Genomic DNA, 70,113 nt, shown 5'->3' with positions numbered 1-70,113 from the left:
CGGCCTGCAAGGTAGCTGTATTGCGTGTTATTGGGAAGCTATTTGGGGGTGTTCTAGATTGTTGGGAGTTGGTTTAGGGGTCTGGGAGCACTGCTGGGAAGGTCTAATTTTGTGTCAAAATAGCAGTTTGGTCGTAGGTTGAGGGGAGAGGGGAATTAGCCCCTGTTTCTGAGGTGCATTCTTGTCATTGGCTTACATTGGTGGCGTGCAAGGTAGCTGTATTGCGTGTTTTTGGGAAGCTATTTAGGGGTGTTCTAGATTTCTGGGAGTGGGTTTAGGGGTCTGGGGGTACTGCTGGGAAGGTCTAATTGTGTGTCAAAATAGCAATTTGGGAGTAAGTTGAGGGAAAGGGGAATTAGGCCCTGTTTCTGAGGTGCATTTTTGCCATTGGCTTACATTGGCGGCCTGCAAGGTAGCTGTATTGCGTGTTTTTGAGAAGCTATTTGGGGGAGTTCTAGATTGTTGGGAGTGGGTTTAGGGGTCTGGGAGCACTGCTGGGAAGGTCTAATGTTGTGCCTAAATAGCAGTTTGGGCGTAGGTTGAGGGGAAAGGGGAATTAGACCCTGTTTCTGAGGTGCATTTTGACCATTGGCTTACATTGTCGGCCTGCAAGGCAGCTGTATTGCGTGTTTTGGCAAGCTGTTTGGGAGTGTTCTAGATTTTTTGAGTGGGTTTAGGGGTCTGGGAGTACTGCTGGGAAGGTCTAATCGTGTCTCAAAATAGCAGTTTGATTCAAGGTTGAGGGGAAAGTGGAATTAGGCCCTGTTTCTGAGGTGCATTTTTGCCATTGGCTTACATTGGCGGCCTGCAAGGTAGCTGCATTGCATGTTTTTGGGAAGCTATTTGTGGGTGTTCTAGATTTCTGGGAGAGGGTTTAGGGGTCTGGGAGCACTGCTGGGAAGGTCTAATTTTGTGTCAAAATAGCAGTTTGGGCGTAGGTTGAGGGGAAAGGGGAATTAGGCCTTGTTTCTGAGGTGCATTTTTGCCATTGGCTTACATTGACGGCTTGCAAGGTAGCAGTATTGCGTGTTTTTGGTGGGCAATTTGGGGGTGTTCTAGATTGTTGGGAGTGGGTTTAGGGGCCTGGGAGCACTGCTGGGAAGGTCTAATTATGTCTCAAAATAGCAGTTCGGGCGTAGGTTGAGGGGAAAGGAGAATTAGGCCCTGATTCTGAGGTGCATTTTTGCCATTGGCTTATATTGGCGGCCTGCAAGGTAGCTGTATTGCGTGTTTTTGGAAGCTATTTGGGGTTGTTCTAGATTTTTGGGAGTGGGTTTAGGGGTCTGGGAGAACTGCTGGGAAGGTCTAATGTTGTGCCTAAATAGCAGTTTGGTCATAGGTTGAGGGGAAAGGGGAATTAGTCCCTGTTTCTGAGGTGTATTTTTGCCATTGGCTTACAATGGCGGCCTGCAAGACAGCTGTATTGCGTGTTTTGGGAAGCTGTTTGGGGGTGTTCTAGATTTTTGGGAGTGGGTTTAGGGGTCTGGGAGCACTGCTGGGAAGGTCTAATTTTGTCTCAAAATAGCAGTTTGGTTGTAGGTTGAGGGGAAAAGGGAATTAGTCCCTGTTTCTGAGGTGCATTTCCGCCATTGGATACATTGGCGGCCTGCAAGGTAGCAGTATTGCGTGTTTTTGGGAAGCTATTTAGGGGTGTTCTAGATGTCTGGGAGAGGGTTTAGGGGTGTGAGAGCACTGCTGGGAAGGTCTAATTTTGTGTCAAAATAGCAGTTTGGGCGTAGGTTAAGGGGAAAGGGGAATTAGGCCCTGTTTCTGAGGTGCATTTTTGCAATTGGCTTACATAGGCGGCCTGCAAGGCAGCTGTATTGCGTGTTTTGGGAAGCTGTTTGGCAGTGTTCTAGATTTTTTGAGTGGGTTTAGGGGTCTGGGAGTACAGCTGGGAAGGTCTAATCTTGTCTCAAAATAGCAGTTTGATTGAAGGTTGAGGGGAAAAGGGAATTAGTCCCTGTTTCTGAGGTGCATTTTGACCATTGGCTTACATTGGCGGCCTGCAAAGTAGCTGTATTGCTTGTTTTTGAGAAGCTATTTGGGGGTGTTCTAGATTGTTGGGAGTGGGTTTAGGGGTCTGGGAGAACTGCTGGGAAGGTCTAATTTTGTGTCAAAATAGCAGTTTGGGCGTAGGTTGAGGGGAAAGTGGAATTAGGCCCTGTTTCTGAGGTGCATTTTTGCCATTGGCTTACATAGGCGGCCTGCAAGGCAGCTGTATTGCGTGTTTTTGGGAAGCTGTTTAGGGGTGTTCTAGATTTCTGGGAGTGGGTGTAGGGGTCTGGGAGCACTGCTGGGAAGGTCTAATTTTGTGTCAAAATAGCAGTTTGGGCGTAAGTTGAGGAGAAAGGGGAATAAGGCCCTGTTTCTGAGGTGCATTTTTGCCATTGGCTTACATTGGCGGCCTGCAAGTTACCTGTATTGCGTGTTTTGATAAGCTATCTAGGGGTGTTCTAGATTTTGGGAGTGGGTTTAGGGGGCTGAAAGCACTGCTGGGAAGGTCTAATTTTGTCTCAAAATAGCAGTTTGGGCGTAGGCTGAGGGGAAAGGGGAATTAGGCCCTGTTTCTGAGGTGCATTTTTGCTTTTGGCTTACATTGGCGGCCTGCAAGGTAGCTGTATTGCGTGTTTTTAAGAAGATATTTGGGGGTGTTCTAGATTGTTGGGAGTGGGTTTAGGGGCCTGGGAGCACTGCTGGGAAGGTCTAATTGTGTGTCAAAATAGCAGTTTGGTCGTAGGTTGAGGGAAAAGGGGAATAAGGGCCTGTTTCTGAGGTGCTTTTTTGCCTTTAGCTTACATTGGCGGACTGCAAGGTAGCTGTATTGCGTGTTTTTGGGAAGCTATTTGGGGGTGTTCTAGATTGTTGGGAGTTGGTTTAGGGGTCTGGGAGCACTGCTGGGAAGGTCTAATTTTGTGTCAAAATAGCAGTTTGGTCGTAGGTTGAGGGGAGAGGGGAATTAGACTCTGTTTCTGAGGTGCATTTTTGTCATTGGCTTACATTGGTGGCGTGCAAGGTAGCTGTATTGCGTGTTTTTGGGAAGCTATTTAGGGGTGTTCTAGATTTCTGGGAGTGGGATTAGGGGTCTGGGGGCACTGCTGGGAAGGTCTAATTGTGTGTCAAAATAGCAATTTGGTCGTAAGTTGAGGGGAAAGGGGAATTAGGCCCTGTTTCTGAGGTGCATTTTTGCCATTGGCTTACATTGGCGGCCTGCAAGGTAGCTGTATTGCGTGTTTTTGAGAAGCTATTTGGGGGCGTTCTAGATTGTTGGGAGTGGGTTTAGGGGTCTGGGAGCACTGCTGGGAAGGTCTAATGTTGTGCCTAAATAGCAGTTTGGGCGTAGGTTGAGGGGAAAGGGGAATTAGGCCCTGTTTCTGAGGTGCATTTTTGCCATTGGCTTACATAGGCGGCCTGCAAGGCAGCTGTATTGCGTGTTTTGGGAAGCTGTTTGGGAGTGTTCTAGATTTTTTGAGTGGGTTTAGGGGTCTGGGAGTACTGCTGGGAAGGTCTAATCTTGTCTCAAAATAGCAGTTTGATTGAAGGTTGAGGGGGAAAAGGGAATTAGTCCCTGTTTCTGAGGTGCATTTTGACCATTAGCTTACATTGGCGGCCTGCAAAGTAGCTGTATTGCTTGTTTTTGAGAAGCTATTTGGGGGTGTTCTAGATTGTTGGGAGTGGGTTTAGGGGTCTGGGAGAACTGCTGGGAAGGTCTAATTCTGTGTCAAAATAGCAGTTTGGGCGTAGGTTGAGGGGAAAGTGGAATTAGGCCCTGTTTCTGAGGTGCATTTTTGCCATTGGCTTACATAGGCGGCCTGCAAGGCAGCTGTATTGCGTGTTTTTGGGAAGCTGTTTAGGGGTGTTCTAGATTTCTGGGAGTGGGTGTAGGGGTCTGGGAGCACTGCTGGGAAGTTCTAATTTTGTGTCAAAATAGCAGTTTGGGCATTAGTTGAGGAGAAAGGGGAATAAGGCCCTGTTTCTGAGGTGCATTTTTGCCATTGGCTTACATTGGCGGCCTGCAAGTTACCTGTATTGCGTGTTTTGATAAGCTATCTAGGGGTGTTCTAGATTTTGGGAGTGGGTTTAGGGGGCTGAAAGCACTGCTGGGAAGGTCTAATTTTGTCTCAAAATAGCAGTTTGGGCGTAGGCTGAGGGGAAAGGGGAATTAGGGCCTGTTTCTGAGGTGCTTTTTTGCCTTTAGCTTACATTGGCGGCCTGCAAGGTAGCTGTATTGCGTGTTTTTGGGAAGCTATTTGGGGGTGTTCTAGATTGTTGGGAGTTGGTTTAGGGGTCTGGGAGCACTGCTGGGAAGGTCTAATTTTGTGTCAAAATAGCAGTTTGGTCGTAGGTTGAGGGGAGAGGGGAATTAGCCCCTGTTTCTGAGGTGCATTCTTGTCATTGGCTTACATTGGTGGCGTGCAAGGTAGCTGTATTGCGTGTTTTTGGGAAGCTATTTAGGGGTGTTCTAGATTTCTGGGAGTGGGTTTAGGGGTCTGGGGGTACTGCTGGGAAGGTCTAATTGTGTGTCAAAATAGCAATTTGGGCGTAAGTTGAGGGAAAGGGGAATTAGGCCCTGTTTCTGAGGTGCATTTTTGCCATTGGCTTACATTGGCGGCCTGCAAGGTAGCTGTATTGCGTGTTTTTGAGAAGCTATTTGGGGGAGTTCTAGATTGTTGGGAGTGGGTTTAGGGGTCTGGGAGCACTGCTGGGAAGGTCTAATGTTGTGCCTAAATAGCAGTTTGGGCGTAGGTTGAGGGGAAAGGGGAATTAGACCCTGTTTCTGAGGTGCATTTTGACCATTGGCTTACATTGTCGGCCTGCAAGGCAGCTGTATTGCGTGTTTTGGCAAGCTGTTTGGGAGTGTTCTAGATTTTTTGAGTGGGTTTAGGGGTCTGGGAGTACTGCTGGGAAGGTCTAATCTTGTCTCAAAATAGCAGTTTGATTCAAGGTTGAGGGGAAAGTGGAATTAGGCCCTGTTTCTGAGGTGCATTTTTGCCATTGGCTTACATTGGCGGCCTGCAAGGTAGCTGCATTGCATGTTTTTGGGAAGCTATTTGTGGGTGTTCTAGATTTCTGGGAGAGGGTTTAGGGGTCTGGGAGCACTGCTGGGAAGGTCTAATTTTGTGTCAAAATAGCAGTTTGGGCGTAGGTTGAGGGGAAAGGGGAATTAGGCCTTGTTTCTGAGGTGCATTTTTGCCATTGGCTTACATTGACGGCTTGCAAGGTAGCAGTATTGCGTGTTTTTGGTGGGCAATTTGGGGGTGTTCTAGATTGTTAGGAGTGGGTTTAGGGGCCTGGGAGCACTGCTGGGAAGGTCTAATTATGTCTCAAAATAGCAGTTCGGGCGTAGGTTGAGGGGAAAGGAGAATTAGGCCCTGATTCTGAGGTGCATTTTTGCCATTGGCTTATATTGGCGGCCTGCAAGGTAGCTGTATTGCGTGTTTTTGGAAGCTATTTGGGGTTGTTCTAGATTTTTGGGAGTGGGTTTAGGGGTCTGGGAGAACTGCTGGGAAGGTCTAATGTTGTGCCTAAATAGCAGTTTGGTCATAGGTTGAGGGGAAAGGGGAATTAGTCCCTGTTTCTGAGGTGTATTTTTGCCATTGGCTTACAATGGCGGCCTGCAAGACAGCTGTATTGTGTGTTTTGGGAAGCTGTTTGGGGGTGTTCTAGATTTTTGGGAGTGGGTTTAGGGGTCTGGGAGCACTGCTGGGAAGGTCTAATTTTGTCTCAAAATAGCAGTTTGGTTGTAGGTTGAGGGGAAAAGGGAATTAGTCCCTGTTTCTGAGGTGCATTTCCGCCATTGGATACATTGGCGGCCTGCAAGGTAGCAGTATTGCGTGTTTTTGGGAAGCTATTTAGGGGTGTTCTAGATTTCTGGGAGAGGGTTTAGGGGTGTGAGAGCACTGCTGGGAAGATCTCATTTTGTGTCAAACTAGCAGTTTGGGCGTAGGTTGCCGGGAAAGGGGAATTAGGCCTTGTTTCTGAGGTGCATTTTTTCCATTGGCTTACATTGGCGGCCTGCAAGGTAGCTGTATTGCGTGTTTTTGGTGGGCAATTTGGGGGTGTTCTAGATTGTTGGGAGTGGGTTTAGGGGCCTGGGAGCACTGCTGGGAAGGTCTAATTTTGTGTCAAAATAGCAGTTTGGGCCTAGGTTGAGGGGAAAGGGGAATTAGGCCTTGTTTCTGAGGTGCATTGTTGCCATTGGCTTACATTGGCGGCCTGCAAGGTAGCAGTATTGCGTGTTTTTGGTGAGCAATTTGGGGGTGTTCTAGATTGTTGGGAGTGGGTTTAGGGGTCTGGGAGCACTGCTGGGAAGGTCTAATTTCGTGTCAAAATAGCAGTTTGGTCGTAGGTTGAGAGGAAAGGGGAATTAGGCCCTGTTTCTTTGCCATTGGATACATTGGCGGCCTACAAGGTAGCTGTATTGTGTGTTTTTGGGAAGCTATTTGGGGGTGTTCTAGATTTTTGGGAGTGGGTTTAGGGGTCTGGGAGCACTGCTGGGAACGTCTAATTTTGTGTCAAAATAGCAGTTTGGGCGTAGGTTAAGGGGAAAGGGGAATTAGGCCCTGTGTCTGAGGTGCATTTTTGCCATTGGCTTACATAGGCGGCCTGCAAGGCAGCTGTATTGTGTGTTTTGGGAAGCTGTTTGGGGGTGTTCTAGATTTTTGGAGTGGGTTTAGGGGTCTGGGAGTACTGCTGGGAAGGTCTAATCTTGTCTCAAAATAGCAGTTTGATTGAAGGTTGAGGGGAAAAGGGAATAAGTCCCTGTTTCTGAGGTGCATTTTGACCATTGGCTTACATTGGCGGCCTGCAAAGTAGCTGTATTGCGTGTTTTTGGGAAGCTATTTAGGGGTGTTCTAGATTGTTGGGAGTGGGTTTAGGGGTCTGAGAGCACTGCTGGGAAGGTCTAATTTTGTGACAAAATAGCAGTTTGGGCGTAGGTTGAGGGGAAAGGGGAATTAAGCCCTGTTTCTGAGGTGCATTTTTGCCTTTGGCTTACATAGGCGGCCTGCAAGGCAGCTGTATTGCGTGTTTTGGGAAGCTATTTGGGGGTGTTCTAGATTTTTGGAGTGGGTTTAGGGGTCTGGGAGTACTGCTGGGAATGTCTAATCTTGTCTCAAAATAGCAGTTTGATTGAAGGTTGAGGGGAAAAGGGAATTAGTCCCTGTTTCTGAGGTGCATTTTGACCATTGGCTTACATTGGCGGCCTGCAAAGTAGCTGTATTGCGTGTTTTTGGGAAGCTATTTAGGGGTGTTATAGATTTCTGGGAGTGGGTTTAGGGGTCTGGGGGCACTGCTGGGAAGGTCTAATTTTGTGTCAAAATAGCAATTTGGGCGTAAGTTGAGGGGAAAGGGGAATTAGGCCCTGTTTCTGAGGTGCATTTTTGCCATTGGCTTACATTGGCGGCCTGCAAGGTACCTGTATTGCGTGTTTTTGAGAAGCTATTTGGGGGTGTTCTAGATTGTTGGGAGTGGGTTTAGGGGTCTGAGAGCACTGCTGGGAAGGTCTAATTTTGTGACAAAATAGCAGTTTGGGCGTAGGTTGAGGGGAAAGGGGAATTAAGCCCTGTTTCTGAGGTGCATTTTTGCCATTGGCTTACATAGGCGGCCTGCAAGGCAGCTGTATTGCGTGTTTTGGGAAGCTGTTTGGGGGTGTTCTAGATTTTTGGAGTGGGTTTAGGGGTCTGGGAGTACTGCTGGGAAGGTCTAATCTTGTCTCAAAATAGCAGTTTGATTGAAGGTTGAGGGGAAAAGGGAATTAGTCCCTGTTTCTGAGGTGCATTCTGACCATTGGCTTACATTGGCAGCCTGCAAAGTAGCTGTATTGCGTGTTTTTGTGAAGCTATTTAGGGGTGTTCTAGATTTCTGAGAGTGGGTTTAGGGGTCTGGGGGCACTACTGGGAAGGTCTAATTTTGTGTCAAAATAGCAATTTGGGCGTAAGTTGAGGGGAAAGGGGAAGTAGGCCTTGTTTCTGAGGTGCATTTTTTCCATTGGCTTACATTGGCGGCCTGCAAGGTATCAGTATTGCGTGTTTTTGGTGAGCAATTTGGGGGTGTTCTAGATTGTTGGGAGTGGGTTTAGGGGTCTGGGAGCACTGCTGGGAAGGTCTAATTTCGTGTCAAAATAGCAGTTTGGTCGTAGGTTGAGAGGAAAGGGGAATTAGGCCCTGTTTCTTTGCCATTGGATACATTGGCGGCCTACAAGGTAGCTGTATTGCGTGTTTTTGGGAAGCTATTTGGGGGTGTTCTAAATTTTTGGGAGTGGGTTTAGGGGTCTGGGAGCACTGCTGGGAAGGTCTAATTTTGTGTCAAAATAGCAGTTTGGGCGTAGGTTAAGGGGAAAGGGGAATTAGGCCCTGTTTCTGAGGTGCATTTTTGCCATTGGCTTACATGGGCGGCCTGCAAGGCAGCTGTATTGCGTGTTTTGGGAAGCTGTTTGGGGGTGTTCTAGATTTTTGGAGTGGGTTTAGGGGTCTGGGAGTACTGCTGGGAAGGTCTAATCTTGTCTCAAAATAGCAGTTTGATTGAAGGTTGAGGGGAAAAGGGAATTAGTCCCTGTTTCTGAGGTGCATTTTGACCATTGGCTTACATTGGCGGCCTGCAAAGTAGCTGTATTGCGTGTTTTTGGGAAGCTATTTAGGGGTGTTCTAGATTTCTGAGAGTGGGTTTAGGGGTCTGGGGGCACTGCTGGGAAGGTCTAATTTTGTGTCAAAATAGCAGTTTGGGCGTAAGTTGAGGAGAAAGGGGAATTAGGCCCTGTTTCTGAGGTGCATTTTTGTCATTGGCTTACATTGGCGGCCTGCAAGGTACCTGTATTGCGTGTTTTTGAGAAGCTATTTTGGGGTGTTCTAGATTGTTGGGAGTGGGTTTAGGGGTCTGAGAGCACTGCTGGGAAGGTCTAATTTTGTGACAAAATAGCAGTTTGGGCGTAGGTTGAGGGGAAAGGGGAATTAAGCCCTGTTTCTGAGGTGCATTTTTGCCATTGGCTTACATTGGCGGCCTGCAGGGTAGCAGTATTTCGTATTTTTGGTGGGCAATTTGGGGGTGTTCTAGATTGTTGGGAGTGGGTTTAGGGGCCTGGGAGCACTGCTGGGAAGGTCTAATTTTGTCTCAAAATAGCAGTTTGGGTGTAGGTTGAGAGGAAAGGGGAATTAGGCCCTGTTTCTGAGGTGCATTTTTGCCAGTGGCTTACATTGGCGGCCTGCAAGGTAGCTGTATTGCGTGTTTTTGAGTAGCTATTTTTGGGTGTTCTAGATTGTTGGGAGTGGGTTTAGGGGCCTAGGAGCACTGCTGGGAAGTTCTAATTTTGTGTCAAAATAGCAGTTTGGTCGTAGGTTGAGGGGAAAGGGGAATTAGGGCCTGTTTATGAGGTGCTTTTTGCCATTGGCTTACATTGGCGGCCTGCAAGGTAGCTGTATTGCGTGTTTTTGGGAAGCTATTTGGGGGTGTTCTAGATTTTTGGGAGTGGGTTTAGGGGTCTGGGAGCACTGCTGGGAAGGTGTAATTTTGTGTCAAAATAGCACTTTGGTCGTAGGTTGAGGGGAAAGGGGAATTAGGGCCTGTTTCTGAGGTGCTTTTTTGCCATTTGCTTACATTGGTGGCGTGCAAGGTAGCTGTATTGCATGTTTTTGGGAAGCTATTTGTGGGTGTTCTACATTTCTGGGAGTGGGTTTAGAGGTTTGGGAGCACTGCTGGGAAGGTCTAATTTTGTGTCAAAATAGTAATTTTGGCGTACATTGAGGGGAAAGGGGAATTAGGCCCTGTTTCTGAGGTGCATTTTTGCCATTGGCTTACATTGGCGCCCTACAAGGTAGCAGTATTGCGTGTTTTTGGGAAGCTATTTAGGGGTGTTCTTGATTTTTGGGAGTGGGTTTAGGGGTCTGGTAGCACTGCTGAGAAGGTCTAATTTTGTGTCAAAATAGCTGTTCGGGCGTAGGTTGAGGGGAAAGGGGAATTAGGCCTTGTTTCTGAGGTGCATTTTTGCCATTGGCTTACATTGGCGGCTTGCAAGGTAGCAGTATTGCGTATTTTTGGTGGGCAATTTGGGGGTGTTCTAGATTGTTGGGAGTGGGTTTAGGGGCCTGGGACCACTGCTGGGAAGGTCTAATTTTGTCTCAAAATAGCAGTTTGGGTGTAGGTTGAGAGGAAAGGGGAATTAGGCCCTGTTTCTGAGGTGCATTTTTGCCATTGGCTTACATTGGCGGCCTGCAAGGTAGCTGTATTGCGTGTTTTTGAGTAGCTATTTTTGGGTGTTCTAGATTGTTGGGAGTGGGTTTAGGGGCCTAGGAGCACTGCTGGGAAGGTCTAATTTTGTGTCAAAATAGCAGTTTGGTCGTAGGTTGAGGGGAAAGGGGAATTAGGGCCTGTTTATGAGGTGCTTTTTGCCATTGGCTTACATTGGCGGCCTGCAAGTTAGCTGTATTGCGTGTTTTTGAGAAGCTATTTGGGGGTGTTCTAGATTTTTGGGAGTTGGTTTAGGGGTCTGGGAGAGCTGCTGGGAAGGTCTAATGTTGTGCCTAAATAGCAGTTTGGTCGTAGGTTGAGGGGAAAGGGGAATTAGCCACTGTTTCTGAGGTGCATTTTTGCCATTGGCTTACATTGGTGGCCTGCAAGGTAGCTGTATTGCGTGTTTTTGGGAAGCTATTTGGGTGTGTTCTAGATTTTTGGGAGTGGGTTTAGGGGTCTGGGAGCACTGCTGGGAAGGTCTAATTTTGTGTCAAAATAGCACTTTGGTCGTAGGTTGAGGGGAAAGGGGAATTAGGGCCTGTTTCTGAGGTGCTTTTTTGCCATTGGCTTACATTGGTGGCGTGCAAGGTAGCTGTATTGCATGTTATTGGGAAGCTATTTAGGGGTGTTCTAGATTTCTGGGAGTGGGTTTAGGGGTCTGGGAGCACTGCTGGGAAGGTCTAATTTTGTGTCAAAATAGCAATTTGGGCGTAAATTGAGGGGAAAGGGGAATAAGGCCCTGTTTCTGAGGTGCATTTTTGCCATTGGCTTACATTGGCGCCCTACAAGGTAGCAGTATTGCGTGTTTTTGGGAAGCTATTTAGGGGTGTTCTTGATTTTTGGGAGTGGGTTTAGGGGTCTGGTAGCACTGCTGGGAAGGTCTAATTTTGTGTCAAAATAGCTGTTTGGGCGTAGGTTGAGGGGAAAGGGGAATTAGGCCTTGTTTCTGAGGTGCATTTTTGCCATTGGCTTACATTGGCGGCCTGCAAGGTAGCAGTATTGCGTATTTTTGGTGGGCAATTTGGGGGTGTTTTTTTTTTTTTTTTATTATTTTTTTTTAATCCTCATATTGCGATATCGGTGTGATTTCGGAGTATCAGGTGTCTGCCTCTAGTTTCTATCCGGTACTGCCCCTCGGTCTCTCTTGTTTGGGGAGTTTCATCATCCTCTTGATGATCTTTAGAGGAGTTTCCTTTGCCCGTTACATACCATTACCTCTGATTTTGGAGCTGGGGGAGATAGTCGCTTTGACTACTCAACAAGTATCATACTTGTCTACCAAAGCGTGTATCGCTTTAATCATAGGACTGGTGATTTGATCTTACTTAGGGTTTAAGAAATTTTCAAAACGTTCCCAGAACTTAAATCTCTTACATGTGTTTCCCTTCCTATCGAGTTTATTAATTCTTATGGCCGAGTTCAACCAATCTGCATGCATTGGACTGGTAGACCCTATCCATTTAATGCAAATTTCCCTCCTTGCAAGTACTATCAAAACAAAAAGAAGATTTTCTTGCCTTTTTGTGAGCCCCCCTCCGTTTACTGTGTCTTCAATCCCAAACAGGGTAAGGGTGGTACTTACAGTTAGTTGCTTGGTCAGGATAGTGCTCAAGGTCTTACCAACTTCGTCCCAGTATTCTTTCAATTGGGGGCAGTTTTTAAACATGTGGATATCATCTGCCTTTTCTTCTCCACATTTTGGGAATTTTTTTATTCCTGCGTTCTTAAACTTGGAAAGCTTTCTTGGTGTCCAGTAAGCCCGATGAATTGTAAAGAAATGGTTCCTTTTCAGAGCCGCAGATTTCAGAGTGGACCAGCATTTTTCCACTGATTTTTCCCAGATTAAGTCTAGGTCCGCTATTGGTAGATCTTTCCCCCAAATTTGTACTTCTATATTGGGGTTTGTATCATTAGCATTTATCAGAGCCCAGTACCATTTAGCTACTTCTTTTGGTACTTTTGTTGTTTTAACCATTTCTTTTTCCATTTTTTCATTTCCATTGTTGTTATTTGGTAGTGTCTTAGACCAGCTTAGGATTTGGTAAAATTTAAATTTGGATAGTGAATTGTTTGTCAACTCTTGAAACTCTGACCATGATTTCAGAAGGGTCTTGTGGGGGAAGATGGCGGCTGGGTAAGGAGCTCAGTCGGAGAGCTCCCGGTTCACCCGTGATTCTAAAAGGATATGTAGCGATTGAAAAGCACCCACAAAACGGAGAAGCTTATGGGTGAACAGAACCACGAAAGTATATGCTGATAAGCGTTATGAGAGTACCATAAGAGTGGGAGACAAAGATTGGGGACCCGCTTACCTGCAATACGGCCTTTTTGAAATGGTATGTGGCTCTGGTCCGTTTTTACCCCCACTTGAATGCGGAAAACCAAGGGAAGTTCTGAGCCGATGCTGGACGCATGGTGGGTTGCAGAGAGCGGAAACGACTCCCGCGGGCGGCGAGCACCGTCTGGGGCTCACAGAGGCACTCGGAAATACTGGTGAAAGCGGAAGATCTTGGCGGCGATCAGAACGTGGTGTCAAGGCGGGGGAGCAATCTAATCTCTGGAGCACCGCAGCAGAGGCAAAGACGCGCTGTTGTCGCGCCTCCGGAAGACTGAATTTTCAGTTCCGGGGCACGAGCGGGAGAGTCAGAGTCAATCTCCGGCAATACACTGAGGCACACAGTGGTAGTAGCGGAGTCGGATCAGTTTCGGTTTTAAGTTCGAGCCGAGGGATTTCAAACTGGAGCACTCAGAACAGGGAGTCAAACACCAAGGCTCGAGGGTGTTGGGGCTTTGAAGAACTCAGAGCTGGTTCATTTTGCAAACAAAATGGAAACCACATGGGCATTAATAAAATTGCTCTAACAAGGAGGATTCAGATAACAGATAAAGCTACCAATATAACGCCAGAGAGAACGTCAGAGAGCATTATAAACATCCAAAATAATCTAAACATTGCACATAACTGCCAAATTCAGAATTCGAAATCTAAAATGCTAACTATCCACCTGCTTATGAGTAAATGTGTAAAAATAGCAAAGGAGGGCAAAGAGGAGGCGCAGCAAAACTTAGGGGGGAGTCTTAAAGTTTCAGATCCAGATCTTGTGAGGACCAAGGAAACATTAGAGTCTCAGCAAGTGAAAAGACAAGACAGACAAGTAGTATCTTCTTACAGCTTGCGCAACAGAAACTTCCTAAGGCAAGAGCAATACCCCAAAGGTATTTCACCAAGGGAGAGCAAGAAAAGGCAGAAAACTCAAGTAAAAGAATACACCAAGAGTACTTTAGAGAACGGCAAACAGGTCACCTCACTGAGGTCTAAAATAAAAGTGACTCCCTCACTAAGAAGCTACTTTAAAGTACAAGAGCAGGGGCTACTAACAGAGACTCAGGCTCTCGTGCAGGAACAGTCCCCTTCGGAAATTCTGAGGGGGGATAGAGAGGATACCATCAAACACACGAATACTTCTTCTTTGCAAAAAACAAATTCTCAGATGCCCATCCTAACTGGCGAAATAGCTTCGGGCGGCGCGAAGAAAGGGAAAAAAATAATAATAAGAAGAAGATCAAATTAAAAACAAAGTGTTTGGAAGAAATGTGGAAATCTAACAAGGGAAGTGAAACAGCAGAAGGAGCCGAGGTCCAGAAAGCACACATGGCGGAGGGGGGTGTGGAGCCTTCTGTTGAAGCAGCATACAAGCCCACAGAGAACGAGAATGAGGGAGAGAATGATGCAAGATCACTAGGGAGTCCCAAAGAAACTTCGAAAAATCATACAGACGAGCTCCTAGAGAAGATATGGGCAGAAATGAAAGAGAAATTCTCTATATCAGAAGCGAAACAAGATAAAATCCAGGAAGTGTGCGAAAAACTGGACAATAAGTTGAACGCCCTGGGAGATAGAGTTACGGCAGTAGAGAGTGAAGTTGTTGCCCTGGACAAAAGGGTAGAAAAGAACAGGCAAGAAATAAACTCCCTAAGGTTAGAAAACAAAAGTATGAACGAAAAGATGGAGTCCTTAGAAAACCAGGCGAGAAAAAACAATATCAGGATCTTGAATGTGCCCGAGAACCAGGAGGGTCAAGACATTAAGATGTTTGTAGTAGCATTATTGGCAGAAAACTTCCCATGGGCGGATAAAACAACTCTGGAAGAAGACATACAAAGAGTACATAGGGATCCCTTTGGAAAGAACAAGGAAAGGAAAACCCCAAGGAAGATTTTAGTCAATTTTAAAACGTATGTGCTGAAGGACAAGATCTTGGGAGAGGCACTGAAAAAGGGAACCTACAACAAAGACAGTTGGACTTTTAGAATAAGGTCCGACATGTCAAAGGCTTCCCAGACCAGGCAGTGGGAACTGGGAAATCTAATGTCAGAACTCCAAGGACTAGGCGCCACGGTGCAGATGAAATTTCCACCTTCCCTTCGTATAATGTGGCGGAATAAAATGCGAAACATAAAAGAGCCAGAAGAGGTGAAAGCCCTCCTAGAACTAATGAGAGATCAAATGCGGTCGGAGGAACCACAGAAATAAATGAACTCACTTAAAAGACCTAGTCTACATAAAAAACCCCCAATGGAAAAAGACACATAAGAAAAATATAATTAAGTTTAAAGTTTAAAACTAGAAGGTGCTTTGCAATCAAAAAAAACCTTTTTTTCGTATAAAGGAAAGAATCACGGGGACGGGAAGCCAAAAGGGTTACGAAGATAACCGAAGGAAAAGAAGATGGAGGCTTCCCCGGGGAGGGTAACGTAAAATCACAATCAAGAAAACAAAAAAATCACACGATAAAGGGTGGGGAGCAAAATAGGGATAAAAACAAAAAAATCCTCATTTGCGAGAGTACAGGCAAGGATAAAATGGAGTTACATTTCAGAAACAAAAAGGTAACGCTGGTGCTGAAGTGCGTTAACAACATGAATAGAAACAATGGGAAGTGCAAGTAGAGTCGTTAAAATATTATCGTGGAATGTAAATGGCCTGAGGACAAAGAGTAGGAGGAACAAAATTCTGGAATACATCAGAACAGCAGAAAGTGAAATCATAATACTACAAGAGACCCACCTTTTGAAAGAAGAATGGGATCAAATAATTAAGAACGTATGGTGGATAGATTCCTATGTATGCACCACACAACACTGCAATATCAAGGGAATTGCGATAATTTTCAAAAAATCACTAAAAGCAGTTGTAACCTCCACAGAAGTAGACAGTAAAGGCAGATGGGCTACAGCCAGCATAAAAATTGGCAATACTCCCCTTACGATTGCAGGCTACTATGGACCAAACCTCGATGACGCTGACCCCCTGAAAAAACTGTATTCGCAGCTACTTTTAGCCACTTCTCCCATAATACTGGGCGGTGACTTTAACCTAGTGATGGATATAAGTCTAGACAGATCACCACCTCGGAGACAGGCCAACTTGAAAAAAATGAGAGAGTGGATTGGGATCTATAAAAAAGATCTCGACCTAGTCGTCATTTGGAGAAAAAAAGGAGAAAAAATGCATCCTTTCACCCTGCATAATAAAAAGCTAGGGCATAAGTCAAGGATTGACTACTTTTGGATCAGCAGCGAACTCACAGAGAACGTCAAAAAAGTATCGCACCTACCAGCTCTTTTGTCCGACCATTCGGCTGTGCAAATACAACTACAGGTCACAGCAAAAGAAATGGAAAGAAGATTCACAGTAGAGAGGACCTTGCTACAAGATGAACATATAATAAGTGAACTGGAAACTGAAACAAAACATTTCTTTGAATTAAATGCCATAGGTACCACAAAACAAATAACATGGGATGCTTTCAAAGCTATTCTAAGAGGTAAACTGCTGAGTCTAGGGGCTCGCAAAAATAAGCAATTAAAGCAAGAGATCTCAGATCTGGAAAACAACATTCACTCTTTAGACATCGCCATTTCCAACGAACGAGAAGAAGGCAGGAAACAAGAACTTCTCCTACAAAAACAGCATCAGGAGGATAAAATTAAAGAGGTCTTGGAAGAAAAATTAAGAAAGAAATGGGACTCTAGCAAACTAGCAAAGCATGAATATGGTGAGGGCTGCGGAAAGTGGTTGGCATGGAAACTTAAAACTGACTTAGTCAGAAACAAAGTGAGAAGTATAACCCAAGATGATCAAACAGGGCAAAACTCCGATGAAAACATCATTAGGCAAGAATTCTGTAAATTCTTTAAAGAGCTTTATACGGAACCCGCAAGATCCGTTGATTAATTCCTACTTGGAAGATGTTCCACTCCTAAAACTTACGGAGGAAGAAAAGGAAGATCTGAACAAAGAAGTCCAAGAAGGCGAAGTGGCCGATGCCATCAAAAGTCTAAAAAAAGGAAAAGCAGCGGGACCGGACGCTTTACCGTACGAACTATATCTGGCATTAAGAGATATTCTACTTCCACATATTACAGAATTAATCAATATAATTCTTAAACAGCACAAAGCCATACCAGATTCCTGGAATGATGCTATAATTACAATTATTCTAAAACCAGGAAAAGACCCAGCCAGATGCGAATCTTACCGCCCGATTTCACTGCTGAACGCAGATTATAAAATCTTTACTAAAATCATGGCATCGCGATTGGGGAAAGTACTGCCGAAACTGCTGCATCAAGATCAAAAAGGGTTCGTCAAAGGGAGGAATTTGCACGAAATCACACAACAACTTTTAACTGCAATAGATATCGCAATTAACGAAAAAAACTCCTCTCACTATACTCACTGTTGATGCCGCAAAGGCTTTTGACAGGGTCAATTGGGCCTTCCTAGAGAAAGTTATGGTCAAAAATAACATTGGACTAACTTTTATAAATATGGTAAAGCAAATATACAAAGCTCCAAGATCCAAGGTTTTAATAAATGGTAATCTCACGGAAAATATAAGGATAAGCAGAGGAACGAGGCAGGGTTGCCCACTCTCACCTTTACTCTTCAATTTGTATATTGAACCACTAGCGAACAAACTAAGAAATAGTAAAGAAATCACTCCATTTAAGCATCACACATGGGAGAAGAAAATCGCCTTATATGCGGATGACTTAATGATTTTTACAGACGATTACCTAAGAGCGAAAAAGACAATAGAAGAAACAATAGGAGCATTTGGGAAAGTTTCAGGATACCTGGTAAACCAAACAAAAACAGAGATTATGACTTGGAACACCCGATTTAAAAGTCACAACATAAAAAATGAAATCAGATACCTAGGAATCCTAGTGAATCAAGACATAGAAAAGATCTCGCAACGCAACTTGACCAAGGTAGCCGGAGAAGTAAGGAAACTGCTCAAGACATGGACATCCTTACCATTAAGTCTGATTGGGAGATCAAACATAGTCAAGATGACCATGAGGTACTGGGTTTTTAAGAACCGGTAAAGAACCGGCAACCCAGCGGTGCCAGGGGATCAACACACCAGAGACCTCGGGTTCTCCTGAGTCAGACCTACAGAAACTTCAGAGTCTTCCAGGTGGAGTCAAAGATTCGTTTATTGGCTGCAACCAAGGTGACAGGGTCCTAGAAGTACAAAGCAAGTATATTCAGGAGACTGCACACTTTTACAAAGTCAGGCTTCTCTTCTTATACATAGTATTCAGCCTTGGGCAAGACATTCCTTGGATTCGTGGTATTTCATTTACGGTTACTGATTACAAAAGAAAAGCAGAGTCATAATGACATGTACATATTTCACGTCGTGCTGCCCATAACAAATCATCAGGCAAGGCCCAACATTTCATCAGATATCGCTGGACCCCTAATAAAAATGGTCACCTCCCCATCATAAAGCAAGTGAAGAAAAGGAGTGGAGAAAGATGTGAGCGAGATATGGCAGGTGTGCGCGCTGAAATGGTTTTATGGCTGGTTGAGCCCAGATGCTATCTTGCTCGGCCACTGGGAGGGGACTGACCTAACGAGTTCGGCCTGGGGCAATGGTTCTAACTTGTACTGGGGTCAGGAAGAAGTCGATTAAGGAGTATGTGTCCTTGTGGAATCAAATCAACTGGATTAAGGCCTATGTAAAGGGCAACATGCAGCTAAGGGTTTTAGAAGGTAAATGACGATTTCGAGGTGACATCGTCACTCGAATACGCCGAAAATACATGTACTTGATGTACTCGTCATTCTCGGTCTTTTGATACCAAATTCGTTCTATTTCGACGAAGTTTTTATTCTCGAGTCTAGTACTATTATATGAATCCAGATTTTTCAGTACCACAGACCCTCCTTTTGCCCTAACATAGGGAATTAATCTATCCTCATGTTAATCTGAGTCCAGATCTATATTTTTAAAGTCATTGAGATGTTGCTGCAACATCATTCTAGTGCTGAGCTCATGTCCTGACACAGGTTTCCTTACACATAATGTAGCGCAGAGGCCACATATTGCAGGAGCACACTGTATGCATAGACAGAACAGGAAAAGAATGGCTAAGACCATCCCAATGACCATCAAAATTTTCCATCCCCAGGCAGATATCAGTCCCCAGAACCATCCCATTAATGACCAATCTCCTTTATCCACATGAATAGATTCGGAAATTTTATGTAGTTTGGAGATGGCCCCGTATACTGTTGGAGCATTATCTGGAATAAAAATGCAACAACTGGACTGGATCAATTTGCATACTCCACCTCGGTCCGCAAGTATTACATCCAAAGCAACCCGGTTCTGAAGGGTCATAAGTCGATCCGACTGGAGCTCAGCAGTCAGGTTACTAAGGGCACCAGCAGTTTCAATCACGGTGTATTCAACTACCCTTGTCAATTGCCTAATGTTTCTGCTGTGAACCATGGGTCCCCAGAACGGCAGAAACCCAAGTGCAAAATCACCAAATTCTTGACCTGTAGTGTCTTCTTTACTCAAGACACCTCTAACTACCCTTGTCCGATGGTAATCCGCCGCTGCTGTGTAGGTGGGAGGTAACAGGAATGAAACAAAACATGAGCCCGAGAAGTCAGGGGGCAACCATGTATAGGCTCTATCGTGGCAGATGAAATAAGTGCCCTTAGCTGCTAAAAACGGCAGGGGAAGTCTGGGTCCAAAAACGTAGGTTTCTGTACAGACACTCTTCCCAAGCTGAGCTCTGGGATTCCTACCAATGCCTTGCAGACACAGGTGACCTTGATGGGGTATGATCCAGATAGGGGACGATCTTTTGGCTTGCTGCTTTTCACTTAAGGTAGTGCCATATCCGGTCACGTTCCAACCTACATATGCAAGTATCTCATCATCCGGGGTATCTTCGTAAGAAGTTACTTCCTTGATCATGTCAACTATACCCTTGACTAGGGCGCTAGTCTTGAGGTTATCTTTTACAGAACGTAGGGGTTGGATTTCTCGTGCATATATGAACATTGTCCTATATGCCCATACTGACCATTGTGACTAAATGGCAGGACCAGATAGGGGATACCTCTATCCGTGGTGTGGGGCATGAGACCACACACCCAACAGTTGGTTGTGTTCATTACAAGTTGGTGTTGGTGCAATAACTGAACAAAAGAGTTATTAATGAACTCTAATCTCCTATTTGATTCGTGGTCAGGAAAAGGGTGGAAAGAATGAGAGGGAACAGTAGGAGGAGGTATGGGTGATGTAGTGGGCGCAAATGTCACATGAAAAGAGAACAAAACATAGCTTATCAAAAAGACCATTACGCTAAATAGCATAAAAATACACATTATTATAAAATTTCTCTTTGTTACTGTTTTCAAAAGTCTCTGCTTAAAGTTCATTTATTTGGCAGGCCTCTCCACATCAGGAAACTCCATCCTCTCTAAGGTGCTGCCCGCGGTGATAGGTTGTTTCTGCTAAAGGATGCTTCTGTCAGTCTAGGGCAGCTCCCTTGGACCAACTGGAACCAGCGACCTATCGTCGTCACCTGCACCCAAAAGTCTTTAATCAACCGCGGCCCTAGCAGCGGAACCCGGATGGCGGTTCGAAAATACAAAAATAAGCAAGTTACCTAGATGGGAGAATCTGCACTTTCAAAAATAGGATTTGGGAAAAACACACAATTTTTTATTAGTCCACAGGTTTTTTCTCGGATCATAAAATAAATCACTTTTACTTTAGTCTGTTTTTCTTGGTCGTAAATTGTAGCGTCTTTTCCCGGGTACTGTCTGGTCCAGAAACAGTAGCTCAGGTTCCACAGAGTTCAATTGTTCTGGTGGTGGCGTAGTGTCTTGAAGAATGTTCCCACTTTCGTAATCAGGATTAGCTTCTTTTACACGTTTTGTGCGCTCTGAGTCAGTGCCTCCTTTCCGGACCCATTGGTCATGTGGCAGAGGGAAGGGTATCTTCTTACAATAGATCCCGTGGACCCAATTGGCCTTCCCCTCCACTCTAACAGTCGACCTTGTAGACAGGAGGACGAGGTGAGGCCCGGTCCACCTGGGCTGGTCGTTTCTTGTTCTCCGGAAATTCCGGACCAACACCCAGGAACCGGGGTCAATGGAGTGATCCGGTGTCTCAGAGACCGGAGGCAAGGTGTTGTGGACCTGTTGATACAAAACACGCAATTTAGCCGTCAAGTCATACAAATAGTCAAGCAAAATTGGGTGTTGCAGCTCGCTAAACTTCGTGGGCCTAGGCACTCCCCATATGTTGGCTGGCCGACCAAAGATTATTTCGTAGGGGCTGAGTTTCATTCGCGAATGCACAGTCATTCTGGTGGATAGGAGTGCTAAGGGTAGAGCGTCAGGCCATTTAAGACCTGTGCTTGCTTGGATTTTGGCCAATTTAAGTTTAAGCGTGCCATTGTAACATTCCACTAATCCAGCTGATTGGGGGTGATTTGCAGCGTGAAACTTCTGCCTAATGCCTAGCCCTTCACACACTCTTCATCACACAACCCACAAATTCACTTCCGTTGTCCGACCAGACCATTCTAGGCATTCCGAACCTGGGGAAGAACTCTTTCACAAGGGCTTTCGCTGTGGACAAGGCAGTATTGTCCCTTAGGGGATAGGCTTTTACCCATCTTGAGAAGGCACAAACAACCACGAGCACATATTTTAAGCTGTTGCACCTCTCCATGTGTATGAAATCTAGCTGCAAAACCTCGAACGGATACGTAGGAGGTGCAAAATGACCAGCTGGAGTTGGGGTTCCCCTACCAGGATTGTGCTTCAGGCATACCATGCAATTCTTGACGACATTCTCTGCACACTTGGGAATCCCTGAATTCTTCCACACTGGGGCCAACAACTCGCAAATCCCTTTCGCGCTGATATGGGCCATCCCATGAGCCATTGTAACCACTGCAGGCACATATGCATCGGGTAACAACCATCTCTGTCGCTCTGTCGATTCAGTCCAACAACCATTTGCATCCATTCTCCCTGTACTTTCTTTCCACATGCTTAACTCTTTCTCCGTGGCCTCAGCTTGGATGGACTTTACACTTTCTATCGTGTCTTCACATATTCCAACATCACCAGTCCATCTTTCTGGGCTCACAACATACATTCGGCTCATCATATTCTTTGCAGTTTCCTTAGCAGTTTCATCAGCAAATGCATTTCCACGACCAACATCATCAGTCACTTTCTTGTGTGCACTACATTTCACGACCGCTACTTTCAGGGGCAACGTCAGTGATTCAAGAAGCTCATTCACCAACTGACCATGCTGAATCTTAGCTCCATGCGAAGTCAGGAACCCACGTTCTCTCCACAATCGTCCAAAACTGTGAGCCACTCCAAAGGCATACTGGCTGTCGGTATAGACAGTCACTTTCATTCCTTTGGATAACACACATGCTCTCGTCAGTGCCACGAGTTCAGCGGCTTGAGCTGAACCATGTGGTATTCGCGCAGTTTCAACGATTGTGTGCAAAGTTGTGACAGCATATGCGGTAGTCACATTACCATTTGGGAGTTTAAAGCATGAACCATCTACCCACAATGTACCATCACATTCAGCAAGAGGAGTGTCGAATAAATCAACTCTCCCTTTCGTCTCTTCCTCTGTTCTGAGGAAACAATCGTGCTGTTCTGAAGCATCTGATTCCTCAGCAATTGGTAACAATGTGGCTATGTTCAAGGTACTGCACCTTTTTATGTGCACGTGGCTCGCTAGTAGCGTCAATTCATAACTGGTCAGTCGAGCGCTAGTTAAGTGCTGTGTCTTTGTCCTATTTAACAATGTCTCTACCGAATGCGGGACCATCACGATTAGTGTATTATTCATTACTAGTCCTGCAGACTGTCGAATAGAAACAGCTGCTGCTGCTGTGGCCCTTAAACAACTTGGCAACGCTCTTGCTACCGGATCCAAAGTTGACGAAAAATAGGCGCATGGCCGCTGTCTATCTCCGTATAACTGAGTCAGTACGGACAATGCACAGCCCTCCTTCTCGTGGACATATAATGTGAAAGGCTTACTGTAGTTGGGGTTACCTAACACAGGAGCCGAACATAATGCTGTGCGTAATTCGAGAAAACTTTTCTGACACTCGTCAGACCAAGGAATGGGATTGGGTGTATTTTTGCACGTTAGTGTCAATAAGGGTTTGGCTAATAGTGAAAAATTTGGAATCCACTGTCTACAGTACGATGTTATGCCCAAGAAAGCGCGTACTTCTCTCTGCGTTCTTGGCACATGCAAATTTGCTATTGCCTGAATTCTTTCTGGGGTCAGTTTCCTCCCTTCCTTCGATAAGAGATGACCTAAGTAGGTCACTTCTTGTCGGCAATATTGAAGTTTGGAAAGTGACACCTTGTGATGCAGGTCACATAGATGACGCAGTAACGTCAACGTGGCCATTTTACAAATTTCCTCAGTATCTGCAGCGATGAGTAAATCGTCCACGTACTGTACGAGGGTGGAACCTTTGGGCAAAGCCATTGTGTCAAGCTGACTTTTCAGTGCTTGACTGTATATTGAGGGGCTTTCACAGTAGCCTTGAGGGGCGCGCTTAAAGCGGAAGCTGCGACCACCTAAACTAAAGGAAAAAATATCCCTGCTTTCCTCAGCAATCGGGATACTGAAGAAGGCATTCTTCAGGTCAATCACCGAAAACCAGGAGGCAGATGCTGGAATCATCGTCAATAAAGTTGTAATGTCGGGGACAACTGGGAATTGTGGCACTACTATCTTATTTACTTCTCTAAGATCAATCACGAATCTATACACAGGTGGCTGAGAAGGGTCAGTTAGTTTTAAAACAGGCAGAACAGGACTATTGCAAACATTTCCTCGTGTTTCTTCAATTACGTCTTTTTCAATCAACTCGTAAACAATCGCTAGCAAAGCTTTTTCGCCCTCATTGGATATTCGGTATTGGGGAATTCGTGGCATTTTGACATTCGACTTCAATGTTACAACATATGGTGGAATTTCTAAGAGACCTACATCATTCGGACCAGTAGCCCAAAGAATATCTGGGAGAAGTGCCAATTCTGCTGGTAGTGCATCTCTTGACAAATACATGGGAGAAACCACTTTCTTACCTAAAGTAAGTTGTACTCCTGAGGGGGAACAGTACAAAGTTGCATACAATCTTTTCAGTGAATCTAATCCTAGCAAATTTTCACCACAACCTGTTGTCAAAATAAGGGGTGCTTCGAATTCACAAGGACCAACAGAAAGAGATAACGGGTCAGAAATCGGATTTCTAACCGGGGCGCCAGAAAAACCTACGGAAACATTCATTTCGCCAGACAAAGGTGCGCCAGGGAGTTTGGAGTGCATAATAGAACTCTTTGTAGCACCAGTATCCAGCAGAAAAGGTTCTGACACACCCGATGTAATCACCTCAACGTAAGGTCCACTCTGATCTACTGGAACTGAAACAACTCCCTCTCCTTGTCTAAGGCTGTCCTAGCAATCGTTATTCTCCCACTGCTCATTTTCTGTGTAATACTCATCAACGTAGTATTGAGCTGTCCTGTCAGATACGTTATTTTGCTGATCAAACCTGTTCATAGAGTTTTGCGGTGGAAGGGGACGTGCGTCCTGAGGGGCGTTTCCACGCCCTCTACCTCTAGGCGCTTGCTGACTACCACGACCTCTTACGCCAGAAAATCCATTTGCGCGTTGTGGTAGGGCAGGACAGTCATATTTGTAATGACCCTCTTGTTTGCAGTATAAACACTGATTAGGACCTACGCGGTTTTGATTGTAATCGAATCTCTGCAAGTTCCTCGGAGGCTGCTGAAAAGTGTTCTGATAGTGATTCGGACCATTATTATTTTTATTACCACCACCACGTGGCGGATAGGCTTGCTGTAGCAAAACCTTCGTTTTGAGTTCTCTAGTTTTCTTCTCTACTTTATCTTTCTCATCTTTGTCTCTATTCTCGTAGTACTGTGCGGTAGCTAGTATCTGGGCTGAAGATGAGACTGCCCAAGAACTTTCCGAATCCTTTAATTTCCTACACAAATCTGGAAGCAGATTGTGCACAAATTTATCGACAAACAATCTCTGACCACCTTCTGTGGTCATATCCTGACCGCTGTGGTCAATGAATGTTTCTTCAAATCTGGTGAAGAAATCTGAAACAGTTTCTTCTTTCTTCTGCTTGCATGCAGATAACTTATCCCAATTTACGCGTATTGCAGGCATTATCGTTTTCATGTAATCTATTATTCTACCAGGTAGTTCCGCTATCAGAGGCTCAGGCTTGGCACCACCGACTTGTCGAGCATCCGTAGCAGTAATATTAGCCCACGTGTCACCTAATTCTTGGTCATGATCTACATGACGAATTTTTCCCCATAACGGCTGTGGAACAACGTTCCCGAATAACATATCGATATCAGCCAAATTCATTATACATGACCCAGCAGTTTGCGACAATTCTTTATAGTACCCTGCAGGATTTTTACGCGGATCTGGTAGCGTTTGTTTGAGTGCTAAAACTTCAGCTCCCTTCCATGGGACGTGTACCCATACGCGGTGAAAGTGTGGCAGAATAGGTGGGACAGCTGTCGCGTCACCCTCTCTCCACTGTGGGGGAACTTCTCTCATAGGGTATTGTCGTGCCTTTTTCCTACTAGATGTACTAGATTCCGATGGTGACCCAGAACTGCTTCCCTTACTTCGATATGATAATAGCATTTCAACTGCTTTTTCCACATCGGGACCTACAATCATACCCTGTCCAAACTTAAACCTTATACGACACATCTCTTGTGGGAGGCAATCCTGATCATTGTCTTCTAAATCCTCGCAAAGAAAAACACACATCTGTTCGAACACATATCTCTGTGTCGCTGCTTCCCATTGATGAAAGACTTCCATGACAGACTGTAAATCATACTTTGCAGTGTCCATGACCCATTTCCGAGCTAAACTATTCAGTGAATCTCTCTCTTGATAATCAGGTAGTTGACTTCGCAACTGTCTTCTACTTATGTTAGGTGTGGTAAATAAATAATTAAATACCGGTTCTATTTTTGACTGGATACAATATAAACAGATAGCTCAATAAATAAGAGTCAAGATTCGAGGTAGCTAGAGTTAACAGGCTTTAATCAGGCATAAAGGACAGGAACAGGACAGCCTGCATGGGAATAGGATGGCAGCTGCCGGGGGCAGGAGAATAGTGCTAACATCAAATTAACAGTGCATTAGTATATATACTAAAACAATTACATTTCATTCAATACAGGAGGCGTAACAGTGGGCGTGTCTTGTAGCAGTCGCGAAAGATAAGGCATAAAGTGGGTGTAACAAGAGGCGTGTACATAGACATGTGGTATGAACGTCACAGAAGTGTCATGAATGGGGCGGAAACATGGAGGGGGCTACCTAAGGAGCTGGGACCTCTGACCTAGTGGTGCGCGCAAACGGGCAATGACGTGTTACCAGGGAGAACTGGGGGCTATGACTTCTGCACTAGAAGAGGAGACTAAAGTCTGCGGAGTCAGTGCGACATGTACCTAAAGCATATCTAGTATCTGGTGTTTGGAGAACATGTTGATAGAATCCAAAAGTTATCAGGGCGAAGGCTACTTGACACTAAGACTGGTGCATACATTATTCTAAATGTATTGTGTGTGCGAGGAATATTCTATGAACATTAATACAGTATTTCTCTTACATGGAGACAGAAAGGCTAGACCATGACGGAAATTATTGATGCGATTCAGTAGCTTAGGAATGCAGAGAAGGAGGGCTGGACTGATAACTAGAAGCATAACATACTCTTGGCAGACTGGGAGGCAGAGCCAGGCCGGGCCGGGCACTGTGAGGCAGGATGTAAGTGAAGGGTCAGGGATGCAGGTGGGGGCTGTATCGCTCCTCGGAGAGGGTTCAGGAGACAGGAGCTGAATCTGATGTCCGGGCCCTTTTGAGGCCTAGAAACGGGGCCTTTTACTGAATTATCGTGCACACTGTAAAATGTGGCAACGTAGGTTTACATAGGCCTAATATTCGTTGCTTTCACGGGAACTAGAAACTGGCATACTAGAGTTGGACACAACTAGGATTGCGTCTTTAATCGATCATAAGGAGTACATATGCATATTAATCATGCACATATAACTTAGGATGTGGAACACGTAGGGACACAGAACATGGCAAAATTTACTTTTCCACATTCCCTCCTTGTGCCCTACGTTTCCATCAGGAAACATCAATATTCATGATACCATCTATCATTTCATATAGCATCATTTGCTCGTCTCGAATTGTCTTGGAACGGGACTTAGGACTAGGAATACAGGATGTAGCACAAATGCCGCAAATCGCAGGGCCACATTGTAAACAGAGGCAGCAACTGAATATGATCATTACTGCTATACCTAGGAATGACAATACTTTCCATCCCCAGACAGAAATTATACTCCAGAGCCAACCGGACCATGTCCAGGTGCCTGGATTCTGGTGTAACTGATGGGCAATTTTATGAAGTCTGGTTATAGCTGAATAAACAGACGGCGCGTTATTAGGAATGAAAATGCAGCAACTAGATCCGATGACTCTACATGCTCCTCCTCTATCGGCCAGTATGACGTCAAGAACGAGACGATTTTGGAGCACGACAAATCTCATAGCAGATTGCTCTTCGGTTAAGTTACCTAGAGCAGAAGTAGTCTCATTCACTACTGCTTCAAGGGTTCTGGTTAACCTACGTATTAGCTTACTATTCTGGACAGGGCCTATAAAGAAGAAGAAACCTTTATTGAAGTCTTGATACTGTTCTAGAGTAGTTTCAGTTTGATCGACAATCGGGGACTCAATCTCCCTTCTATGTCTAAGGTGTACTAGATGTGTGTTTCTATGATAATCAGATGGGGCTAGAAAAACTGGTGGCAGTAGGAAGGCAATGTAACATGTTCCATCCCAATCGAGGGGCAGACGAACATATGCGGTCTGACCACAAACAAAATAAGAATGACGTGAGGCCTTGAAAATAGATTTCCCACTGTCACTATACTTGACAATAATAGTACAATCACTATGTCCTACATGTGCGGAACCATTCTTTCTGACACATAATTCGCCTTTGACTGGTAATACTGAAATAGCAGGCAAATCTGGAGTGGTATCGGATTGAACATTCAGGACCATGAAATTCGAGGAATAATTACCTAAATCATATACTTCATTTTCTAGATCCAACCCTGTTCTATGGGGAAGACCTTGGTTATCTGGGAAACATGTTCTATTCAGAAGGGACATATCAGTTGAGGATGACGTTAACGTGGACCATGCTCCACACGAACCATTATGTGAAAACGGATAAGGAAAGAGTGGCAGAACTCCCTTCGGTGTCTGGAAAGGGGGGAGTCGACCACACACCCAACAATTAGTGGCATTGCTGGTCTGGTGTGAATAATGTAACATTCTGATAAAGGTATTATTTCGCATAGCAAGACGATAGGATAGCTCATGAGGAGGCAGATCACTAAATGTGTGCTCTACTGTAGTATTAGAAAACATATGTACATGTGACATTGGAAAACATAAATGAAAAGCATAACTTGTGCAGGAAACCATAAGACTCAAAAACATAAGAAATAACAAAGTAACGATGCATCTACTGCATACATTTTTCCGATAACGGATTCTCTTAGAGTGTTGACTAACTCTCTCACTATGGGGGTCTATCTCATACATGTCAGAAACCTGTCTAACCGTTTCACCCGAGAGGGACTTAGACAATTAAACTGGCTGACTTATTTTACTAGACCGGAGTTTCTTTTTATACTCCTGTTGCGGAGTTTCCTCTGACTGGGGAACTTTGAGTTCAGAGTCTGTTTTTAGGCAGTCTTTAGAAATTGGACAGTCCTTAGCAAATGTCTTTTGTCGGAGTCCATGAAACTTCTTGATGTGGGACAGATGGACCCATCCTTTTCTTCCCTCCAGTTTGGCCGCAGTCCTGGTTGTGAGCAAGACCATACGAGGCTCCTTCCAACGGGGCTCCAGTGGACTTGAACGATCAAAATTCCGGACCAATACGAGGTTTCCTGGAACGATTTCATGCGGTTTCACCTCGGTGTTGTCTGGAAATGCGGCGGCAACCTGTGAACGACAAGAGTGTAGGGCAGACATCAAGGAAGCTAGGTAATCTGTCAGCATATTACTGGAAACGTCTGTAATACTGCGGGGTCTAGGTGTACCCCACATATTTGGGGGGCGGCCGAATACGACCTCATACGGGGACAGACCTGATCTGGAATGTGCAACCATCCTCATGTAGAATAAAGCAACTGGCAGGGCAACTAGCCAATCTACACCTTTCTCTTTACAAACTTTGGCAATGCGGATTTTCAGAGTCTGATTATGTCTCTCTACGAGACTGGCTGCTTCAGGATGGCGCACACAATGGAACTTCCACTGGTACCCTAACAGAAGGGAAACATGCTTCATTAACTCAGATGAGAATGGCTGGCCGTTATCTGAATACACGACCCTAGGGAGTCCATAGCGGGGAAAGAACTCACAAACCAACTGCTTGGCAGTGGTCGCAGCTGTGTAATCTGGAACTGGATATGCTTCTGTCCACCTGGACAAAACGCATACAACTACGAGGACATACTTGAAACCTCGACATCGCTCCATCTGAATATAATCCATCTGGAGGACTTCAAAAGGGTGGTCAGGAGGTTGGAATCCACCTTGTTCCACCAGGACACTTTTACCTGGATTGAACTGACAACATTTCATACAGGTACGGACTTTCTGCTTGGCTGCAGCTCGTAAATGTTTGTTAAACCAAATGTTCTGGATTCTGTCTAACATGGCTTTTTCTCCTAAATGTGCAGGACTATGTGCGGTATTAATAATGACTTGAACCATTGAGTCGGGGAGAAACCATGTGGCTTTTCCCTTCGTCAACCATCCTTGATCTGTCTGGACCCCTCCTTGTTCGGACCATTTCTTGATTTCATCGGGAGTAGCATGTAACTGTATGTCTATAACATCTTGTGTAGGGTCCTTAACTGTCATACAAGTAGTCTGTTCTGGAATGGGTGTCTGTGTTGTGTTAACTGGAATGTCTGGAGTCTGAGCTGTAAGCTTGGCTGTTCGATCTGCTAGATCATTACCTTGAGAAATAATGTCAGTAACTTTCGTATGTGCTTTGCACTTCATGATAGCGATAGCTGTCGGTAAATGTATTGCATCTAACAGAGCTTGAATGAGGAGACCATGCTGAATCTTGGTTCCATGAGAAGTCATGAAACCTCTCTCCTGCCAGAGTACTCCGAAGTCGTGTACGACTCCGAATGCATAACGTGAATCTGTATATATGTTTACTTTCAGGTTCTTGGCACGTATGCAGGCTTGGGTCAGAGCGACTAGCTCTGCTGCTTGAGCAGACAGGGTGTCAATACGGTGTGTCTCTATAACTTCAGTTTCAGTAGTCACTGCATACGCGGCTACTAGTTCTCCTGTACTTGTTCTCATACATGAACCATCCACATAAAGTGTCAGGTCGGGATCGGGTAATGCAATATCTGTCAGGTCTTGTCTTGGCTTTGTCATAGTGTTAACAACTTCCACACAATCATGTGTGGCAGGATTTGAATTAACTGACGGTAATAGTGTAGCTGGATTTAAAACGTTGCAGCGTCTGATTTCTATGTGTGGCTGGAACAGTGTCAGTTCATAACCTGTTAAACGTGCAATTGTCAAGTGCTGGGTCTGTGTTCGGTTTAAAAGAACTTCCACAGAGTGTGGAACTTGTACTGTCAGGGAGTGTCCTAACACTATGGAATCACTTTGTCTGATAGCTAGTGCCGTGGCTGCAACTGATTTGAGGCACGCAGGCAGAGCCTGGGCTACTGGATCTAATGTGCTAGAAAAATAAGCACAGGGCTTGTACTGTCCTGCTTGATCTTGTGTGAGAACAGATAATGCAGTACCTTCACGTTCTGTGACAAAAAGTGTAAAAGGCTTACTGTAGTTCGGTGTAGCTAGAACAGGAGCTTGGCATAAAGCTTTCTTTAACTCATTAAAAGCAAGTGTATGTTCGGATGTCCAAGGGAGAACAGTCGATACAGCTGTCTCCTGTGTCGTTAACTGTATCAGTGGTTTGGCTAGATATGCGTACTGAGGAATCCATTGTCAACAGTAAGAAGTGAGGCCGATAAAAGCTCGTACCTCCTTCTGGGTCTTGGGCTGCGGAAGACATGCTATTAACTGGATACGGTCAGGTGTCAACTGCCTACCCCTCTTGGACAGTAAGTGTCCTAAGTAGACCACTTGCTGGACACAGAATTGAAGCTTCGAAGGGGACACCTTGTGCCCCATCTCGGCTAAGAAATACAGAACTGTAAGTGACGCACGCTCGCAATCACGTTCAGAACGGGCTGTGATCAGTAGATCATCGACATACTGGAGCAGGGCAGTGTCAGTTGGCATGTGAATATTGTCTAGTTGTCTCTTGAGTGCTTGACTGTAAATACTAGGGCTTTCTGTGAAACCTTGAGGAGCTCGTGTGAATTTATAGCTCCTTCCATTTAAACAGAAACCGAAAAGGAACTGACTGTCTGGATGAATGGGAACACTGAAAAATGCATTCTTGAGGTCGATAACTGTGAAGAACGTAGCTTCAGAATCAATGGCTGTCAATAGGGAAGAAATATCTGGGACTACTGGGTACTGAGGAATGATACATTTATTAAGTTCTCGAAGGTCAATCACTAATCGATATACTGGAGGTGCATTTGGATCAGTACGTTTCATGACTGGAATGATAGGAGAATTACATACATTGGAGTCAGTTTCTACAACCACTCCTTGAACAATAAGCTTGTCAATAATTTTGGATAAGGCTGCTACAGCCTCAGGTGGCAATCTGTACTGTCTGATTCGTGGCAAAACTATACCTTGTTTCAGAGTCACACGATGGGGTGTGATGTGCATACAACCAACATCAGTTGGACCTTGTGCCCATAGATGCTGTGGAACATTCAATAATCTTGGATCAAAATCACGTAGTACATAGTGACCTTTAAAGTCGCGGAGGAACAGGCGGACTCCCTCTGGGGAGCAGCATATAATTGCACCTAATTCTTTTAATGTCTTGATGCCTAATACATTTTCTGGACATGACTTTGTAAGTAACAAATCAGTAGTTCGGGACAATGGACCTACTTCTAGAGTAACTGGTTTTGAAATTTCATTTACAATGGGCTTTCCTGAAAATCCAAGGGAAACATTTCTAGAGCCTGAGAGCGGAGCCCCTGGAACCTCGTCATGACTGATGGTAGTCCTACTTGCCCCTGTATCAATCAGAAACTTTCTGTCTTTCCCTAATACTTGACTGTGTACATAGGGACCCTCTTGATCTACAGGTATCTCGATGAGAGGCAAGCCTACCTCCCTCTCTAGGCTGTTTCATGAATACTGCTGGTATTCTGGATACTTGGACTGTGCATACTGGTACATCTGCTGTGTAACATGCTGTGTTGCAGCGATAGGCTGCGGTATTGTAACTGTCTGTTGTGCATTCTGTGGTAACTGGGAAGTCTGTGAAACTTGTTCTTGTCTAGGCGGACGTGGTCTCTCTTTAGTCTTACCAGTAGCTATATTGTGTTTCAGAACTGCACACTCGTTTATAAAATGACCTGGCTGTTTACAATAATTGCAGGTCCCTTTAACGGGAGCTGCAGGATGACTGGCTTGATTCGTACCCCTCTTCTGACTGTCTTGGGGAACAGATTGTGCAACTAATACTTTCATTTTCGTGTCTTTCATACGTCTCCTTTCGTGTTCTTGTTCCTCCCTGATTCTGTTCTGGTGATACTGGAGCATCTGTAGCATCTGTGACGGAGTATTAGCTTGCCATGTACTTTCGACTTTTAAAACTCGATTTTTAACTTGTGGGCTTGAATTCTCGACTAGTTTAGTGACAAAAAGATGAGGGTATGACTCGCTACTTGTCTTCAAACCACTATTAATAATAAAACATTTCTCGAATCTAGAATAAAAATCACTAGTATCTTCATCTTGTTTCTGTTTGCAGGCTGAGATAGCATCCCAGTCTTCCTTTTTCGTGGCTAGTAATCTTGGCAAAACTTGTATTAACAGTTCGGGCAATTCTTTACATTTATCCCCAAGACCGGTACCTGGTACTCGTGTATTATCTTCAGCTTCTAGGGCTGTCCAATCTATCTTTTTCTCTCCCACCTCCCATTCTTTTTCTTTGAGTTTCTCATATATGCCCGCAGGCAACAGGACCTTTAACATTTTAATGATATCAGGATACGTGTATTCTCCCATACGGAGCATGTCCTTTAATTCTCGATGGAACCCTGCTGGATCTTTATCATGACAGGGAATTAACTTTTTCATTTCTAAGAGTTCCATCTTTGTGATGGGGGTGTAAAAAAACACTCGTTCTAGACCACCACCCTCTTTCTTGACTGGATGTACTTCTCGTAACGGATTCTGTCTGTCTATGTAGAATGATTTACTTTCTGGGGGTGAGACATGAACAAAATGCGGGTTCAGGAACGTTCGGTATTTGTGGCGCTGTTCTAGAATGACACTAATTAAATCGGTACCTAGACCTTTCCATCTGTACTGTAGTAACTCGTTTAATACATCATGTAGCGGACCTGGATCGGAATGCTGATCCTCATACAGTGTGATGAGGTGCTGGGTCATATACATACCCACCAGTCGCTGCTCGGCTGGGGGCAGTTTCAGAAACATTTGTGCCACTATTTCGTCTGCAAAAGTGGTAGAATCAGTAGTCCACCGGACTGCTGATCGGGCTAGTTCTTGTTCACGCATAGTACTAAGTTCACCATAACCTATTCGTGATTTCAGAATGTGATCGGTAGCTTGGAATACTTGTTCTAGGGAACATTGTTCTGGTACTGGAGTGGGAACAGTTTTCTTGTAGTCTGGACGTGAATGTCTGTCGGAAAGTCTAGTTCTACCTACATACGCTATTCTGGAAGGATTCTCGTCGTCTACCTCTTCCGTAGAAGAGTCATTTTCTTTCTCGGTTGCTTGTATTGCTTCTCGTTTCTCGTGTAACTTTATTATTTCTTTACGGATTTTCTTGTACATACTCTCTATAAAGTTCTGTGTCTTGTGTCTTCCCTCGGCTATATGGTCACTCCACCTAGTCAGGACTTTCATTTCTTCTGGATCTTTTCCTGGATAATCTTGTTCTCTTATTAAACAGTTAATTAAGAACTTTAAAAGCATGAGCTGAGTCTCGACTTTTCTCTGAACCATGGCTTCGCGAATACTTTCTGGATCTCTTCCTGTACGGATAAAACGATATATTCTGTCTAGATATTCTTTCATATTGGGCAGGAAGTCCAAATAGTCGGTCACCCTTCTTAAACGTAATGAATATATGACCATGTGGCCATCGCCTGAAACTGGATCATAACGACATTCAGTAAGTGCTCGCTTGATATCTGTGACGGTATGAACTTTTGGCGTACGCTGTAACGCTAGTTCATGTAGCGTCATACGTCTGTGTTGAGGCGGGGTACGAGGAGAACCTCCCCCCGCGGCTCCTAAACTGGAATCGTCGGTGTGCACTGTAAGTGCTGGCAGAGTGACTGGTAGAACGGGTACATGTACTGTAGGCTGGACCGGGGGTGCTGTAACATTAACTGGACCCACAGGACCAGTGGCTGGAGGAACAGGAATTACATTATTTACAAGAGCTGGCGGGACAGGATTTGCATATTCTGGGACTGTGTCGTCCAAATAGGACGAGAGAAAAATATCAGCTGCGGTCGGTTTATGACGTAGCTTAGTCGGAACTAGTGATGGCGGAAAATTACTGGATGCTTCCGGGGTTGCTTTTGGCAAGCCCTAGGCAAGAAGAGGGTACATACCCTTAACAAGGGCATTTCTCTGTCTGTCTGACTGTTCTGCTTTGACTCGTTCACCTATTTCGATTAAATCCCTTTCTTGGGCTTTCTCTGAGCATTCTCTACTTAATTCTGTTTTTCTGAATTCTTTTTCGGTTCTTTTATGAGATTCTTTGCGCCATAACTCGATAGCATCTTTCTGGGACTGTCTGGATTTCTTTTTCCATAATGCTTCTTCTACTCGCATGATGCACTCGGCATCCCATGTGCCTGATACAGGCCATCTATATTTCTCTTCGAGATGTCTGGTATAATCAGACCATAAGTCTAGATATATTATGGCACTTAAGCCATGCTTGTGATACATAAAATATCCTGGACTGTCCGTAGGAGGGACAGGGACTGCTTCCTCGAGCAGCCCTTTTCTGGTTTTTAACTGACGTAATTTAGAGAACAGAGGCATTCTTTTATGCTAGAATCTGAACACAATACAATACACGATAAACACAATAATAACTGGAGAAAACAAATCATTCATACCACGACATTGAAAACACATTAATAAACATTTAAAATAACAGTTCGGACAGAATATTACCTGGAATACTGAGAACAGAACACATGAATTTCTCGAGAACGGAACTTACTAGAGTTACTAGATGCACTGCTGAAACAGTACGAAACATACCGGTCCCATAAAGAGACACGTCAGGACCCGCATCCACCTAGGTGGACACTTCGTGTTGGATCTGTGTACCCAAACCCACGGACCAGAGACAAATTAATTGACCCTGTCTGGATACTACCCCAGCAACGGTACTCACCGGGCAGCAAGAATGGAAGGCCTCGGACTGGACTGGACTGCTACGACGACGGACTACGAACTTCGGACTTCAGTTACGGGTGGGCCTCCGGATACCTCGGACCTTGTACTCTCGGCTTGGGCTCTGGTCGGGACTCGCCGCGTTCCTCCACCGCCTCGTCTGGATGCTGGACCGCAACCTCCGTCTCCTCCGTGGGCCTGAGGGATACTTGAAGCAGAAATATCTGCACGTGCACGGTATGGTTCCGTCACGGCTGCAGAGGGTCAGAGGGCTCGCGTGGCTTCTCCGGCGCGTGGGGAAAGGGCAAGTTCCTGTTCGGGCGCCATTATGTGGTAAATAAATAATTAAATACCGGTTCTATTTTTGACTGGATACAATATAAACAGATAGCTCAATAAATAAGAGTCAAGATTCGAGGTAGCTAGAGTTAACAGGCTTTAATCAGGCATAAAGGACAGGAACAGGACAGCCTGCATGGGAATAGGATGGCAGCTGCCGGGGGCAGGAGAATAGTGCTAACATCAAATTAACAGTGCATTAGTATATATACTAAAACAATTACATTTCATTCAATACAGGAGGCGTAACAGTGGGCGTGTCTTGTAGCAGTCGCGAAAGATAAGGCATAAAGTGGGTGTAACAAGAGGCGTGTACATAGACATGTGGTATGAACGTCACAGAAGTGTCATGAATGGGGCGGAAACATGGAGGGGGCTACCTAAGGAGCTGGGACCTCTGACCTAGTGGTGCGCGCAAACGGGCAATGACGTGTTACCAGGGAGAACTGGGGGCTATGACTTCTGCACTAGAAGAGGAGACTAAAGTCTGCGGAGTCAGGGCGACATGTACCTAAAGCATATCTAGTATCTGGTGTTTGGAGAACATGTTGATAGAATCCAAAAGTTATCAGGGCGAAGGCTACTTGACACTAAGACTGGTGCATACATTATTCTAAATGTATTGTGTGTGCGAGGAATATTCTATGAACATTAATACAGTATTTCTCTTACATGGAGACAGAAAGGCTAGACCATGACGGAAATTATTGATGCGATTCAGTAGCTTAGGAATGCAGAGAAGGAGGGCTGGACTGATAACTAGAAGCATAACATACTCTTGGCAGACTGGGAGGCAGAGCCAGGCCGGGCCGGGCACTGTGAGGCAGGAAGTAAGTGAAGGGTCAGGGATGCAGGTGGGGGCTGTATCGCTCCTCGGAGAGGGTTCAGGAGACAGGAGCTGAATCTGATGTCCGGGCCCTTTTGAGGCCTAGAAACGGGGCCTTTTACTGAATTATCGTGCACACTGTAAAATGTGGCAACGTAGGTTTACATAGGCCTAATATTCGTTGCTTTCACGGGAACTAGAAACTGGCATACTAGAGTTGGACACAACTAGGATTGCGTCTTTAATCGATCATAAGGAGTACATATGCATATTAATCATGCACATATAACTTAGGATGTGGAACACGTAGGGACACAGAACATGGCAAAATTTACTTTTCCACATAGGGGTCGTAGCAGGCGACCCGAAAAGAGGTAAAAGAAGATTAGTAACAGTGCTGGCCATTTTCTGCCAAAGGGAAGGTGAAACTGAAGGACAAAAAGATGAAAAAACGGGGTGAGATAAGACGGGGGTAGAGATGGCAGAAGAGGTATCAGCAATAATAGATGTGGTACTAGGCAAAATCATAGAGGGGGCATTAGGAAATGTAGAAAACACAGTAGGTGAAATCGTAGAAAACACAGGTGAAACAGAAGTGGTCGTGGGCCTGGAGGAGGCTGCACCGAAGAGGTAGGAGCCAGCTGAAGAACAGCTGGTGGGTGCTGTGGAAGAGCCAGAGGCGCAGCTTGTGCAACTAAAGGTTGCGGGGGTGCTGTAGCATTCTGCGCATAGGGGGGTGGTGAAGTTAATAATTGCGACATTAATTGGTCTTTTTCACGCTCTTTTGCTGTCTCATGCTGAAGAAACGGCAAAACTGGATAACACTTATCTATTGCCAGTTTACGTTGCCTGTGCAACTGTTCATTTATCTGCTCTTCCTCATTATCTTTAAACTGCACGGCAGCTTGCATTACTGAAAGTCTCCCTTCTCTCTTATTCTTCCTAGCTAATTTAACTTCTTTTTGTTTGGCTTCTTTGCGCCATAAGCGGAAAGAGTCAAACATCGCCGGCCGGGCTTTCTTTTTGAAGAGCTTAACTTCAAGGTTGTCTAAGATTTCAGAATCAAAGCTACCATATTGGGGCCATTGTAAGGCACCATCTTTCCTAGTGTATTTAATCCATACCTCGTTGTAAACGATGGGGCCTACCCCATGTTTAACATATAGCTCGTAAGTTGGAGTTCCAACTGGAGGAACCGGACATGAGTCCTCCAATCGGGAGTCCCTATTATTACTACCAAGACAAAACCAATTCCCGAGTCTAAGACTAGGCATCCTTTCTCTCTAGTCTAGTTCCAAAACTTCAAAGGATTTATCGATTACGATATTTCTCGTGAAAACACGAGTCCTTCGGTTATGGTGCTTGCAAGTACCAATAAAACCTTATGTATCTCCAAGATACCACAAAGTAAGTCCAACTAAGGACTGGGAGACGCTCCACTTATACTTAACTGAAAATATCGATGGCTTCACCAGAAGACTCGTCTCAGCGTTTCGCTCTACCGAAAATTTCAAGGGTCCAACATCAGGGTGATAGCCAGGGCAGCAGTCCTTGTAGCCATCGGGAAGCGGGGAACCTCGCAGTAAAGACCTTCGGACCACGTCGACATGCAGGGGTCGATGAGGTGGTGGGCCCTCCTCCGGAATTTTCACACGAAGCTCCTCACGATCTTCAGGCTGATTGGTACCACTGGAATCGCCCCAAACGTGGGCGCCAATTGAGGTACTGGGTTTTTAAGAACCGGCAAAGAACCGGCAACCCAGCGGTGCCAGGGGATCAACACACCAGAGACCTCGGGTTCTCCTGAGTCAGACCTACAGAAACTTCAGAGTCTTCCAGGTGGAGTCAAAGATTCGTTTATTGGCTGCAACCAAGGTGACAGGGTCCTAGAAGTACAAAGCAAGTATATTCAGGAGACTGCACACTTTTACGAAGTCAGGCTTCTCTTCTTATACATAGTATTCAGCCTTGGGCAAGACATTCCTTGGATTCGTGGTATTTCATTTACGGTTACTGATTACAAAAGAAAAGCAGAGTCATAATGACAGGTACATATTTCACGTCGTGCTGCCCATAACAAATCATCAGGCAAGGCCCAACATTTCATCAGATATCGCTGGACCCCTAATAAAAATGGTCACCTCCCCATCATATAGCAAGTGAAGAAAAGGAGTGGAGAAAGATGTGAGCGAGATATGGCAGGTGTTCGCGCTGAAATGGTTTTATGGCTGGTTGAGCCTAGATGCTATCTTGCTCGGCCACTGGGAGGGGACTGACCTAACGAGTTCGGCCTGGGGCAATGGTTCTAACTTGTACTGGGGTCAGGAAGAAGTCGATTAAGGAGTATGTGTCCTTGTGGAATCAAATCAACTGGATTAAGGCCTATGTAAAGGGCAACATGCAGCTAAGGGTTTTAGAAGGTAAATGACGATTTCGAGGTGACATCGTCACTCGAATACGCCGAAAATACATGTACTTGATGTACTCGTCATTCTCGGTCTTTTGATACCAAATTTGTTCTATTTCGACGAAGTTTTTATTCTCGAGTCTAGTACTATTATATGAATCCAGATTTTTCAGTACCACAACCATCATACCAAAATTTACATTCCTATTTAATGCGATACCGTTAGAGTTTGAGAAAAAGGCATTAGTCCAGGCACAGAGAGAGATCACAAGTTTTATATGGGCTGCGAAAAGCACGAGGATTTCTTGGAAGAAAATAAGAAGGGAGAAGAAAGATGGAGGACTGGCTAGCCCGGATTTGGTGGAATATTGCAGAGCCTTTCAATTTAAGAACATTAGAGTACTTCTAATGAGTCACGAAAATTACCCGAGGTACTTACAAGCGATCACGGAATCAGAAGATCATGTCTTGTTTAAGTACGGACATCCCAAGTACTTTAAAAAAATAAAACTAAAGATCTTAAGGGATGCAACAAAGATGTGGTCACAAATCAGGGGAATCCTGAAAATCTCGTACTATAGCAAAATGGCTCCTATATGGAGTTCGCCAGGAACCCCTGAATGTTTTAAAGACACATTAGTACTCCCCCTAAAAAGAACCAACGTAAAGTATTGGGGGCAAATACTAAACGGATCCAATCTGAAATCATGGTCAGAGTTTCAAGAGTTGACAAACAATACACTATCCAAATTAAAATTTTACCAAATCCTAAGCTGGTCTAAGACACTACCAAATAACAACAATGGAAATGAAAAAATGGAAAAAGAAATGGTTAAAACACCAATTTGGGGGTGTTCTAGATTGTTGGGATTGGGTTTAGGGGCCTGGGAGCACTGCTGGGAAGGTCTAATTTTGTCTCAAAATAGCAGTTTGGGGGTAGGTTGAGAGGTAAGGGGAATTAGGCCCTGTTTCTGAGGTGCATTTTTGCCATTGGCTTAGATTGGCGGCCTGCAAGGTAGCAGTATTGCGTATTTTTGGTGGGCAATTTGGGGGTGTTCTAGATTGTTGGGAGTGGGTTTAGGGGCCTGGGAGCACTGCTGGGAAGGTCTAATTTTGTCTCAAAATAGCAGTTTGGGCGTAGGTTGAGGGGAAAGGGGAATTAAACCCTGTTTCTGAGGTGCATTTTTGCCATTGGCTTACGTTGGCGGCCTGCAAGGTAGCTGTATTGCGTGTTTTTGGGAAGCTATTTGGGGGTTTTCTAGATTTTTGGGAGTTGGTTTAGGGGTCTGGGAGAGCTGCTGGGAAGGTCTAATATTGTGTCAAAATAGCACTTTGGTCGTAGGTTGAGGGGAAAGGGGAATTAGGGCCTGTTTCTGAGGTGCTTTTTTGCCAATGGCTTACATTGGTGGCGTGCAAGGTAGCTGTATTGATTGTTTTTGGGAAGCTATTTGTGGGTGTTCTAGATTTCTGGGAGAGGGTTTAGGGGTCTGGGAGCACTGCTGGGAAGGTCTAATTTTGTGTCAAAATAGCAGTTTGGTCGTAGGTTGAGGGGAGAGGGGAATTAGCCCCTGTTTCTGAGGTGCATTTTTGCCATTGGCTTACATTGGTGGCCTGCAAGGTAGCTGTATTGCGTGTTTTTGGGAAGCTATTTGGGGGTGCTCTAGATTTTTGGGAGTAAGTTTAGGGGTCTGGGAGCACTGCTGGGAAGGTCAATTTTGTGTCAAAATAGCAGTTTGGTCATAGGTTGAGGGGAAAGGGGAATTAGGGTCTGTTTCTGAGGTGCTTTTTGCCATTGGCTTACATTGGTGGCGTGCAAGGTAGCTGTATTGCGTGTTTTTGATAAGCTATCTGGGGGTGTTCTAGATTTTGGGAGTGGGTTTAGGGGTCTGGAAGGACTGCTGGGAAGCACTAAGTTTGTGTCAAAATAGCAGTTTTGGCGAAGGTTGAGGGGAAAGGGGAATTATGCCTTGTTTTTGAGGTGCATTATTGCCATTGGCTTACATTGGCGCCCTGCAAGGTAGCTGTATTGCGTGTTTTTGATAAGCTGTTTGGGGGTGTTCTAGATTTTTGGGAGTGGGTTTAGGGGTCTGGGAGTACTGCTGGGAAGGTCTAATCTTGTCTCAAAATAGCAGTTTGGTTGAAGGTTGAGGGGATGGGAATTAGTCCCTGTTTCTGAGGTGCATTTTGACCATTGGCCTACATTGTCGGCCTGCAAAGTAGCTGTATTGCGTGTTTTTGGGAAGCTATTTAGGGGTGTTCTAGATTTCTGGGAGTGGGTTTAGGGGTCTGGGAGCACTGCTGGGAAGGTCTAATTTTGTGTCAAAATAGCAGTTTGGTCGTAAGTTGAGAGGAAAGGGGAATTAGGCCCTGTTTCTGAGGAGCATTTTTGACATTGGATACATTGGCGGCCTGCAAGGTAGCTGTATTGCGTGTTTTTGGGAAGCTATTTGGGTGTGTTCTAGATTATTGGGAGTGGGTTTAGGGGTCTGGGAGCACTGCTGAGAAGGTCTAATTTTGTGTCAAAAAAGCAGTTTGGTCGTAGGTTTAGGGGAAAGGGGAAATAGGTCCTGTTTCTGAGGTGCATTTTTGCCATTGGCTTACATTGGCTGCCTGCAAGGTAGCTGTATTGCGTGTTTTTGGGAAGCTATTTGGGGGTGTTCTAAATTTTTGGGAGTGGGTTTAGGGGTCTGGGAGCACTGCTGGGAAGGTCTAATTTTGTGTCAAAATAGCAGTTTGGTCGTAGGTTGAGGGGAAAGGGGAATTAGGGTCTGTTTCTGAGGTGCTTTTTTGCCATTGGCTTACATTGGTGGCGTGCAAGGTAGCTGTATTGTGTGTTTTTGGAAGTTATTTGGGGTTGTTCTAGATTTTAGGGAGTGTGTTTAGGGGTCTGGGAGCACTGCTGGGAAGGTCTAATGTTGTGCCTAAATAGCAGTTTTGGCGAAGGTTGAGGGGAAAGGGGAATTATGCCTTGTTTCTGAGGTGCATTTTTGCCATTGGCTTACATTGGCGCCCTGCAAGGTAGCTGTATTGCGTGTTTTTGATAAGCTATCTGGGGGTGTTCTAGATTTTGGGAGTGGTTTAGGGGTCTGGAAGCACTGCTGGCAAGCACTAATTTTGTGTCAAAATAGCAGTTTTGGCTAAGGTTGAGGGGAAAGGGGAATTAGGCCTTGTTTCTGAGGTGCATTTTTGCCATTGGCTTACATTGGCTCCCTGCAAGGTAGCTGTATTGCGTGTTTTTGGGAAGCTATTTGGGGGTGTTCTAGATTTTTGGGAGTGGGGTTAGGGGTCTGGGAGCCCTGCTGGGAAGGTCTAATTTTGTGTCAAAATAGCAGTTTGGGCGTAGGTTAAGGGGAAAGGGGAATTAGGCCCTGTTTCTGAGGTGCATTTTTGCCATTGGCTTACATAGGCGGCCTGCAAGGCAGCTGTATTGCGTGTTTTGGGAAGCTGTTTGGGGGTGTTCTAGATTTTTGGGAGTGGGTTTAGGGGTCTGGGAGTACTGCTGGGAAGGTCTAATCTTGTCTCAAAATAGCAGTTTGGTTGAAGGTTGAGGGGAAAAGGGAATTAGTCCCTGTTTTTGAGGTGCATTTTGACCATTGGCTTACATTATCGGCCTGCAAAGTAGCTGTATTGCGTGTTTTTGGGAAGCTATTTAGGGGTGTTCTAGATTTCTGGGAGTGGGTTTAGTTGTCTGGGAGCACTGCTGGGAAGGTCTAATTTTGTGTCAAAATAGCAATTTGGGCGTAAATTGAGGGGAAAGGGGAATTAGGCCTTGTTTCTGAGGTGCATTTTTGCCATTGGCTTACATTGGCGGCCTGCAAGGTAGCAGTATTGCGTATTTTTGGTGGGCAATTTGGGGGTGTTCTAGATTGTTGGGAGTGGGTTTAGGGGCCTGGGAGCACTGTTGGGAAGGTCTACTTTTGTGTCAAAATAGCAATTTGGGCGTAAATTGAGGGGAAAGGGGAATTAGGCCCTGTTTCTGAGGTGCATTTTTGCCATTGGCTTACATTGGCGCCCTACAAGGTAGCAGTATTGCGTGTTTTTGGGAAGCTGTTTAGGGGTGTTCTTGATTTTTGGGAGTGGGTTTAGGGGTCTGGTAGCACTGCTGGGAAGGTCTAATTTTGTGTCAAAATAGCTGTTTGGGCGTAGGTTGAGGGGAAAGGGGAATTAGGCCTTGTTTCTGAGGTGCATTTTTGCCATTGGCTTACATTGGCGGCCTGCAAGGTAGCAGTATTGCGTATTTTTGGTGGGCAATTTGGGGGTGTTCTAGATTGTTGGGAGTGGGTTTAGGGGCCTGGGAGCACTGCTGGGAAGGTCTAATTTTGTGTCAAAATAGCAGTTTGGGCGTAGGTTGAGGGAAAAGGAGAATTAGCCCGTTTCTGAGGTGCATTTTTGCCATTGGCTTACATTGGCGGCCTGCAAGGTACCTGCATTGCGTGTTTTTGGGAAGCTATTTAGGGGTGTTCTAGATTGTTGGGAGTGGGTTTAGGGGTCTGGGAGAACTGCTGGGAAGGTCTAATTTTGTGTCAAAATAGCAGTTTGGGCGTAGGTTGAGGGGAAAGTGGAATTAGGCCCTGTGTCTGAGGTGCATTTTTGCCATTGGCTTACATAGGCGGCCTGCAAGGCAGCTGTATTGCGTGTTTTTGGGAAGCTATTTAGGGGTGTTCTAGATTTTGGGAGTGGGTTTAGGGGTCTGGAAGCACTGCTGGGAAGCTCTAATTTTGTGTCAAAATAGCAGTTTTGCTGAAGGTTGAGGGGAAAGGGTAATTAGGCCTGGTTTCTGAGGTGTATTTTTGCCGTTGGCTTACATTGGCACCCTGCAAGGTAGCTGTATTGCGTGTTTTTGGGAAGCTATTTGGGGGTGTTCTAGATTTTTGGGAGTGGGTTTAGGGGTCTGGGAGCACTGCTGGGAAGTTCTAATTTTGTGTCAAAATAGCAGTTTGGGCGTAAGTTGAGGAGAAAGGGGAATTAGGCCCTGTTTCTGAGGTGCATTTTTGCCATTGGCTTACATTAGTGGCCTGCAAGGTAGCTGTATTGCGTGTTTTGATAAGCTATCTGGGGGTGTTCTAGATTTTGGGAGTGGGTTTAGGGGTCTGAAAGCACTGCTGGGAAGGTCTAATTTTGTCTCAAAATAGCAGTTTGGGCGTAGGCTGAGGGGAAAGGGGAATAAGGCCTTGTTTCTGAGGAGCATTTTTGCCATTGGCTTACATTGGCTCCCTGCAAGGTAGCTGTATTGCGTGTTTTTGGGAAGCTATTTGGGGGTGTTCTAGATTTTTGGGAGTGGGTTTAGGAGTCTGGGAGCCCTGCTGGGAAGGTCTAATTTTGTGTCAAAATAGCAGTTTGGGCGTAGGTTAAGGGAAATAAGGCCGTGTTTCTGAGGTGCATTTTTGCCATTGGCTTACATTGTTGGCCTGCAAAGTAGCTGTATTGCGAGTTTTTGGGAAGCTATTTGGGTGTGTTCTAGATTTCTGGGAGTGGGTTTAGGGGTCTGGGAGCACTGCTGGGAAGGTCTAATTTTGTGTCAAAATAGCACTTTGGTCATAGGTTGAGGGGAAAGGTGAATTAGGGCCTGTTTCTGAGGTGCTTTTTTGCCATTGGCTTACATTGGTGGCCTGCAAAGTATCTGTATTGCGTGTTTTTGGGAAGCTATTTAGGGGTGTTCTAGATTTCTGGGAGTGGGTTTAGGGGTCTGGGAGCACTGCTGGGAAGGTCTAATTTTGTGTCAAAATAGCAATTTGGGCATAAGTTGAGGAGAAAGGGAAATTAGGCCCTGTTTCTGTGGTGCATTTTTGCCATTGGCTTACATTGGCGGCCTGCAAGTTACCTGTATTGCGTGTTTTTGATAAGCTATCTGGGGGTGTTCTAGATTTTGGGAGTGGGTTTAGGGGTCTGGAAGCACTGCTGGGAAGCTCTAATTTTGTGTCAAAATAGCAGTTTTGGTGAAAGTTGAGGGGAAAGGGGAATTAGGCCTTGTTTCTGAGGTGCATTTTTGCCATTGGCTTACATTGGCGCCCTGCAAGGTAGCTGTATTGCGTGTTTTTGGGAAGCTATTTGGGGGTGTTCTAGATTGTTGGGAGTGGGTTTAGGGGTCTGAGAGCACTGCTGGGAAGGTCTAATTGTGTGTCAAAATAGCAGTTTGGGCGTAGGTTAAGGGGAAAGGGGAATTAGGCCCTGTTTCTGAGGTGCATTTTTGCCATTGGCTTACATAGGCGGCCTGCAAGGCAGCTGTATTGCGTGTTTTGGGAAGCTGTTTGGCAGTGTTCTAGATTTTTTGAGTGGGTTTAGGGGTCTGGGAGTACAGCTGGGAAGGTCTAATCTTGTCTCAAAATAGCAGTTTGATTGAAGGTTGAGGGGAAAAGGGAATTAGTCCCTGTTTCTGAGGTGCATTTTGACCATTGGCTTACATTGGCGGCCTGCAAAGTAGCTGTATTGCTTGTTTTTGAGAAGCTATTTGGGGGTGTTCTAGATTGTTGGGAGTGGGTTTAGGGGTCTGGGAGAACTGCTGGGAAGGTCTAATTTTGTGTCAAAATAGCAGTTTGGGCGTAGGTTGAGGGGAAAGTGGAATTAGGCCCTGTTTCTGAGATGCATTTTTGCCATTGGCTTACATAGGCGGCCTGCAAGGCAGCTGTATTGCGTGTTTTTGGGAAGCTGTTTAGGGGTGTTCTAGATTTCTGGGAGTGGGTGTAGGGGTCTGGGAGCACTGCTGGGAAGTTCTAATTTTGTGTCAAAATAGCAGTTTGGGCGTAAGTTGAGGAGAAAGGGGAATAAGGCCCTGTTTCTGAGGTGCATTTTTGCCATTGGCTTACATTGGCGGCCTGCAAGTTACCTGTATTGCGTGTTTTGATAAGCTATCTAGGGGTGTTCTAGATTTTGGGAGTGGGTTTAGGGGGCTGAAAGCACTGCTGGGAAGGTCTAATTTTGTCTCAAAATAGCAGTTTGGGCGTAGGCTGAGGGGAAAGGGGAATTAGGCCCTGTTTCTGAGGTGCATTTTTGCTTTTGGCTTACATTGGCGGCCTGCAAGGTAGCTGTATTGCGTGTTTTTAAGAAGCTATTTGAGCGTGTTCTAGATTGTTGGGAGTGGGTTTAGGGGCCTGGGAGCACTGCTGGGAAGGTCTAATTGTGTGTCAAAATAGCAGTTTGGTCGTAGGTTGAGGGAAAAGGGGAATTAGTGCCTGTTTCTGAGGTGCTTTTTTGCCATTAGCTTACATTGGCGGCCTGCAAGGTAGCTGTATTGCGTGTTTTTGGGAAGCTATTTGGGGTTTTCTAGATTGTTGGGAGTTGGTTTAGGGGTCTGGGAGCACTGCTGGGAAGGTCTAATTTTGTGTCAAAATAGCAGTTTGGTCGTAGGTTGAGGGGAGAGGGGAATTAGCCCCTGTTTCTGAGGTGCATTTTTGTCATTGGCTTACATTGGTGGCGTGCAAGGTAGCTGTATTGCGTGTTTTTGGGAAGCTATTTTGGGGTGTTCTAGATTTCTGGGAGTGGGTTTAGGGGTCTGGGGGCACTGCTGGGAAGGTCTAATTGTGTGTCAAAATAGCAATTTGGGCGTAAGTTGAGGGGAAAGGGGAATTAGGCCCTGTTTCTGAGGTGCATTTTTGCCATTGGCTTACATTGGCGGCCTGCAAGGTAGCTGTATTGCGTGTTTTTGAGAAGCTATTTGGGGGCGTTCTAGATTGTTGGGAGTGGGTTTAGGGGTCTGGGAGCACTGCTGGGAAGGTCTAATGTTGTGCCTAAATAGCAGTTTGGGCGTAGGTTGAGGGGAAAGGGGAATTAGGCCCTGTTTCTGAGGTGCATTTTTGCCATTGGCTTACATAGGCGGCCTGCAAGGCAGCTGTATTGCGTGTTTTGGGAAGCTGTTTGGGAGTGTTCTAGATTTTTTGAGTGGGTTTAGGGGTCTGGGAGTACTGCTGGGAAGGTCTAATCTTGTCTCAAAATAGCAGTTTGATTGAAGGTTGAGGGGAAAAGGGAATTAGTCCCTGTTTCTGAGGTGCATTTTGACCATTAGCTTACATTGGCGGCCTGCAAAGTAGCTGTATTGCTTGTTTTTGAGAAGCTATTTGGGGGTGTTCTAGATTGTTGGGAGTGGGTTTAGGGGTCTGGGAGAACTGCTGGGAAGGTCTAATTTTGTGTCAAAATAGCAGTTTGGGCGTAGGTTGAGGGGAAAGTGGAATTAGGCCCTGTTTCTGAGATGCATTTTTGCCATTGGCTTACATAGGCGGCCTGCAAGGCAGCTGTATTGCGTGTTTTTGGGAAGCTGTTTAGGGGTGTTCTAGATTTCTGGGAGTGGGTGTAGGGGTCTGGGAGCACTGCTGGGAAGTTCTAATTTTGTGTCAAAATAGCAGTTTGGGCGTAAGTTGAGGAGAAAGGGGAATACGGCCCTGTTTCTGAGGTGCATTTTTGCCATTGGCTTACATTGGCGGCCTGCAAGTTACCTGTATTGCGTGTTTTGATAAGCTATCTAGGGGTGTTCTAGATTTTGGGAGTGGGTTTAGGGGGCTGAAAGCACTGCTGGGAAGGTCTAATTTTGTCTCAAAATAGCAGTTTGGGCGTAGGCTGAGGGGAAAGGGGAATTAGGCCCTGTTTCTGAGGTGCATTTTTGCTTTTGGCTTACATTGGCAGCCTGCAAGGTAGCTGTATTGCGTGTTTTTAAGAAGCTATTTGGGGGTGTTCTAGATTGTTGGGAGTGGGTTTAGGGGCCTGGGAGCACTGCTGGGAAGGTCTAATTGTGTGTCAAAATAGCAGTTTGGTCGTAGGTTGAGGGAAAAGGGGAATTAGGGCCTGTTTCTGAGGTGCTTTTTTGCCTTTAGCTTACATTGGCGGCCTGCAAGGTAGCTGTATTGCGTGTTTTTGGGAAGCTATTTGGGGGTGTTCTAGATTGTTGGGAGTTGGTTTAGGGGTCTGGGAGCACTGCTGGGAAGGTCTAATTTTGTGTCAAAATAGCAGTTTGGTCGTAGGTTGAGGGGAGAGGGGAATTAGCCCCTGTTTCTGAGGTGCATTCTTGTCATTGGCTTACATTGGTGGCGTGCAAGGTAGCTGTATTGCGTGTTTTTGGGAAGCTATTTAGGGGTGTTCTAGATTTCTGGGAGTGGGTTTAGGGGTCTGGGGGTACTGCTGGGAAGGTCTAATTGTGTGCCAAAATAGCAATGTGGGCGTAAGTTGAGGGAAAGGGGAATTAGGCCCTGTTTCTGAGGTGCATTTTTGCCATTGGCTTACATTGGCGGCCTGCAAGGTAGCTGTATTGCGTGTTTTTGAGAAGCTATTTGGGGGAGTTCTAGATTGTTGGGAGTGGGTTTAGGGGTCTGGGAGCACTGCTGGGAAGGTCTAATGTTGTGCCTAAATAGCAGTTTGGGCGTAGTTTGAGGGGAAAGGGGAATTAGACCCTGTTTCTGAGGTACATTTTGACCATTGGCTTACATTGTCGGCCTGCAAGGCAGCTGTATTGCGTGTTTTGGCAAGCTGTTTGGGAGTGTTCTAGATTTTTTGAGTGGGTTTAGGGGTCAGGGAGCACTGCTGGGAAGGTCTAATTTTGTGTCAAAATAGCAGTTTGGGCGTAGGTTGAGGGGAAAGGGGAATTAGGCCTTGTTTCTGAGGTGCATTTTTGCCATTGGCTTACATTGACGGCTTGCAAGGTAGCAGTATTGCGTGTTTTTGGTGGGCAATTTGGGGGTGTTCTAGATTGTTGGGAGTGGGTTTAGGGGCCTGGGAGCACTGCTGGGAAGGTCTAATTATGTCTCAAAATAGCAGTTCGGGCGTAGGTTGAGGGGAAAGGAGAATTAGGCCCTGATTCTGAGGTGCATTTTTGCCATTGGCTTATATTGGCGGCCTGCAAGGTAGCTGTATTGCGTGTTTTTGGAAGCTATTTGGGGTTGTTCTAGATTTTTGGGAGTGGGTTTAGGGGTCTGGGAGAACTGCTGGGAAGGTCTAATGTTGTGCCTAAATAGCAGTTTGGTCATAGGTTGAGGGGAAAGGGGAATTAGTCCCTGTTTCTGAGGTGCATTTTTGCCATTGGCTTACAATGGCGGCCTGCAAGGTACCTGTATTGCGTATTTTGGGAAGCTGTTTGGGGGTGTTCTAGATTTTTGGGAGTGGGTTTAGGGGTCTGGGAGCACTGCTGGGAAGGTCTAATTTTGTCTCAAAATAGCAGTTTGGTTGTAGGTTGAGGGGAAAAGGGAATTAGTCCCTGTTTCTGAGGTGCATTTCCGCCATTGGATACATTGGCGGCCTGCAAGGTAGCAGTATTGCGTGTTTTTGGGAAGCTATTTAGGGGTGTTCTAGATTTCTGGGAGAGGGTTTAGGGGTGTGAGAGCACTGCTGGGAAGATCTCATTTTGTGTCAAACTAGCAGTTTGGGCGTAGGTTGCCGGGAAAGGGGAATTAGGCCTTGTTTCTGAGGTGTATTTTTTCCATTGGCTTACAATGGCGGCCTGCAAGGTACCTGTATTGCGTGTTTTGGGAAGCTGTTTGGGGGTGTTCTAGATTTTTGGGAGTGGGTTTAGGGGTCTGGGAGCACTGCTGGGAAGGTCTAATTTTGTCTCAAAATAGCAGTTTGGTTGTAGGTTGAGGGGAAAAGGGAATTAGTCCCTGTTTCTGAGGTGCATTTCCGCCATTGGATACATTGGCGGCCTGCAAGGTAGCAGTATTGCGTGTTTTTGGGAAGCTATTTAGGGGTGTTCTAGATTTCTGGGAGAGGGTTTAGGGGTGTGAGAGCACTGCTGGGAAGATCTCATTTTGTGTCAAACTAGCAGTTTGGGCGTAGGTTGCCGGGAAAGGGGAATTAGGCCTTGTTTCTGAGGTGTATTTTTTCCATTGGCTTACATTGGCGGCCTGCAAGGTAGCTGTATTTCGTGTTTTTGGTGGGCAATTTTGGGGTGTTCTAGATTGTTGGGAGTGGGTTTAGGGGCCTGGGAGCACTGCTGGGAAGGTCTAATTTTGTGTCAAAATAGCAGTTTGGGCCTAGGTTGAGGGGAAAGGGGAATTAGGCCTTTTTTCTGAGGTGCATTGTTGCCATTGGCTTACATTGGCGGCCTGCAAGGTAGCAGTATTGCGTGTTTTTGGTGAGCAATTTGGGGGTGTTCTAGATTGTTGGGAGTGGGTTTAGGGGTCTGGGAGCACTGCTGGGAAGGTCTAATTTCGTGTCAAAATAGCAGTTTGGTCGTAGGTTGAGAGGAAAGGGGAATTAGGCCCTGTTTCTGAGGTGCATTTTTGTCATTGGCTTACATTGGCGGCCTGCAAGGCAGCTGTATTGCGTGTTTTTGAGAAGCTATTTGGGGGTGTTCTAGATTGTTGGGAGTGGGTTTAGGGGTCTGAGAGCACTGCTGGGAAGGTCTAATTTTGTGACAAAATAGCAGTTTGGGCGTAAGTTGAGGGGAAAGGGGAATTAAGCCCTGTTTCTGAGGTGCATTTTTGCCGTTGGCTTACATAGGCGGCCTGCAAGGCAGCTGTATTGCGTGTTTTGGGAAGCTGTTTGGGGGTGTTCTAGATTTTTGGAGTGGGTTTAGGGGTCTGGGAGTACTGCTGGGAAGGTCTAATCTTGTCTCAAAATAGCAGTTTGATTGAAGGTTGAGGGGAAAAGGGAATTAGTCCCTGTTTCTGAGGTGCATTCTGACCATTGGCTTACATTGGCAGCCTGCAAAGTAGCTGTATTGCGTGTTTTTGTGAAGCTATTTAGGGGTGTTCTAGATTTCTGGGAGAGGGTTTAGGGGTGTGAGAGCACTGCTGGGAAGATCTCATTTTGTGTCAAACTAGCAGTTTGGGCGTAGGTTGCCGGGAAAGGGGAATTAGGCCTTGTTTCTGAGGTGTATTTTTTCCATTGGCTTACAATGGCGGCCTGCAAGGTACCTGTATTGCGTGTTTTGGGAAGCTGTTTGGGGGTGTTCTAGATTTTTGGGAGTGGGTTTAGGGGTCTGGGAGCACTGCTGGGAAGGTCTAATTTTGTCTCAAAATAGCAGTTTGGTTGTAGGTTGAGGGGAAAAGGGAATTAGTCCCTGTTTCTGAGGTGCATTTCCGCCATTGGATACATTGGCGGCCTGCAAGGTAGCAGTATTGCGTGTTTTTGGGAAGCTATTTAGGGGTGTTCTAGATTTCTGGGAGAGGGTTTAGGGGTGTGAGAGCACTGCTGGGAAGATCTCATTTTGTGTCAAACTAGCAGTTTGGGCGTAGGTTGCCGGGAAAGGGGAATTAGGCCTTGTTTCTGAGGTGTATTTTTTCCATTGGCTTACATTGGCGGCCTGCAAGGTAGCTGTATTGCGTGTTTTTGGTGGGCAATTTTGGGGTGTTCTAGATTGTTGGGAGTGGGTTTAGGGGTCTGGGAGCACTGCTGGGAAGGTCTAATTTTGTGTCAAAATAGCAGTTTGGGCCTAGGTTGAGGGGAAAGGGGAATTAGGCCTTTTTTCTGAGGTGCATTGTTGCCATTGGCTTACATTGGCGGCCTGCAAGGTAGCAGTATTGCGTGTTTTTGGTGAGCAATTTGGGGGTGTTCTAGATTGTTGGGAGTGGGTTTAGGGGTCTGGGAGCACTGCTGGGAAGGTCTAATTTCGTGTCAAAATAGCAGTTTGGTCGTAGGTTGAGAGGAAAGGGGAATTAGGCCCTGTTTCTGAGGTGCATTTTTGTCATTGGCTTACATTGGCGGCCTGCAAGGCAGCTGTATTGCGTGTTTTTGAGAAGCTATTTGGGGGTGTTCTAGATTGTTGGGAGTGGGTTTAGGGGTCTGAGAGCACTGCTGGGAAGGTCTAATTTTGTGACAAAATAGCAGTTTGGGCGTAAGTTGAGGGGAAAGGGGAATTAAGCCCTGTTTCTGAGGTGCATTTTTGCCGTTGGCTTACATAGGCGGCCTGCAAGGCAGCTGTATTGCGTGTTTTGGGAAGCTGTTTGGGGGTGTTCTAGATTTTTGGAGTGGGTTTAGGGGTCTGGGAGTACTGCTGGGAAGGTCTAATCTTGTCTCAAAATAGCAGTTTGATTGAAGGTTGAGGGGAAAAGGGAATTAGTCCCTGTTTCTGAGGTGCATTCTGACCATTGGCTTACATTGGCAGCCTGCAAAGTAGCTGTATTGCGTGTTTTTGTGAAGCTATTTAGGGGTGTTCTAGATTTCTGGGAGAGGGTTTAGGGGTGTGAGAGCACTGCTGGGAAGATCTCATTTTGTGTCAAACTAGCAGTTTGGGCGTAGGTTGCCGGGAAAGGGGAATTAGGCCTTGTTTCTGAGGTGTATTTTTTCCATTGGCTTACAATGGCGGCCTGCAAGGTACCTGTATTGCGTGTTTTGGGAAGCTGTTTGGGGGTGTTCTAGATTTTTGGGAGTGGGTTTAGGGGTCTGGGAGCACTGCTGGGAAGGTCTAATTTTGTCTCAAAATAGCAGTTTGGTTGTAGGTTGAGGGGAAAAGGGAATTAGTCCCTGTTTCTGAGGTGCATTTCCGCCATTGGATACATTGGCGGCCTGCAAGGTAGCAGTATTGCGTGTTTTTGGGAAGCTATTTAGGGGTGTTCTAGATTTCTGGGAGAGGGTTTAGGGGTGTGAGAGCACTGCTGGGAAGATCTCATTTTGTGTCAAACTAGCAGTTTGGGCGTAGGTTGCCGGGAAAGGGGAATTAGGCCTTGTTTCTGAGGTGTATTTTTTCCATTGGCTTACATTGGCGGCCTGCAAGGTAGCTGTATTGCGTGTTTTTGGTGGGCAATTTTGGGGTGTTCTAGATTGTTGGGAGTGGGTTTAGGGGCCTGGGAGCACTGCTGGGAAGGTCTAATTTTGTGTCAAAATAGCAGTTTGGGCCTAGGTTGAGGGGAAAGGGGAATTAGGCCTTTTTTCTGAGGTGCATTGTTGCCATTGGCTTACATTGGCGGCCTGCAAGGTAGCAGTATTGCGTGTTTTTGGTGAGCAATTTGGGGGTGTTCTAGATTGTTGGGAGTGGGTTTAGGGGTCTGGGAGCACTGCTGGGAAGGTCTAATTTCGTGTCAAAATAGCAGTTTGGTCGTAGGTTGAGAGGAAAGGGGAATTAGGCCCTGTTTCTGAGGTGCATTTTTGTCATTGGCTTACATTGGCGGCCTGCAAGGCAGCTGTATTGCGTGTTTTTGAGAAGCTATTTGGGGGTGTTCTAGATTGTTGGGAGTGGGTTTAGGGGTCTGAGAGCACTGCTGGGAAGGTCTAATTTTGTGACAAAATAGCAGTTTGGGCGTAAGTTGAGGGGAAAGGGGAATTAAGCCCTGTTTCTGAGGTGCATTTTTGCCGTTGGCTTACATAGGCGGCCTGCAAGGCAGCTGTATTGCGTGTTTTGGGAAGCTGTTTGGGGGTGTTCTAGATTTTTGGAGTGGGTTTAGGGGTCTGGGAGTACTGCTGGGAAGGTCTAATCTTGTCTCAAAATAGCAGTTTGATTGAAGGTTGAGGGGAAAAGGGAATTAGTCCCTGTTTCTGAGGTGCATTCTGACCATTGGCTTACATTGGCAGCCTGCAAAGTAGCTGTATTGCGTGTTTTTGTGAAGCTATTTAGGGGTGTTCTAGATTTCTGAGAGTGGGTTTAGGGGTCTGGGGGCACTGCTGGGAAGGTCTAATTTTGTGTCAAAATAGCAATTTGGGCGTAAGTTGAGGGGAAAGGGGAATTAGGCCCTGTTTCTGAGGTGCATTTTTGCCATTGGCTTACATTGGCGGCCTGCAAGGTACCTGTATTGCGTGTTTTTGAGAAGCTATTTGGGGGTGTTCTAGATTGTTGGGAGTGGGTTTAGGGGTCTGAGAGCACTGCTGGGAAGGTCTAATTTTGTGACAAAATAGCAGTTTGGGCGTAGGTTGAGGGGAAAGGGGAATTAAGCCCTGTTTCTGAGGTGCATTTTTGCCATTGGCTTACATAGGCGGCCTGCAAGGCAGCTGTATTGCGTGTTTTGGGAAGCTGTTTGGGGGTGTTCTAGATTTTTGGAGTGGGTTTAGGGGTCTGGGAGTACTGCTGGGAAGGTCTAATCTTGTCTCAAAATAGCAGTTTGATTGAAGGTTGAGGGGAAAAGGGAATTAGTCCCTGTTTCTGAGGTGCATTCTGACCATTGGCTTACATTGGCGGCCTGCAAGGTATCAGTATTGCGTGTTTTTGGTGAGCAATTTGGGGGTGTTCTAGATTGTTGGGAGTGGGTTTAGGGGTCTGGGAGCACTGCTGGGAAGGTCTAATTTCGTGTCAAAATAGCAGTTTGGTCGTAGGTTGAGAGGAAAGGGGAATTAGGCCCTGTTTCTTTGCCATTGGATACATTGGCGGCCTACAAGGTGGCTGTATTGTGTGTTTTTGGGAAGCTATTTGGGGGTGTTCTAGATTTTTGGGAGTGGGTTTAGGGGTCTGGGAGCACTGCTGGGAAGGTCTAATTTTGTGTCAAAATAGCAGTTTGGGCGTGGGTTAAGGGGAAAGGGGAATTAGGCCCTGTGTCTGAGGTGCATTTTTGCCATTGGCTTACATAGGCGGCCTGCAAGGCAGCTGTATTGCGTGTTTTGGGAAGCTGTTTGGGGGTGTTCTAGAGTTTTTGGAGTGGGTTTAGGAGTCTGGGAGTACTGCTGGGAAGGTCTAATCTTGTCTCAAAATAGCAGTTTGATTGTAGGTTGAGGGGAAAAGGGAATTAGTCCCTGTTTCTGAGGTGCATTTTGACCATTGGCTTACATTGGCGGCCTGCAAAGTAGCTGTATTGCGTGTTTTTGGGAAGCTATTTAGGGGTGTTATAGATTTCTGGGAGTGGGTTTAGGGGTCTGGGGGCACTGCTGGGAAGGTCTAATTTTGTGTCAAAATAGCAATTTGGGCGTAAGTTGAGGGGAAAGGGGAATTAGGCCCTGTTTCTGAGGTGCATTTTTGCCGTTGGCTTACATTGGCGGCCTGCAAGGTACCTGTATTGCGTGTTTTTGAGAAGCTATTTGGGGGTGTTCTAGATTGTTGGGAGTGGGTTTAGGGGTCTGAGAGCACTGCTGGGAAGGTCTAATTTTGTGACAAAATAGCAGTTTGGGCGTAGGTTGAGGGGAAAGGGGAATTAAGCCCTGTTTCTGAGGTGCATTTTTGCCATTGGCTTACATAGGCGGCCTGCAAGGCAGCTGTATTGCGTGTTTTGGGAAGCTGTTTGGGGGTGTTCTAGATTTTTGGAGTGGGTTTAGGGGTCTGGGAGTACTGCTGGGAAGGTCTAATCTTGTCTCAAAATAGCAGTTTGATTGAAGGTTGAGGGGAAAAGGGAATTAGTCCCTGTTTCTGAGGTGCATTCTGACCATTGGCTTACATTGGCGGCCTGCAAGGTATCAGTATTGCGTGTTTTTGGTGAGCAATTTGGGGGTGTTCTAGATTGTTGGGAGTGGGTTTAGGGGTCTGGGAGCACTGCTGGGAAGGTCTAATTTCGTGTCAAAATAGCAGTTTGGTCGTAGGTTGAGAGGAAAGGGGAATTAGGCCCTGTTTCTTTGCCATTGGATACATTGGCGGCCTACAAGGTAGCTGTATTGTGTGTTTTTGGGAAGCTATTTGGGGGTGTTCTAGATTTTTGGGAGTGGGTTTAGGGGTCTGGGAGCACTGCTGGGAAGGTCTAATTTTGTGTCAAAATAGCAGTTTGGGCGTAAGTTGAGGGGAAAGGGGAATTAGGCCCTGTTTCTGAGGTGCATTTTTGCCATTGGCTTACATTGGCGGCCTGCAAGGTACCTGTATTGCGTGTTTTTGAGAAGCTATTTGGGGGTGTTCTAGATTGTTGGGAGTGGGTTTAGGGGTCTGGGAGTACTGCTGGGAAGGTCTAATCTTGTCTCAAAATAGCAGTTTGATTGAAGGTTGAGGGGAAAAGGGAATTAGTCCCTGTTTCTGAGGTGCATTCTGACCATTGGCTTACATTGGCAGCCTGCAAAGTAGCTGTATTGCGTGTTTTTGTGAAGCTATTTAGGGGTGTTCTAGATTTCTGGGAGAGGGTTTAGGGGTGTGAGAGCACTGCTGGGAAGATCTCATTTTGTGTCAAACTAGCAGTTTGGGCGTAGGTTGCCGGGAAAGGGGAATTAGGCCTTGTTTCTGAGGTGTATTTTTTCCATTGGCTTACAATGGCGGCCTGCAAGGTACCTGTATTGCGTGTTTTGGGAAGCTGTTTGGGGGTGTTCTAGATTTTTGGGAGTGGGTTTAGGGGTCTGGGAGCACTGCTGGGAAGGTCTAATTTTGTCTCAAAATAGCAGTTTGGTTGTAGGTTGAGGGGAAAAGGGAATTAGTCCCTGTTTCTGAGGTGCATTTCCGCCATTGGATACATTGGCGGCCTGCAAGGTAGCAGTATTGCGTGTTTTTGGGAAGCTATTTAGGGGTGTTCTAGATTTCTGGGAGAGGGTTTAGGGGTGTGAGAGCACTGCTGGGAAGATCTCATTTTGTGTCAAACTAGCAGTTTGGGCGTAGGTTGCCGGGAAAGGGGAATTAGGCCTTGTTTCTGAGGTGTATTTTTTCCATTGGCTTACATTGGCGGCCTGCAAGGTAGCTGTATTGCGTGTTTTTGGTGGGCAATTTTGGGGTGTTCTAGATTGTTGGGAGTGGGTTTAGGGGTCTGGGAGCACTGCTGGGAAGGTCTAATTTTGTGTCAAAATAGCAGTTTGGGCCTAGGTTGAGGGGAAAGGGGAATTAGGCCTTTTTTCTGAGGTGCATTGTTGCCATTGGCTTACATTGGCGGCCTGCAAGGTAGCAGTATTGCGTGTTTTTGGTGAGCAATTTGGGGGTGTTCTAGATTGTTGGGAGTGGGTTTAGGGGTCTGGGAGCACTGCTGGGAAGGTCTAATTTCGTGTCAAAATAGCAGTTTGGTCGTAGGTTGAGAGGAAAGGGGAATTAGGCCCTGTTTCTGAGGTGCATTTTTGTCATTGGCTTACATTGGCGGCCTGCAAGGCAGCTGTATTGCGTGTTTTTGAGAAGCTATTTGGGGGTGTTCTAGATTGTTGGGAGTGGGTTTAGGGGTCTGAGAGCACTGCTGGGAAGGTCTAATTTTGTGACAAAATAGCAGTTTGGGCGTAAGTTGAGGGGAAAGGGGAATTAAGCCCTGTTTCTGAGGTGCATTTTTGCCGTTGGCTTACATAGGCGGCCTGCAAGGCAGCTGTATTGCGTGTTTTGGGAAGCTGTTTGGGGGTGTTCTAGATTTTTGGAGTGGGTTTAGGGGTCTGGGAGTACTGCTGGGAAGGTCTAATCTTGTCTCAAAATAGCAGTTTGATTGAAGGTTGAGGGGAAAAGGGAATTAGTCCCTGTTTCTGAGGTGCATTCTGACCATTGGCTTACATTGGCAGCCTGCAAAGTAGCTGTATTGCGTGTTTTTGTGAAGCTATTTAGGGGTGTTCTAGATTTCTGGGAGAGGGTTTAGGGGTGTGAGAGCACTGCTGGGAAGATCTCATTTTGTGTCAAACTAGCAGTTTGGGCGTAGGTTGCCGGGAAAGGGGAATTAGGCCTTGTTTCTGAGGTGTATTTTTTCCATTGGCTTACAATGGCGGCCTGCAAGGTACCTGTATTGCGTGTTTTGGGAAGCTGTTTGGGGGTGTTCTAGATTTTTGGGAGTGGGTTTAGGGGTCTGGGAGCACTGCTGGGAAGGTCTAATTTTGTCTCAAAATAGCAGTTTGGTTGTAGGTTGAGGGGAAAAGGGAATTAGTCCCTGTTTCTGAGGTGCATTTCCGCCATTGGATACATTGGCGGCCTGCAAGGTAGCAGTATTGCGTGTTTTTGGGAAGCTATTTAGGGGTGTTCTAGATTTCTGGGAGAGGGTTTAGGGGTGTGAGAGCACTGCTGGGAAGATCTCATTTTGTGTCAAACTAGCAGTTTGGGCGTAGGTTGCCGGGAAAGGGGAATTAGGCCTTGTTTCTGAGGTGTATTTTTTCCATTGGCTTACATTGGCGGCCTGCAAGGTAGCTGTATTGCGTGTTTTTGGTGGGCAATTTTGGGGTGTTCTAGATTGTTGGGAGTGGGTTTAGGGGCCTGGGAGCACTGCTGGGAAGGTCTAATTTTGTGTCAAAATAGCAGTTTGGGCCTAGGTTGAGGGGAAAGGGGAATTAGGCCTTTTTTCTGAGGTGCATTGTTGCCATTGGCTTACATTGGCGGCCTGCAAGGTAGCAGTATTGCGTGTTTTTGGTGAGCAATTTGGGGGTGTTCTAGATTGTTGGGAGTGGGTTTAGGGGTCTGGGAGCACTGCTGGGAAGGTCTAATTTCGTGTCAAAATAGCAGTTTGGTCGTAGGTTGAGAGGAAAGGGGAATTAGGCCCTGTTTCTGAGGTGCATTTTTGTCATTGGCTTACATTGGCGGCCTGCAAGGCAGCTGTATTGCGTGTTTTTGAGAAGCTATTTGGGGGTGTTCTAGATTGTTGGGAGTGGGTTTAGGGGTCTGAGAGCACTGCTGGGAAGGTCTAATTTTGTGACAAAATAGCAGTTTGGGCGTAAGTTGAGGGGAAAGGGGAATTAAGCCCTGTTTCTGAGGTGCATTTTTGCCGTTGGCTTACATAGGCGGCCTGCAAGGCAGCTGTATTGCGTGTTTTGGGAAGCTGTTTGGGGGTGTTCTAGATTTTTGGAGTGGGTTTAGGGGTCTGGGAGTACTGCTGGGAAGGTCTAATCTTGTCTCAAAATAGCAGTTTGATTGAAGGTTGAGGGGAAAAGGGAATTAGTCCCTGTTTCTGAGGTGCATTCTGACCATTGGCTTACATTGGCAGCCTGCAAAGTAGCTGTATTGCGTGTTTTTGTGAAGCTATTTAGGGGTGTTCTAGATTTCTGAGAGTGGGTTTAGGGGTCTGGGGGCACTGCTGGGAAGGTCTAATTTTGTGTCAAAATAGCAATTTGGGCGTAAGTTGAGGGGAAAGGGGAATTAGGCCCTGTTTCTGAGGTGCATTTTTGCCATTGGCTTACATTGGCGGCCTGCAAGGTACCTGTATTGCGTGTTTTTGAGAAGCTATTTGGGGGTGTTCTAGATTGTTGGGAGTGGGTTTAGGGGTCTGAGAGCACTGCTGGGAAGGTCTAATTTTGTGACAAAATAGCAGTTTGGGCGTAGGTTGAGGGGAAAGGGGAATTAAGCCCTGTTTCTGAGGTGCATTTTTGCCATTGGCTTACATAGGCGGCCTGCAAGGCAGCTGTATTGCGTGTTTTGGGAAGCTGTTTGGGGGTGTTCTAGATTTTTGGAGTGGGTTTAGGGGTCTGGGAGTACTGCTGGGAAGGTCTAATCTTGTCTCAAAATAGCAGTTTGATTGAAGGTTGAGGGGAAAAGGGAATTAGTCCCTGTTTCTGAGGTGCATTCTGACCATTGGCTTACATTGGCGGCCTGCAAGGTATCAGTATTGCGTGTTTTTGGTGAGCAATTTGGGGGTGTTCTAGATTGTTGGGAGTGGGTTTAGGGGTCTGGGAGCACTGCTGGGAAGGTCTAATTTCGTGTCAAAATAGCAGTTTGGTCGTAGGTTGAGAGGAAAGGGGAATTAGGCCCTGTTTCTTTGCCATTGGATACATTGGCGGCCTACAAGGTGGCTGTATTGTGTGTTTTTGGGAAGCTATTTGGGGGTGTTCTAGATTTTTGGGAGTGGGTTTAGGGGTCTGGGAGCACTGCTGGGAAGGTCTAATTTTGTGTCAAAATAGCAGTTTGGGCGTGGGTTAAGGGGAAAGGGGAATTAGGCCCTGTGTCTGAGGTGCATTTTTGCCATTGGCTTACATAGGCGGCCTGCAAGGCAGCTGTATTGCGTGTTTTGGGAAGCTGTTTGGGGGTGTTCTAGAGTTTTTGGAGTGGGTTTAGGAGTCTGGGAGTACTGCTGGGAAGGTCTAATCTTGTCTCAAAATAGCAGTTTGATTGTAGGTTGAGGGGAAAAGGGAATTAGTCCCTGTTTCTGAGGTGCATTTTGACCATTGGCTTACATTGGCGGCCTGCAAAGTAGCTGTATTGCGTGTTTTTGGGAAGCTATTTAGGGGTGTTATAGATTTCTGGGAGTGGGTTTAGGGGTCTGGGGGCACTGCTGGGAAGGTCTAATTTTGTGTCAAAATAGCAATTTGGGCGTAAGTTGAGGGGAAAGGGGAATTAGGCCCTGTTTCTGAGGTGCATTTTTGCCGTTGGCTTACATTGGCGGCCTGCAAGGTACCTGTATTGCGTGTTTTTGAGAAGCTATTTGGGGGTGTTCTAGATTGTTGGGAGTGGGTTTAGGGGTCTGAGAGCACTGCTGGGAAGGTCTAATTTTGTGACAAAATAGCAGTTTGGGCGTAGGTTGAGGGGAAAGGGGAATTAAGCCCTGTTTCTGAGGTGCATTGTTGCCATTGGCTTACATAGGCGGCCTGCAAGGCAGCTGTATTGCGTGTTTTGGGAAGCTGTTTGGGGGTGTTCTAGATTTTTGGAGTGGGTTTAGGGGTCTGGGAGTACTGCTGGGAAGGTCTAATCTTGTCTCAAAATAGCAGTTTGATTGAAGGTTGAGGGGAAAAGGGAATTAGTCCCTGTTTCTGAGGTGCATTCTGACCATTGGCTTACATTGGCGGCCTGCAAGGTATCAGTATTGCGTGTTTTTGGTGAGCAATTTGGGGGTGTTCTAGATTGTTGGGAGTGGGTTTAGGGGTCTGGGAGCACTGCTGGGAAGGTCTAATTTCGTGTCAAAATAGCAGTTTGGTCGTAGGTTGAGAGGAAAGGGGAATTAGGCCCTGTTTCTTTGCCATTGGATACATTGGCGGCCTACAAGGTAGCTGTATTGTGTGTTTTTGGGAAGCTATTTGGGGGTGTTCTAGATTTTTGGGAGTGGGTTTAGGGGTCTGGGAGCACTGCTGGGAAGGTCTAATTTTGTGTCAAAATAGCAGTTTGGGCGTAAGTTGAGGGGAAAGGGGAATTAGGCCCTGTTTCTGAGGTGCATTTTTGCCATTGGCTTACATTGGCGGCCTGCAAGGTACCTGTATTGCGTGTTTTTGAGAAGCTATTTGGGGGTGTTCTAGATTGTTGGGAGTGGGTTTAGGGGTCTGGGAGTACTGCTGGGAAGGTCTAATCTTGTCTCAAAATAGCAGTTTGATTGAAGGTTGAGGGGAAAAGGGAATTAGTCCCTGTTTCTGAGGTGCATTCTGACCATTGGCTTACATTGGCAGCCTGCAAAGTAGCTGTATTGCGTGTTTTTGTGAAGCTATTTAGGGGTGTTCTAGATTTCTGAGAGTGGGTTTAGGGGTCTGGGGGCACTGCTGGGAAGGTCTAATTTTGTGTCAAAATAGCAATTTGGGCGTAAGTTGAGGGGAAAGGGGAAGTAGGCCTTGTTTCTGAGGTGCATTTTTTCCATTGGCTTACATTGGCGGCCTGCAAGGTATCAGTATTGCGTGTTTTTGGTGAGCAATTTGGGGGTGTTCTAGATTGTTGGGAGTGGGTTTAGGGGTCTGGGAGCACTGCTGGGAAGGTCTAATTTCGTGTCAAAATAGCAGTTTGGTCGTAGGTTGAGAGGAAAGGGGAATTAGGCCCTGTTTCTTTGCCATTGGATACATTGGCGGCCTACAAGGTAGCTGTATTGCGTGTTTTTGGGAAGCTATTTGGGGGTGTTCTAGATTTCTGGGAGTGGGTTTAGGGGTCTGGGAGCACTGCTGGGAAGGTCTAATTTTGTGTCAAAATAGCACTTTGGTCATAGGTTGAGGGGAAAGGTGAATTAGGGCCTGTTTCTGAGGTGCTTTTTTGCCATTGGCTTACATTGGTGGCCTGCAAAGTATCTGTATTGCGTGTTTTTGGGAAGCTATTTAGGGGTGTTCTAGATTTCTGGGAGTGGGTTTAGGGGTCTGGGAGCACTGCTGGGAAGGTCTAATTTTGTGTCGAAATAGCAATTTGGGCATAAGTTGAGGAGAAAGGGGAATTAGGCCCTGTTTCTGTGGTGCATTTTTGCCATTGGCTTACATTGGCGGCCTGCAAGTTACCTGTATTGCGTGTTTTTGATAAGCTATCTGGGGGTGTTCTAGATTTTGGGAGTGGGTTTAGGGGTCTGGAAGCACTGCTGGGAAGCTCTAATTTTGTGTCAAAATAGCAGTTTTGGTGAAAGTTGAGGGGAAAGGGGAATTAGGCCTTGTTTCTGAGGTGCATTTTTGCCATTGGCTTACATTGGCGCCCTGCAAGGTAGCTGTATTGCGTGTTTTTGGGAAGCTATTTGGGGGTGTTCTAGATTGTTGGGAGTGGGTTTAGGGGTCTGAGAGCACTGCTGGGAAGGTCTAATTGTGTGTCAAAATAGCAGTTTGGGCGTAGGTTAAGGGGAAAGGGGAATTAGGCCCTGTTTCTGAGGTGCATTTTTGCCATTGGCTTACATAGGCGGCCTGCAAGGCAGCTGTATTGCGTGTTTTGGGAAGCTGTTTGGCAGTGTTCTAGATTTTTTGAGTGGGTTTAGGGGTCTGGGAGTACAGCTGGGAAGGTCTAATCTTGTCTCAAAATAGCAGTTTGATTGAAGGTTGAGGGGAAAAGGGAATTAGTCCCTGTTTCTGAGGTGCATTTTGACCATTGGCTTACATTGGCGGCCTGCAAAGTAGCTGTATTGCTTGTTTTTGAGAAGCTATTTGGGGGTGTTCTAGATTGTTGGGAGTGGGTTTAGGGGTCTGGGAGAACTGCTGGGAAGGTCTAATTTTGTGTCAAAATAGCAGTTTGGGCGTAGGTTGAGGGGAAAGTGGAATTAGGCCCTGTTTCTGAGGTGCATTTTTGCCATTGGCTTACATAGGCGGCCTGCAAGGCAGCTGTATTGCGTGTTTTTGGGAAGCTGTTTAGGGGTGTTCTAGATTTCTGGGAGTGGGTGTAGGGGTCTGGGAGCACTGCTGGGAAGTTCTAATTTTGTGTCAAAATAGCAGTTTGGGCGTAAGTTGAGGAGAAAGGGGAATAAGGCCCTGTTTCTGAGGTGCATTTTTGCCATTGGCTTACATTGGCGGCCTGCAAGTTACCTGTATTGCGTGTTTTGATAAGCTATCTAGGGGTGTTCTAGATTTTGGGAGTGGGTTTAGGGGGCTGAAAGCACTGCTGGGAAGGTCTAATTTTGTCTCAAAATAGCAGTTTGGGCGTAGGCTGAGGGGAAAGGGGAATTAGGCCCTGTTTCTGAGGTGCATTTTTGCTTTTGGCTTACATTGGCGGCCTGCAAGGTAGCTGTATTGCGTGTTTTTAAGAAGCTATTTGGGGGTGTTCTAGATTGTTGGGAGTGGGTTTAGGGGCCTGGGAGCACTGCTGGGAAGGTCTAATTGTGTGTCAAAATAGCAGTTTGGTCGTAGGTTGAGGGAAAAGGGGAATTAGGGCCCGTTTCTGAGGTGCTTTTTTGCCATTAGCTTACATTGGCGGCCTGCAAGGTAGCTGTATTGCGTGTTTTTGGGAAGCTATTTGGGGGTGTTCTAGATTGTTGGGAGTTGGTTTAGGGGTCTGGGAGCACTGCTGGGAAGGTCTAATTTTGTGTCAAAATAGCAGTTTGGTCGTAGGTTGAGGGGAGAGGGGAATTAGCCCCTGTTTCTGAGGTGCATTTTTGTCATTGGCTTACATTGGTGGCGTGCAAGGTAGCTGTATTGCGTGTTTTTGGGAAGCTATTTTGGGGTGTTCTAGATTTCTGGGAGTGGGTTTAGGGGTCTGGGGGCACTGCTGGGAAGGTCTAATTGTGTGTCAAAATAGCAATTTGGGCGTAAGTTGAGGGGAAAGGGGAATTAGGCCCTGTTTCTGAGGTGCATTTTTGCCATTGGCTTACATTGGCGGCCTGCAAGGTAGCTGTATTGCGTGTTTTTGAGAAGCTATTTGGGGGCGTTCTAGATTGTTGGGAGTGGGTTTAGGGGTCTGGGAGCACTGCTGGGAAGGTCTAATGTTGTGCCTAAATAGCAGTTTGGGCGTAGGTTGAGGGGAAAGGGGAATTAGGCCCTGTTTCTGAGGTGCATTTTTGCCATTGGCTTACATAGGCGGCCTGCAAGGCAGCTGTATTGCGTGTTTTGGGAAGCTGTTTGGCAGTGTTCTAGATTTTTTGAGTGGGTTTAGGGGTCTGGGAGTACAGCTGGGAAGGTCTAATCTTGTCTCAAAATAGCAGTTTGATTGAAGGTTGAGGGGAAAAGGGAATTAGTCCCTGTTTCTGAGGTGCATTTTGACCATTGGCTTACATTGGCGGCCTGCAAAGTAGCTGTATTGCTTGTTTTTGAGAAGCTATTTGGGGGTGTTCTAGATTGTTGGGAGTGGGTTTAGGGGTCTGGGAGAACTGCTGGGAAGGTCTAATTTTGTGTCAAAATAGCAGTTTGGGCGTAGGTTGAGGGGAAAGTGGAATTAGGCCCTGTTTCTGAGGTGCATTTTTGCCATTGGCTTACATAGGCGGCCTGCAAGGCAGCTGTATTGCGTGTTTTTGGGAAGCTGTTTAGGGGTGTTCTAGATTTCTGGGAGTGGGTGTAGGGGTCTGGGAGCACTGCTGGGAAGTTCTAATTTTGTGTCAAAATAGCAGTTTGGGCGTAAGTTGAGGAGAAAGGGGAATAAGGCCCTGTTTCTGAGGTGCATTTTTGCCATTGGCTTACATTGGCGGCCTGCAAGTTACCTGTATTGCGTGTTTTGATAAGCTATCTAGGGGTGTTCTAGATTTTGGGAGTGGGTTTAGGGGGCTGAAAGCACTGCTGGGAAGGTCTAATTTTGTCTCAAAATAGCAGTTTGGGCGTAGGCTGAGGGGAAAGGGGAATTAGGCCCTGTTTCTGAGGTGCATTTTTGCTTTTGGCTTACATTGGCGGCCTGCAAGGTAGCTGTATTGCGTGTTTTTAAGAAGCTATTTGGGGGTGTTCTAGATTGTTGGGAGTGGGTTTAGGGGCCTGGGAGCACTGCTGGGAAGGTCTAATTGTGTGTCAAAATAGCAGTTTGGTCGTAGGTTGAGGGAAAAGGGGAATTAGGGCCTGTTTCTGAGGTGCTTTTTTGCCATTAGCTTACATTGGCGGCCTGCAAGGTAGCTGTATTGCGTGTTTTTGGGAAGCTATTTGGGGGTGTTCTAGATTGTTGGGAGTTGGTTTAGGGGTCTGGGAGCACTGCTGGGAAGGTCTAATTTTGTGTCAAAATAGCAGTTTGGTCGTAGGTTGAGGGGAGAGGGGAATTAGCCCCTGTTTCTGAGGTGCATTTTTGTCATTGGCTTACATTGGTGGCGTGCAAGGTAGCTGTATTGCGTGTTTTTGGGAAGCTATTTTGGGGTGTTCTAGATTTCTGGGAGTGGGTTTAGGGGTCTGGGGGCACTGCTGGGAAGGTCTAATTGTGTGTCAAAATAGCAATTTGGGCGTAAGTTGAGGGGAAAGGGGAATTAGGCCCTGTTTCTGAGGTGCATTTTTGCCATTGGCTTACATTGGCGGCCTGCAAGGTAGCTGTATTGCGTGTTTTTGAGAAGCTATTTGGGGGCGTTCTAGATTGTTGGGAGTGGGTTTAGGGGTCTGGGAGCACTGCTGGGAAGGTCTAATGTTGTGCCTAAATAGCAGTTTGGGCGTAGGTTGAGGGGAAAGGGGAATTAGGCCCTGTTTCTGAGGTGCATTTTTGCCATTGGCTTACATAGGCGGCCTGCAAGGCAGCTGTATTGCGTGTTTTGGGAAGCTGTTTGGGAGTGTTCTAGATTTTTTGAGTGGGTTTAGGGGTCTGGGAGTACTGCTGGGAAGGTCTAATCTTGTCTCAAAATAGCAGTTTGATTGAAGGTTGAGGGGAAAAGGGAATTAGTCCCTGTTTCTGAGGTGCATTTTGACCATTAGCTTACATTGGCGGCCTACAAAGTAGCTGTATTGCTTGTTTTTGAGAAGCTATTTGGGGGTGTTCTAGATTGTTGGGAGTGGGTTTAGGGGTCTGGGAGAACTGCTGGGAAGGTCTAATTTTGTGTCAAAATAGCAGTTTGGGCGTAGGTTGAGGGGAAAGTGGAATTAGGCCCTGTTTCTGAGATGCATTTTTGCCATTGGCTTACATAGGCGGCCTGCAAGGCAGCTGTATTGCGTGTTTTTGGGAAGCTGTTTAGGGGTGTTCTAGATTTCTGGGAGTGGGTGTAGGGGTCTGGGAGCACTGCTGGGAAGTTCTAATTTTGTGTCAAAATAGCAGTTTGGGCGTAAGTTGAGGAGAAAGGGGAATAAGGCCCTGTTTCTGAGGTGCATTTTTGCCATTGGCTTACATTGGCGGCCTGCAAGTTACCTGTATTGCGTGTTTTGATAAGCTATCTAGGGGTGTTCTAGATTTTGGGAGTGGGTTTAGGGGGCTGAAAGCACTGCTGGGAAGGTCTAATTTTGTCTCAAAATAGCAGTTTGGGCGTAGGCTGAGGGGAAAGGGGAATTAGGCCCTGTTTCTGAGGTGCATTTTTGCTTTTGGCTTACATTGGCAGCCTGCAAGGTAGCTGTATTGCGTGTTTTTAAGAAGCTATTTGGGGGTGTTCTAGATTGTTGGGAGTGGGTTTAGGGGCCTGGGAGCACTGCTGGGAAGGTCTAATTGTGTGTCAAAATAGCAGTTTGGTCGTAGGTTGAGGGAAAAGGGGAATTAGGGCCTGTTTCTGAGGTGCTTTTTTGCCTTTAGCTTACATTGGCGGCCTGCAAGGTAGCTGTATTGCGTGTTTTTGGGAAGCTATTTGGGGGTGTTCTAGATTGTTGGGAGTTGGTTTAGGGGTCTGGGAGCACTGCTGGGAAGGTCTAATTTTGTGTCAAAATAGCAGTTTGGTCGTAGGTTGAGGGGAGAGGGGAATTAGCCCCTGTTTCTGAGGTGCATTCTTGTCATTGGCTTACATTGGTGGCGTGCAAGGTAGCTGTATTGCGTGTTTTTGGGAAGCTATTTGGGGGTGTTCTAGATTTCTGGGAGTGGGTTTAGGGGTCTGGGGGTACTGCTGGGAAGGTCTAATTGTGTGTCAAAATAGCAATGTGGGCGTAAGTTGAGGAAAAGGGGAATTAGGCCCTGTTTCTGAGGTGCATTTTTGCCATTGGCTTACATTGGCGGCCTGCAAGGTAGCTGTATTGCGTGTTTTTGAGAAGCTATTTGGGGGAGTTCTAGATTGTTGGGAGTGGGTTTAGGGGTCTGGGAGCACTGCTGGGAAGGTCTAATGTTGTGCCTAAATAGCAGTTTGGGCGTAGTTTGAGGGGAAAGGGAAATTAGACCCTGTTTCTGAGGTACATTTTGACCATTGGCTTAAATTGTCGGCCTGCAAGGCAGCTGTATTGCGTGTTTTGGCAAGCTGTTTGGGAGTGTTCTAGATTTTTTGAGTGGGTTTAGGGGTCAGGGAGCACTGCTGGGAAGGTCTAATTTTGTGTCAAAATAGCAGTTTGGGCGTAGGTTGAGGGGAAAGGGGAATTAGGCCTTGTTTCTGAGGTGCATTTTTGCCATTGGCTTACATTGACGGCTTGCAAGGTAGCAGTATTGCGTGTTTTTGGTGGGCAATTTGGGGGTGTTCTAGATTGTTGGGAGTGGGTTTAGGGGCCTGGGAGCACTGCTGGGAAGGTCTAATTATGTCTCAAAATAGCAGTTCGGGCGTAGGTTGAGGGGAAAGGAGAATTAGGCCCTGATTCTGAGGTGCATTTTTGCCATTGGCTTATATTGGCGGCCTGCAAGGTAGCTGTATTGCGTGTTTTTGGAAGCTATTTGGGGTTGTTCTAGATTTTTGGGAGTGGGTTTAGGGGTCTGGGAGAACTGCTGGGAAGGTCTAATGTTGTGCCTAAATAGCAGTTTGGTCATAGGTTGAGGGGAAAGGGGAATTAGTCCCTGTTTCTGAGGTGCATTTTTGCCATTGGCTTACAATGGCGGCCTGCAAGACAGCTGTATTGCATGTTTTGGGAAGCTGTTTGGGGGTGTTCTAGATTTTTGGGAGTGGGTTTAGGGGTCTGGGAGCACTGCTGGGAAGGTCTAATTTTGTCTCAAAATAGCAGTTTGGTTGTAGGTTGAGGGGAAAAGGGAATTAGTCCCTGTTTCTGAGGTGCATTTCCGCCATTGGATACATTGGCGGCCTGCAAGGTAGCAGTATTGCGTGTTTTTGGGAAGCTATTTAGGGGTGTTCTAGATTTCTGGGAGAGGGTTTAGGGGTGTGAGAGCACTGCTGGGAAGATCTCATTTTGTGTCAAACTAGCAGTTTGGGCGTAGGTTGCCGGGAAAGGGGAATTAGGCCTTGTTTCTGAGGTGTATTTTTTCCATTGGCTTACATTGGCGGCCTGCAAGGTAGCTGTATTGCGTGTTTTTGGTGGGCAATTTTGGGGTGTTCTAGATTGTTGGGAGTGGGTTTAGGGGCCTGGGAGCACTGCTGGGAAGGTCTAATTTTGTGTCAAAATAGCAGTTTGGGCCTAGGTTGAGGGGAAAGGGGAATTAGGCCTTTTTTCTGAGGTGCATTGTTGCCATTGGCTTACATTGGCGGCCTGCAAGGTAGCAGTATTGCGTGTTTTTGGTGAGCAATTTGGGGGTGTTCTAGATTGTTGGGAGTGGGTTTAGGGGTCTGGGAGCACTGCTGGGAAGGTCTAATTTCGTGTCAAAATAGCAGTTTGGTCGTAGGTTGAGAGGAAAGGGGAATTAGGCCCTGTTTCTGAGGTGCATTTTTGTCATTGGCTTACATTGGCGGCCTGCAAGGTACCTGTATTGCGTGTTTTTGAGAAGCTATTTGGGGGTGTTCTAGATTGTTGGGAGTGGGTTTAGGGGTCTGAGAGCACTGCTGGGAAAGTCTAATTTTGTGACAAAATAGCAGTTTGGGCGTAAGTTGAGGGGAAAGGGGAATTAAGCCCTGTTTCTGAGGTGCATTTTTGCCGTTGGCTTACATAGGCGGCCTGCAAGGCAGCTGTATTGCGTGTTTTGGGAAGCTGTTTGGGGGTGTTCTAGATTTTTGGAGTGGGTTTAGGGGTCTGGGAGTACTGCTGGGAAGGTCCAATCTTGTCTCAAAATAGCAGTTTGATTGAAGGTTGAGGGGAAAAGGGAATTAGTCCCTGTTTCTGAGGTGCATTCTGACCATTGGCTTACATTGGCAGCCTGCAAAGTAGCTGTATTGCGTGTTTTTGTGAAGCTATTTAGGGGTGTTCTAGATTTCTGAGAGTGGGTTTAGGGGTCTGGGGGCACTGCTGGGAAGGTCTAATTTTGTGTCAAAATAGCAATTTGGGCGTAAGTTGAGGGGAAAGGGGAATTAGGCCCTGTTTCTGAGGTGCATTTTTGCCATTGGCTTACATTGGCGGCCTGCAAGGTACCTGTATTGCGTGTTTTTGAGAAGCTATTTGGGGGTGTTCTAGATTGTTGGGAGTGGGTTTAGGGGTCTGAGAGCACTGCTGGGAAGGTCTAATTTTGTGACAAAATAGCAGTTTGGGCGTAGGTTGAGGGGAAAGGGGAATTAAGCCCTGTTTCTGAGGTGCATTTTTGCCATTGGCTTACATAGGCGGCCTGCAAGGCAGCTGTATTGCGTGTTTTGGGAAGCTGTTTGGGGGTGTTCTAGATTTTTGGAGTGGGTTTAGGGGTCTGGGAGTACTGCTGGGAAGGTCTAATCTTGTCTCAAAATAGCAGTTTGGTTGAAGGTTGAGGGGAAAAGGGAATTAGTCCCTGTTTCTGAGGTGCATTCTGACCATTGGCTTACATTGGCGGCCTGCAAGGTATCAGTATTGCGTGTTTTTGGTGAGCAATTTGGGGGTGTTCTAGATTGTTGGGAGTGGGTTTAGGGGTCTGGGAGCACTGCTGGGAAGGTCTAATTTCGTGTCAAAATAGCAGTTTGGTCGTAGGTTGAGAGGAAAGGGGAATTAGGCCCTGTTTCTTTGCCATTGGATACATTGGCGGCCTGCAAGGTAGCTGTATTGCGTGTTTTTGGGAAGCTATTTGGGGGTGTTCTAGATTGTTGGGAGTGAGTTTAGGGGTCTGGGAGCACTGCTGGGAAGGTCTAATTTTGTGTGAAAATAGCAGTTTGATTGAAGGTTGAGGGGAAAAGGGAATTAGTCCCTGTTTCTGAGGTGCATTTTGACCATTGGCTTACATTGGCGGCCTGCAAAGTAGCTGTATTGCGTGTTTTTGGGAAGCTATTTAGGGGTGTTCTAGATTTCTGGGAGTGGGTTTAGGGGTCTGGGGGCACTGCTGGGAAGGTCTAATTTTGTGTCAAATTAGCAATTTGGGCGTAAGTTGAGGGGAAAGGGGAATTAGGCCCTGTTTCTGAGGTGCATGTTTGCCATTGGCTTACATTGGCGGCCTGCAAGGTACCTGTATTGCGTGTTTTTGAGAAGCTATTTGGGGGTGTTCTAGATTGTTGGGAGTGGGTTTAGGGGTCTGAGAGCACTGCTGGGAAGGTCTAATTTTGTGTCAAAATAGCAGTTTGGGCGTAGGTTGAGGGGAAAGGGGAATTAAGCCCTGTTTTTGAGGTGCATTGTTGCCATTGGCTTACATAGGCGGCCTGCAAGGCAGCTGTATTGCGTGTTTTGGGAAG

General features: G+C 46.1%; 1 protein-coding gene and 1 pseudogene across 1 annotated transcript; both read right to left on the bottom strand.

Annotated features, from left to right (window-relative positions):
* Positions 1-18,506: 18,506 nt before the first annotated feature.
* LOC147659093 (endogenous retrovirus group 3 member 1 Env polyprotein-like) lies at positions 18,507-20,017 on the bottom strand (annotated as a pseudogene).
* A 12,025-nt stretch (positions 20,018-32,042) lies between these two features.
* On the bottom strand, positions 32,043-33,314 carry LOC147659092 (uncharacterized). Its single transcript, XM_086951975.1, has one exon. It carries the CDS (start codon positions 33,312-33,314, stop codon positions 32,043-32,045), a length of 1,272 nt encoding a protein of 423 aa, XP_086808101.1.
* Positions 33,315-70,113: the final 36,799 nt, after the last annotated feature.

This window comes from Lissotriton vulgaris, unplaced genomic scaffold, assembly GCF_964263255.1.
Source record: "Lissotriton vulgaris unplaced genomic scaffold, aLisVul1.2 SCAFFOLD_462, whole genome shotgun sequence".
Taxonomy (NCBI): domain Eukaryota; kingdom Metazoa; phylum Chordata; class Amphibia; order Caudata; family Salamandridae; genus Lissotriton; species Lissotriton vulgaris.
The sequence above is the reverse complement of the archived record's forward strand: the minus strand, read 5'-3'. Positions and strand labels throughout refer to the sequence as shown.

Coding starts and splice junctions, on each gene's coding strand:
- LOC147659092 (XM_086951975.1), bottom strand. CDS start 33,314: ATGACCCAGCACCTCATCACACTGTATGAGGATCAGCATTCCGATCCA.